At 43.3% G+C, this 54,762-nt stretch overlaps 2 protein-coding genes and 1 pseudogene across 2 annotated transcripts; all 3 read left to right on the forward strand.

Annotated features, from left to right (window-relative positions):
• Positions 1 to 450: 450 nt before the first annotated feature.
• Positions 451 to 7,050, forward strand: LOC118880965 (osteoclast stimulatory transmembrane protein). Its single transcript, XM_036825213.1, is given in 5 exon segments — positions 451 to 494; positions 2,428 to 3,430; positions 6,394 to 6,749; positions 6,751 to 6,895; positions 6,898 to 7,050. Coding segments are annotated over 5 exon segments (1,701 nt in total).
• Positions 7,051 to 10,229: 3,179 nt separating this feature from the next.
• Positions 10,230 to 14,154, forward strand: LOC118881891 (annotated as a pseudogene).
• Positions 14,155 to 14,164: 10 nt separating this feature from the next.
• On the forward strand, positions 14,165 to 25,068 carry ZNF334 (zinc finger protein 334). Its single transcript, XM_036825214.1, is given in 11 exon segments — positions 14,165 to 14,203; positions 20,572 to 20,694; positions 20,997 to 21,090; positions 22,595 to 22,815; positions 22,933 to 23,134; positions 23,137 to 23,428; positions 23,430 to 23,475; positions 23,477 to 23,517; positions 23,519 to 23,559; positions 23,562 to 24,344; positions 24,347 to 25,068. Coding segments are annotated over 11 exon segments (1,968 nt in total). The 3' UTR covers positions 24,433 to 25,068.
• The last annotated feature ends 29,694 nt before the right edge of the window (positions 25,069 to 54,762 follow it).

Raw genomic sequence — 54,762 nt, forward strand, 5'->3', positions numbered from 1 at the left:
GGTTTCCACCCCCTAAGAGTTAGGGATCAGGCTCTTCTGGGGGCACATAACTATGCAGGGGGAGGGAACATGAAGCCGAGCTGAGTTCTAGCCCCAGCACTACCGCTAATGAGCTGTATGGCTTCTCTGAGCCTCAGTTTCTTCCTCTGTAAAATGGGACTAATTCTACCTTCCTGCTCTCAGGATTAGAGACTTGGAAAAGGCCTTTTCTCTCCTCCCACACCTTCCACTGGCTCCTGCCTGCCGGAAGAGGATGAGTCAGCTTGCCCAACCCCCTGGGAGGTGGGCCCAGGCAGCACGGGACAAGGCCACCAGAGGCACTTAATTCAGGGCAGAAAAGCAGAAGTGATAATTCTGGTCACTTCTGGAGGACGGAATTCCCCCCACTTCCTCTCCACTTACCTTCGCTGTCTGAGCCTGCCTGCCCAGATCCGCTGCTGTTCAGGGAGCATGAGGGCCCCCCGGGAGATAGCTGAGCATCTCATCAGGACCGGGTAGGTCTGGGGACTTGGACACTGGGGGCCACAGTCAAGAAAACAGTCAGTGGTCAGGCCTGATGGGTATGAGCTAGGTCTCAGTCTCTGCCATTCCCTGGCTGTGTGACCTTGGGTAAATCCTCACCTCTTTGAGCCTCAGTTTCCCCATCTGTGAAATGGGAGTAATAATAATGTCTACGAGACTGTTGTGAGAATTGAATGAGAAAACGCATGCTTAGGGCTTGCCATTGTGCTCAGCTCAGAGTAAGCACCCAACGAATGGCAGCTGGTTCCTTAGCATTTACAACATTCAGCACAGACCTTGCACCCAGTATGACTTAGAACTGGTTTTCCATTCCGATATCATTCAAATTATTAGCTATCATTTTAACAGCTACCATGTTTTAAATATGAATTATACAGTAGAAAGGAGTTTAGTCCCAAATTAAAATGTCAGCGGGACCGGGAAGACCATAATTCATCACCTCTAACCTCAAGTGGGTCCTCAATGCCGCCCAGCATGTATATAACTTCCCTAGTTCATTTACTCTCCCACTTTCCTGGCCACCTATGTTATACCTTCTTCTTCACCTTCAAATTTCCATCATCTCCTCTAGCATCCTCACCATCAGTGCTGACCTGCCCTTGTCCAGGTCACCAGTGACTTCCACGTGGCTAAATCCAATGGTCATTGCTCAGCTCCCATCTTTCTTGACCCATCAGCAGCACTTGACACATTTGCTCACTCCCTTCTTCTTGAAACATTTCATTGACTTGGCTTCCCAAGCTCCACAGTGCCTGGTTTCTTGGTATCCTGTGCTGGTTCCTCCTCACCTCCCAGCCCATGAACCCTGGAGTGCCACTAGGCTCTGTCCTCGGAGCTCTCTCCTTCCCGTCAACACACTGTCTTAAGGAATCTCATCTACCCCATGGCTTTAAATACCGTCCATCAATCCACAACTCCCAGCTTTATATCTCCAGCCCGCTCTCTCCTCTGAATTCCAGATTGTTTCCAATCACACATTCAGCAGCTCTGCCAAATGGCAAAATTGGCACCTCAAATTTCTGACTGCCAGCTGAATTCTTCCTCTCCCCCCTCCACTCAAACCTGTTTCAACCACAGATTTCCTATCTCAGGAAACAACACCTCAGTGCTTTCAGCTGCTTAGACACAAAACCTCATTGTCATCCTGAACACCCCTCTTTCTCTCACACTCACAACCAATCAGTCTGCCAATCGTGTTGGCTCTTCCAGCAAAATGTATCCAGAGCCCAACCTCTTCTTACTATTCCTCTGCTCTCACTCTTCCATGGAAGCTCTATGAGGCCAGGAATTCTCCTCTGTTTTATCCATTCCTGTTTCTCCAATGGCTAGCACATAGTAGTTACTTAATAAATATTTGTTGAATGAATAAATAAGAGTACAATAGAGGAGAAAATTTCCTCAGAGATCAACTGGTCCACTCTTCCCATCCTCTGAATTATAGAGGAGACAATGAGATCCATAAAGAAGGAGTGTCCAGGGTCACACTGAGCTGACCAAGACTATGAATTCAAGTGAAAAAGCATCTCTCCCCATTTCTCTCTCATCCTCTTTCTTTCATTTGTGCTTCTCTCTCCATGACTCTTTCATTCCCTTGCACCAGTTGCCCTCACAAGACACAAGCAGCCCAGGTATTCATCCTCTCATCCTCAGGAACTGCATGGAAACTAGTTCTTCCCTGACAACTCAGTGAGAATAATCCTGGGGAAGGCTCTGATTGGCTCAGCTTAGGTCATGTGGGTTTGGGGTGGGTTACTCTGATTGACCCACCTGGGAGGAGTGCCCACCACTGTGGCTAAAGGGGTGGAGCCTGTTGGCAGTTGACGAGTTTGTAGGGCAGGGGCATTGGGCAGACACACAATGCCCCAACCCTCCTGATAGAGGCTCCCCCTATTTCCTTGTGTGCAGGTGGAGATTCTGGTACCTGGGGCTCCACAAGGCCCTTGCCCTGCTGCAGGCCGCCTGGGTTGCCTTCTCCCAGCCTGTCCCAGCCAGCTGTGGCCAGCTGCTGACCCAGCTCCTCCTGTGCGGTTCCCTGGCCATTGCTGCCGCGGGTCTGACCTACCATGGGCTGGTGTCCCTGCTGCTTTATCCTCTAGGGCCCTCGGCCATGGTGGCCACTGTCTGTGGCCTCCTGGCCTTCCTGGGCCTGGGCCTGGTGCCCCCCGCCCGCTGTCTGTTTGCACTCAGCGTGCCCACCCTGGGCACAGAGCAGGGCCGCCGCCTGCTCCTATCCTGGAGTACCGTCACCCTGGCCATTGTCGTGGTGCCCAACATCTTGGCCAACATGCACGCAGCTGGGCAGGTGCTGAGGTGCGTCACGGAGGGCTCCCTGGAGAGTCTGCTCAACACCACTCACCAGCTGCACAGAGCAGCCCAGGCTCTGGGCCCTGACGGCCAGGCAGGCAGCCAGGGCCTGACGCTCCAGGCCCAGGGCAATGGCTCCGCCTTCCGGCTCCACATGTTCAGGGTCACTCAGCAGGTCCTGGAGGACTTCTCCGGCCTGGAGTCCTTGGTCCAAGTGGCAGCACTGGGGACCCAGCGGGCAGTCACGGGGCTCTTTATGCTGGGCCTCCTGGTGGATTCAGCCTGGTACCTCCATCGATACCTGACTGACCTGCAGTTTGATAACATCTATGCTACCTGGCAGCTGGCTCGGCAGCTGGCAGAGGTCGGGGCCACACACCTGGTGGCCTCCCCACCAGCCTGGCTGCTCTGGGCGGCCCGGCCAAGGCTGTCCCAGCGGGAGCTGCTGCGTTGCCTCCTAAGGCTGGGGCTGCTCACCCTACTCCTGATGGCCACAGCTGTGACAGTGGCCATGGACCACGTGGCCTTTCTCCTGGCGCGGGCAGCCGTGGGCTGGGCTCAGGAGCTTCCCACTGTGCCCGTCACGCTCACCGTCAAATATGATGTAAGTGCCGTGACAGGAAGGTGGGCATAGAGTCATTTCCTTGGGGGAAAGGATAGGGTTTGTTAAACCCTTGACTCAAAATTGAATTTTACTTGCCTTCAAGTCGTGGTCCTTGGATACGCTGTGGGATCCAGGGGCTTTGGCGGATGAACCAGGTAATTCTCACAACAGCCTGAGGCAGTGGGTTCTGTTTTCACCCCTTATCGCAGGTGAGGATACTGACACCCAGAGATATTAAAATAATTTGCCCCCCAAGGCCACTCTTCACACACCGCAGCATATCCCAGCCTCATTTTGCTCACTTGTACAAACTGGATCGATCCTCCTTACCCTACAAGGTTACTGTGAGTCTTAAAATGTGGTAGTCTCTAGAAGTACCTAGTCGGCTCCATGCCACATAGGAGATGTTTAATAAATAGTGACTATTAATTATTAATAGCTCACATCTGTAGATAACAGACTGGAGGAAGCCTTAGGAACAGCCCACGGGCCAATCCTGCCAGCTTCCTGTTTTTACAAATTGAGTGTCATTGGACTCAAATTAGCCATGACTTTGTTTACATATTTTCTATGGCTGTTCCACAGAGTTGAATCATTGCAGCAGGGAATGTATGGCCTGCAAAGCCTAAAATATTTACTATTTTAATGGTAATATATATTCACCATCTATTTGCTGTTGGAAAAATTTATGATCTCATCAAGTTTTGTGGTTTTTAATATTTTCTTTGGCCACGAATCTTTTTCTTTTTAATGGTGAGATCTCACACAAAAGTCCATTGTGTAAAACATGCCAAAGTGTCAGACCCTGAGTTAATAATATTAATAACTAATATTTGCTGAGTACTTATTATATATCTACTAGGAAAGTGTTCTTCAAACTGCATGAATCAATTTAGGGGGTCATGGTCGTTGTGTTTTTTTTTAATGGATAGAATAGACTAGAAATGTATTTCAGAGTATACCATAGGTGATGGGGGATGTATTGTTCTATGAAAATTTTCTTCAGAAAATGCATTTCTTACTGTCAGTCACAGTAAAGAAACATGTCAGGCAATGTGCTAAGTGTGTTACCTGATTTTCTGTATTTCATCAAATCTAAGATGCCGTTCTCTGCAAGTCACATCATCATTCTATGCACCATTAGATAAGAAAAGGCTGCCACTTAAACCATGACACAATGCCTTCTTATCATTTAGAATGTTAATTGTATTCATATAAAACAGTTCACTGATCATTTAACATAGATTTATTTTAGCATCTTTCTCACGGATAACAAGACAAATAGTGAAGTAATTTTGTGAAGCTTTTCCTGAAACCTCCTCCCATTCAAGCCTGACTCTTTGGAATGACTCTGCCTGAGTTGTCAGTGTCTGGTTTTTCACCTGATACTGTTTTCTGTGCCTTCGAGACAGAGCACTGGTGATGCTCCACTGTGTTTCCCAGCATTTTCTTCCAGACTGTGGACACTCAGTCCACAAGTTTTGCTGCTGGCACCCTCTGACCAGAAAGCATGTTACCAGTCATATTGATTTGAAGACACACCTTCGGGCTTCCCTGGTGGCGCAGTGATTAAGAATCTGCCTGCCAATGCAGGGGACACAGGTTCAAGCCCTGGTCCGGGAAGATCCCACATGCCACGGAGCAACTAAGCCTGTAGGCCACAACTACTGAGCCTGTGCTCTAGAGCCCATGAGCCACAGCTCCTGAGCCCGCGTGCCACAACTACTGCAGCCTGCACGCCTAGAGCCCATGCTCTGCAGCAAGAGAAGCCACCACAATGAGAAGCCTGCTCGCCGCAACTAGAGAGTCTGCGCGCAGCAACAAAGACCCAACACAGCCAAAAAAAAAAAAAGTCTTCCTTCTGACCCTGAAATATGCTCTGCCTCCGTGTAACTTAAAAATAAAAAAGTTTGAAGACACACCTTCATTGCAAAGATGTGAAAATGTGGAAAAAAAAAAAAAAGAATCCCAGAACTGATGAAATAAAATAGTTCATTTAATTGCCACTGTGATCTTGTAAGACAGGAATTAGTATCACCGCTGATTTACTGATGGAGACACCAGGGCTCAGAGAAGTTAGTGAACTTGCCCCAATTCATCCAGCCTGTACATGCAGAACCAGGGCTGCACTGTGTCTTTGGTGGGCCCTAGACAGGTTTACTTCTGCGGACGCCTTTCTCCAGAAAAAATACTAATGACTGCATTGGTATAATGACAAATATATTAATAGTATATGGTAAAACATATTCTTCAACTTAAAAGTTTGGTTTTTAATTCTCATTTTAAAAGAAAATAAAACATTTTCGTAGGCCCGTAAAAGTACTGTGGGTCCCCAGCACTGTGCTTTATGGGGAAGATGTCCGTGGGCAGAGCCAGGATCCAATCCAAGAAGTCCGGCACCAAAGTTCAAATGGTTAACCTCTGACCTCCCTGCTTCTCTAGACCCCATCCTTCTTGTTCCAACATGCCCCATGGAAACTGTAGGGCCTAATACTTAGGAGCAGGATATTGGGACCCACCCTGGCTGGGACTGACCCCTGGGTGGGCTGCATGTAACCCATGGTGTGACCATAGGTTCCCGTCTTTTAAATGAGGCTCTTCATGGACTCAACTTCATAAAATTGTGCTTATTTGATGGACTAGAACATCTGAAGTTTCACTAAGGGCTCAGAAAAGAGTAAATGCCCTTAAGCATGAATTGGTTTTCTCTAAAGTGTTCTCTGCAAAGAGAGTAATAACAATATAAATAGCATTTGTATGGTGTTTTTCATTCTGCAAAAAGCCTGTTTCAGATTCCTGATCTCAGTTGATCCTCCTCAAGATGGTCAGATTTTGTGCCCATTTTGCAGATGAGGACAGGGAAAGTTGGACCCGTCCAGACCCACGAGCATCCGGATGTGGTGGGGGGCAGGGAACGGCTGGGGTGTCTGTCTGCTGACTCGGCCTTTTTCTCCTTTTTGAAGGCTGCATACACCATCCTGGGCTTCATCCCTTTCCTCTTCAACCAGCCGCCTCCGGAGAGCCCCTTCCTCTCTGCCCACAGCTCCTTCCAATGGGAGCTGCGCTTCATCGCCCCTGGCTGCCCGCTGCTGCCCGCCCGGCGCCCGCACACAGCCGCCCCCCTGGCTGCAGGCGCCCTGCAGCTGGTCGCTTGCTCCACGGTCCTCCTGGAGACCTACGCCCGCCGCCTGAGGCACAGCATCGCTGCCTCCTTCTTCACCACCCAGGAGGCAAGGAGGGTCCGCCACCTTCATGCCCGGCTCCAGCGAAGATATGACAGGCACCGAAGCCAGCAGCTGGCCCCGGGCACTCCATCCTGCTCCTGAAACCCGGGCCGGGCAGCAAGCGCCTAGAACGGCTAGACAGACCTGCTGGATACCTGGAAGGACAGAGAGCAGTGGCGCCGAGAGGAAAGTGCTTTGGAGTTGCCCAGACCTGAGTGGTAACCTTGGCCCTTCTGCTGCCTCCCCTGTGTGACCTTGGGTAGGTCGCTTCACCTCTCTGAGCCTTGGTTTCTAGATCTGCATAAGGACTGCATAACAACAATTAATGTGACCTACTTTGCACACGGGAATGTGTTAAGGGCGGAATGAGATATTGGGCAGGAAAGGCCTCGATAAACAGAAAAGGACGATGCAAAGTGAAGACAAGGTTCCTCCGGCCGGTGTCAGGTATCTGTCCAGGCTCCCATCTGCGTCGGCTGCTGTACCTGGTAGATGGAGACTTTGCACCCTGACTGTGTCTAAATGCCCCTGGAACTTATTTATATGTCTCTGAATCTTCTGAACTTATTTATAGTCATTAAAATTTTCTTGATTTTATAAATAAATGTATTTATTAAATTCTAAATTAGATTGTTATTCCTTTGCTTCAAATTCCTTCAGGGGTTTCCCATCTAGGGTTGCCAGGTTTAGCAAATAAAAATACAGGACACCTGGTTCAATTTGAATTTCAGATAAACAACGAATATGGGTTTGGTATAAGTACGTCCCGAGGCTACTTATGCGAAACCCATATTTGTTGTTTATCTGAAATTCAAACTGATGGGTAATCCGTATTTTATGGCAACTCCATCCCTATGGAAGTTACAATAAAACCGCAACTCCTTACCCTGTGGGCTTGGTATTCCCTGTTTTTCCCTCCAGGTCATTCTCTGCCTTTCTCTCACCTGCTCTCTTTCCCAGGAGTCTGACATTTGTGGTTCTATCACCCTGGTTCCCTTGACCTCTGACTCCTGGTTGGGCTCAGCCAATGGGAGGCACCGGCAGGTGATTTAAAGTGGGAAGGGAGAGAGAGGTCAGGCTGTTTATCCCTGCGGCCTTCTGGGCGCTTACTTGGCAAAGGCCACGTTCCACATTCTGAGTGACCTTGCTCCCACTGCTACGGTTCCCCCTGCGTTCCAGAGAGGCACAGCTTCCATCTACTAGGTACAGGTCTCTGGGGGTGTCACTATCATTCCCTTAACCAAGTCCCCACCTCTATGCCTTCATTAAATTCTCTTTAGGGAATTCCCTGGCGGTCCAGTGGTTAAGACTCTGTGCTTCCACTGCAAGGGGCACAGGTTCAATCCCTGGTCAGGGAACTAAGATCCTGCATGCTGTGAGGCCAAAAGAAAAAAAAAAAAACTCTCTGTAGTTATCCCTTTGAGAGCTCTTTCCTGGGTCACAAAACCTTGACTGAGCCAGCCTCTTCCTCCCTCTCTATGCCCTGGCCACATGGACTTAAGCTCCTCACAGGCTGGTTTGCACCTCAGGGCAATGCCCTTGCTATTCCCACATCCTGGAACACTCTTCCTTCAAGTCTCGGCATGGCCGGCTTCTTTGCATCATTTGGGCATTAGCTCAAATGTCACCTCCTCAGAGAAGCCTTCCCTGACTATTCTACCTAAAACTGTCCTATCCCACCTAGTTCTACTCTATCACCAGAGTCAGCAAGCTCCCATCTGTGGGCCAAATCGGGCCTGTTTCCGTGAATAGAGTTTTATTGGACCATTGCCACACCCATTAGTTTAAGTATTGTCTCTGACTTCTTTTTTTTTTTTTTTTATTAATCCATGTAAATCATCTTTTTTTTTCTCACACACACACACTGTATTTTATTCTTACAAGAGATAAATAGACTGACACCAAGCATTGTACATGGATGACCACAACAAAAGCAACAATGATTGCAATTACCAAACATGAAACACACTCATACTATGTCATAATATTGACATTCAGTCCAGTAATCCTCCACTGTAACAGCTCCTTTACTTTGCAGTGAAAATTGATTTGTATATTCTTTGCCTCTGAGTGACTTCTTTTGCTCTGATGGGAAATTTGAGTAGTTGAGACGTGGCCTAGAAAATCTGAAATATTTACTATCTGGCTCTTTAAATAAAATGTTTGCTGACCGCTGATCTATCATATTAGGTTGTTTTACCATCTTTATACATACCCTTATCAATATCCTTCATTCCATGTGCATTTGTATGTTTAGCTGCCTCTTTTTTTTGTTTACTTGCTGGTGTGTTTCATGTCATCCCCACAAACATGTCAACTCCATGCTATCTGTCTGGTCCTCCACAGTTTTCCTAGCATCTAAAGCAGAACCTGAGCCAGGGCTCAGTAACAATTAGTTGAACGGCCAGATACCTGGAGGTAGAATTGCGCTCTCTCTGGTCTCGGCTCCTTCCTGAAGATTTTGGGCTTGCAGAAGGGAATAGTCAGGCGCTGGAAGCCTCCTGCATCAGGCCAAGTTTGTGGCCAAAGGGAAAGATACAAAGCACTAAGACATACGTCCCCTAGGGAGAGTGGGAGGGAGATGCATGAGGGAGGGGACATGGAGATATGTGTATACATATGGCTGATTCACTTTGTTATACAGCAGAAGCTAACACACCATTGTAGAGCAATCATACTCCAGTAAAGATGTTGAACAAAAAAAAAGGAAAGAAAAGAAATACACCCCCGGACAAGAGTTTCAACTTAAACAGCCAGTATGTTTGAGAGAATCACATCAGGCCCCAGGAAGCACATCAGCTTTGCCTCCTAAGGCCAGCTCCCTCGTACCACGCATGTGGTAGACAGAATAATGCCCCCCAAAGCTGTCCATACCCTAATTCCCAGAACCTGTGAATATGTCACCTGACATGGCCAAAGGGGTTTTGTGGATGTGATTAAGTCAAGAGTCTTCCCCAGTGAGGGTGGGATAGTGGAGGAACATATGAGTAGCCAGGGCGCGTGCCCTGGGACCTCAAACATGAAAACCATGAGGTGACACCATCCAACTCCAACCTGGAATTCAGCACCAGAGGCCTTGGACAGCTCCCCAACTTTATGTTAAGAGAAGGTTTCTTCCTGGCCTTAAATTAAAGTTAATCTTCTAGGTCAGACTTGCTCTGAAAACCCAGTCTTATTTTTCCAGCTGATGCTGCCGTACTCTAACCCCAATAACTACAGTAAAATTAATCTCTTTTGTGTCTTATTTTCTTATTGGACACCATCCCAAATTTTATTTATTTCTCCTCTGCATCAAAGTTAACTATAATGTTATTGCATAATGGTTATAAGCTTGGGCTCTAGCATCAGAGTGCCTGTGTTTAAATCACAGCTTTGCCACTTCCTGGTGGTGTGACACTGGGCAAGTTTTCTTCTTTAACTGTTCTGAGCCTTTATTTAGTAAGTTCATTTAACAAATATTTATTGAGTTCCTCTCATATACAAGGCACTTGTCTGGGTATTGGGTATGTAGCTGTGATTCTTATGTAGCCTGCTTCTGTTGGGATAAGAAAGATAACAAATAAATATTCAATGCCATGGTGGTCCTGGTGGTGGTCCGGAGCCTCCACATGGTCACACCCACCAACTGTTACCTGGTGAGTCTGGCCACCGCGGACCTGCTGGTGCTCCTGGCTGCTGAAGTGCCCACCATGGCCAAGGCGGCATCCGCTCGGGTTTGGGTCTTCGGCCACACAGGCTGCCTGGGCATCACCTACCTGCAGTACGTGGGCATCAACGCGTCCAAGGTGGAGCGCTACCTCGCCACCTGCCGTCCTCTGAGCGCCCAGGCTCTGTCCACCGCGGCACGGACCAAGCGCACTGCAGCACTGGTGTGGCTGGGCACCGGCGCCTACGCGCTCTGGCTCTTCCTGGTGGACACGCGCGAGACCGTGTGAGCCGACGGCGTACAGGAGCAGGGCGGCTACCGCGTGTCACGCTCTCTACCCGCCCGTCTACTTCCTGGACTTTGCGTTCTTCTACGCGCTGCCCCTGGGCCTGGCCACTGTGTCCTATGCACTCATAGCACGCGTCCTCTTCGCGGGGCCGCTGCCTCCTGGTGACTGGGGACGATCGGGCTCTGTGCACCAGGGCGGCCCCGCTGGCCAAGGGCGCTTCTCCTCCCGCGGCAGGAGGGGTGACCTCAACTCCTGAAAGCAGGTACGGACGTCCCTCCTCATTCGGACCCCTGTACTGAGCCAGCAGCAGATTGGTGGATGGAAGCTTGGGCCCTCCTAGAGTCAAGCTCAAGTTCAAGTCCAGGTGGTGCCACTTACTCGGCTTGTTTTTTGGCGACATCACTTCTGAGCGTTTCTGAGCCTCCGTTGCCTCTCCTGTTGTATGAGGTAATGGCACAGAAATGGCATGATTCATTTAGAGTCAATGTCACAAACTAAACGCTAAATTCATCTTGGTTTGTTATTAAACTTCCTCAGCGAGTCCCTACACCGTAGCTGTTATTCTCTTTCTTCTACTGATGGGGAAAGTGAGGCTCAGAGAGGTGAAGTGACTTTCCCAAGACTATACTACGCCATCTGGCGCTAAAACTGCTCCAACGGGCCGGGACAGTCTGAAAGCCCAAGAGGATGGGTTCTGGGGAGATTGAGAGAAATTCAGCATTTATTGAGCACTTACTGTGTGCCTGATTCTCTGATGGTTCCTGATAGTACCCCTATTTGGGAGGTTTCATACCTATTTTTATGGACAAGGAAACAGGCTTAGAGGGGACAAGGGAGCGACAGAGGCGACACAGTAAGGGAACTGGGTGCAGGAACGCATGTGTCCAGGCTCCTCGTTTCCTCCACCCCCATTCCAGCAGTGCAGCCTGCCAAGGGTTTTCTAGGAATGCAGGTGGGAGGAGCGCTCTCTGGGCCCAACTGGTCTTTATCTTCAGCCTTCCACCCCCACCCACAGCTCACGGGGGAGGCGGGAGGACACCTTGTCCTGGCTGAGTCACTCCTGAGCCAGGCAAGGACCACATGCGCCATGTCCCTGCCTCTCCAGTGGGCACACTGTTGGGGGCTCTTCCAGCTGCCCTCAAAAGCCCCTTTGGTCCATCCTGCTTGCAGCCACTTTAGGTCAAAGCAACTATTAGAGGGAAGGGGGCAGGGCACTGGCTGAGCAGGTTTGAAATATTAACTTTAGGTGCCAGACAAATGCACCTCCTGCCCTCCCACTGGCTTATTTACTACTGTTTACCACTCTCAGGCTCAACCTGGAAGGACTGGGGTCAAACTCCTGCTTGTATGCTTTAGGTGAAACTTCTGGTGGTGAAAAGAGTATTCCAGACCTGGGTTCTGGCTCCTAGCTTTGCTAACGTCTTGCTGTATGGCTTTGGGTAAGTCACTTCACCTTGCTGAGACTTGATTTCCTCCTCTGTAAAATGAGAACAATTATAGTGCTCATCTACCTCAACGGATGGTAGTAAATATTATAAATCTGGCATATAGTAAGTATTCAACATATGGTACCTATTATTGTTGTTTTGTTGGGGCATTAATGTCTTTTTTCATACTGGGTGGGCTGTGTCTATGGACCAAGTGTTCCTTTCATGCCTACGAGAGTCCTTGCAGAATGCAATGTACAATTCCAACAGGGAAGAGGCATTAAAGGAAATCAGAAAGCCCAGTGCAAGGTGGAGAATAATAATAACAACAACAACAACAATTAACATTTGTTGGGTATTTGCTATGTGCTGGGCACTGGACTTAGTGCTTATACAAATTTACATTTTGAATTTTTATAACAACTCTATGATGTACTGTTATCATCTCAGTTTGACACATGAGGAAACTGAGTCACAGAGAGGCTGCCCAAGGTTACAGAGCTGGTAAGTGACAGAACCAAGATTTGAACCCAGGCAACCTGGGTCCAGAGCCCACACACTGCCATCCAGCATTTATCACCCAAACGAACCTAAAATGGAATGGAACAGGATCTGAATTTGGTAAAATCACGAGTCAAGACCTACTAGGGAATTCTTACGATTTCACGGTTCCTGGAGAATATTATAGCACAGGTGTTGAATGTATCCAGGGTTTTCTGGACAGAACCAGTGCCAGAACTATTTGGGCAATTTAAGCTCTAGTAAGTGAACTCTTGCCACCCATGTTTTGGTCTCTGAAGGGGTCACTGAGGACCCCGGGGGTAGGAGCACCTGTGAGCTGCTGTCCTCCCAGGTATTAAGGATGTCCGGCTCCATTGACGATGTCCCCTTGTGGTGACTTCATTCCGGAATTTAGAAACTGTGCATCTTTTGAAACACCTTCCAGCGTGTACCACCTCTAGGAGGCTTTATTTAGTCTATGCTGTCAGGGAAGTGCTGGCTGAGATCTGAAGAGTTAGGAAGTGAAGAGGAGGGAGCAGGGAGAGGCATTACAGGCAGTCCAGGGCAAAGGCAGGAAGGAGCATCAGGAGGGAGGGAGCAGGGTGAGTGAAAGAGCCGGAAGGGAGCGTGTGGCTGGGAATGCTGGGGAGAGAGGGACATGTCTAAGGCCAAACAGCTGGTTCGTGGTGGAGCCAGGATTCTAACCCAGCTCTGCCCAGCTCTGAACCTCATGCTATTGCAATAGTAATAGTAGTAGAGGTTATGTTAGTAGTAGTAGCAGCAGCAGCAGTAAACCCACAGTAAACCCACATAAGCATCTACTACACGCCTGGCACTGTTCTACATTCTTTACTGGCATTAACTCCTTCACTCCTCACGTCCACCTATGATGAAGGCAGCACTGTGTCTCCATCTTATAGAAGAAGGAGCTGAGGCTCAGCGGATGAATGAATTTGCTTACAGTCTGTGGTAGCCCAGCCAAGGGCTTTGGAGGTAGATTGCAGCTGGAAGGTTTCCCAAAGCTTGAGCAGGGCAGGGAAGACTGTATAATGGTTTTCTAGGTGGGGATGGAGTTGAAGGGAGAGCATGCATGAGGGCACAGCTTGGCAAGGCCCGGATACTCTTTGGGGTTACTCCTCCCACAAGCTCACGGAGAGACCCAGAACCCAGGGTTCTCCCTTGGCACCCATGCCTTTCTTTTTTCCTGTCTTACCCTGAAGGTCACCAAGATGCTGGCTGTGGTGGTGGTCCTTTTTGCTCTGCTGTGGCTGCCCTACCCCACCCTGGTGGTGGTGAATTCCTTCCTGAGCCCGCCCTACCTCAACCTCGGCTTCCTTCTCTTCTGCCGCCTTTGCATCTACGTGAACAGCGCAGTCAACCCCATCATCTATGCCCTCATGTCCCAGAGCTGCCGGGAGGCCTTCCATGGACTATTTCAGTGCTGACTGGCCGTGCCCCAGCTTCTGCCCCAGGAGGCCACCCCTGTTTACTACAGTGTCATCAAAGACTGTTCCCAGCACAGACTGGGCTCTTGGAGGGAACAAGGAAGTGTGATGTCCAGGCAGGGAGGGGATCCTGGCACATCAGGGCAAGGCCCACCCTCTTGCCCCTGCTGAGGTGAAGGGGTCTCCATGCATTTGGGGAAACATGGCTCTTGGAGGAGAGAGTGGTGTCCAGGGCTGTTCGGTAGAGGTGCACACGTTGTGCACTGCACAACCCTAGGGATCACCATTAACATTGCAGACAGCCTAGATTTGTATATTTAGTAAAACAGTTTCCCAGTTTAATAAATATACAAATCTAAGAGGTTGCCACAATTATTTATTATATGAACAAATGAATAGATAATGAATAAAAACTAAATTTAATCTTAATACTCAACACCCTTTGCTAAGATCTGGCTACCAGTGTGAGGTGTAGATTGTGACTTGTTGGGAGTTCTTTGTTGGCAACAGAAAGTATCTCTGGCTAATTAAATTAAAAAGGAATTGATTGGAGTTGGAAAGAACCATAACCAGGATAACCCCAGGGATCCACATAGCAGGAATTAATGGGCAGTGGCTTCATGGCATCTATATCAGAATGAATCAACCCCACCTAGGCCAGGAGAAGGATGGGCAATTTATTGGACTGTCATTCAATAGCTGCCATTGACTGTTGTATAGTTTGGGTACTGCTCCATTCCAGTGGGCACCACTCAGCAGTTTAAATGGATGGATCCTCTGAAGTTGTGCAGTGCATAGCCTATGTGAGTGTATATGGCAGACCTTAATGGGAATAGGGTGGTTCCTCAAAGGAAAGTTGAAGTGCTTGTTATCAGAAAAAGGCAGTATGGATGTCAGAGGACCAAACAAAAACAAAAGTAAAAAAACTAACAACAATAGATATCCACCACAGAAGAGTCCACCCGGGTTCACAGCAGCAGGACCCTTCTGCCAGGGCAGCAAAGTTCACCTATAGTCAACAGCTGCTGGCCCATGATAATACTGTACGTGTCTGTCTCTGTGTCCAAATTCTGCATGTTGCTTCCCCCCCCCCTTTTTTAGTAAAGACACAGTCATATCAGATTAAGGTCCACACTAATGACCACATCTTAATTTGATCATGAAAAGACCCTATTTCCAAATAAGGCCACATCGACAGGTACTGGGTGTTAAAACTTCAACATCTCTTAGGGGAACATGACGCCATCCTACAATCCTCCTGATAGCTCTATTAGAATAAAATTAATTATGACTTTATATTTTCTTTGTGACGTGTATGGATATCTCTCTTCTGAGTTATTTGGACAATATGACATAAGTGGGTCTTGCAAGGGTAGAAATCCCAGCATTGAATCTACGGCAGAGATAGTGAATCTCAGGCTGATTCCAGCATATAGGTGGTGATCCAATAAACACCTGTTGAATGAATGGTTTAAAAAACAGAGGGGAAATTATTGCAAGAATAAGGGGGGAAACAGGGAAAGTGACAGGGGGATGGGGTCTGAGTTCTATAGCTTCCCAGGTCCCCAACTCCATGGCTCAATCTCGTTAGCACGGAGCTCAGGGACTGGTCCTCAGAGGTGATGAATCAGTCTGAATAGCCTAGCAGGAGGGGAGGGGAGCAATGGGAAAGAGGTGGGACAGGAGGGGAAATGGCTGGAGGGAGGATGGGGAAGAGGCAGACCAGAAAGCAGATATTGACAATGCAACTTCCACTGTGGCCTCTTATCAATGTCTACTGATTAGACTTCAAGGACCCAGGTCCTTAACACTTAGTTACACAGTCATAGAAAACTAATACAAACACAAAGATCTTCACAATTTTTGCCCACTGCCATAAATGCTTTTTTTTTTTTTTTTTTTAGGAAGAGGATTATGAGGGTATTCTTAACTTACTAGTTGAATTTGAATTTCAAATGTATGCACGTGTGTGTGTGTGTGTGTGTGTGTGTGTGTGTAAAGGCAGAAAGAATAGAATACACACAGATCCTCACTGAGATAAGCACTGAAGAAAAGAGAATAAAAATATTACATAAATCATCACTTTTAGGTACAGGCTCATAGGTAAATTTTATCTTTGATGTTAAGTATTTTCCTTTTAAAAAATTTCCATAGTGCTGCAGTAACTTCTGCCTGTCCTCAAATCATTCCTTCTGCCATCTTGCCTTCTGTGTTAGTTTGCTAGGTCTGCAGTAACAAGGTACCACAAACTGGGTGGCTTAAACAACAGAAATTTATTGTCTCACAGTTCCGGAGGCTAGAAGTCTGAAATCAACTTGTCGGCAGGGTTGATTCCTCCTGAGGGAAGTGAGGGAGATTCGCCAAGCCCTTCTCCTAGCTTCTTGTAGCCTCAGGCGTTCCTTGGCTTGTAGGTTTCATTCCCTCTGTGTCTTCACATCGTCTTTTTTTATTGGAGTATAATTGCTTTATAATGTTGTGGTAGTTTCTGCTGTACAGTGAAGTGAATCAGCTATATGTATACATATATCCCCTCCCTCTTGGACCTCTCTCCCCCCCAATCCCACTCACCTAGGTCATCACAGAGCACCGAGCTGAGCTCCCTGTTACACGTCTTTTCCTTGGATATTCTTGCTGTCACCCAATCCTCCAGTCCTGCTCTTTCCAAGCCATAAGCTGGACAGGCCATGCAATGCTCCCCACTGATAGATTTCCTTTCAGCATGAATTCTTGGATTAGAGAATGTTTGAATTCTACGTTTTCATACATTCAAAATATTTATATGGATTCACCAAAATAGGTGAAAGCTTTGTTGTGTTGGTTACGTTCTTCTGCTTGCTCCCCTATGAGATGCTGGATATATACTATAGAAGTCTTTCTCACATTTGAAATGTTCATTGGGTATACTCCCCAGTGTGTGTTCTGATGCTGAGTGGGAAAAACAGGAGGAAGAACAAGGGACTATACACCTCTGGTGTTCCTAAGAGAAGTTTAGGAGAAAGATAAGGATTTGGGAATCATTAGCATTTTGGTGGACACTTCATAGTCTGTAATCTTCGCTTCTCAACTATAGTCTTCGGTGAAATTCATATGCACCTTTTCTTTTTGTATTAATGGTTCCTAGCAATCAACCAAGCTGAGTAAGGACAACAGAGGCTCCTCTAAGGAGCCCTCCGTTGTGGGCGGTGGCCGCGGTGCCTTATGGGGAATGTAGTCCGGAAAAGCGTCGACCGCCCTTTGGAAAACCTGGGAAGGACGGCCCGGCGGCCTCTTCTGCGCATGTGGGGCCTCGGCTCTCTACGTGGGCGCGTTTACGTGTTCTCCTCTAGGCTTTTCCCGCGGAGGGTCCTGCAGCCGCCGGGGCGCGCCGTTCCGTGGTCACATGGGCCTGGTGAACTGGGAGCGAAGCGGGTGCACCCACAAGTTAAATGACTGGCGGGGAGCTCCGAGCCCTCGGGGGCTGGAGGGGAAGTGGCTGGGCGGAGCTGGCCTCGGTCCGCGGAGAGTGGGTGCGCGCTCTTCCCGCATCCCTCTCCAGGGAGGCCCGGAGCCGGGTTTCCCATGGTCCCGGAGAAGGGGAGCGAAGGCCGGGCTCCTGACCTGCAGGTCTCATGGCGGGCGCTCCCTGCAGCCATTCATTGCCTGAAGAAGGTGCTCTGTGAAGGTGCAAGGTTTGTACATTCAAATGGCTAAAATCTGATCCCCAAAGTTCCGCTGAGGCGCTTGGATCTGCAGCCTGCTGGGCTGGGTTGAAGAATACTGGAGGCCGTTAGGGAAGGGAAGGACTATTTATAGAAACAAATATGGTAATCATTATATTAGTTATTTTATACTAAGCATTTATTAGAAGAAAGATGTGAGCTTCAGTTGAAGAGAATGGCCAGGATGTAGATATGACTGGAAAAGATTTCAGGGGGCTGGCGCTGGGGGCTGATGTCTGCAGCGCTGCATGAGGTTTTAAGAGCATGATGTTTGTGTCCAGACCAGGTGCTGCCACAGAACAGCACTGCATCCCAGGGCGTGTTATTTCATCCTGTTTTCTCATCTGTAAAATGAGCCTAGGAATAATATTTGCCCCATAGGGTTGTTCTGAAGTAAAAAGCAAGCCCAGAATATAATACACCCTCGACACGTATCCCTTGCAATCAGTGTTACAAAGATTTTTAGATATCTCCCTCAATCCTCCCAACCAGGCTGTGAAGTCGGCATTACTGCCCCCTGTCGGAGCACATTTTAAAACCTCATTTACAGAGAGCTAAAGTGATTTATTCTCTGGTGAATGAGTTGATTTTAAAATGAAGTCTATTTTACTCCCAGTCTCATGATCTTTGTAATATGCATTCCCCTCTGCCTACACCCATTGGGTTTTTTCTGGCATGATGACTTGCCTTCTGTGTGCCCTAGAAAGCAGTTATACTATGTATTTTGATAATCAAACCATTGGACCTATTTTCCTTAGGTCACAAGGTGTAATCGAGGCTTCTGGGCTCTTTCTGCCTCCTGCGGTATTGTCTCACTTCTCAGCGGCCTTGATTGGATTTTAGGAAAGGTCCAGCTCACCAGGCACTTGAACCTTGGGACCCCAAGCGCAGATTCCAGCTAATGGAAAAGTGGCTGCTACACCCAGGTGGAAACAAAACCGTCCCAGTGAAGGAAAAAGCAGAAGCCTCCAAGGACAGAAATCACACCTGGAAGAACATGTTTCTGAACTGAAATCTCTCCCTAGGATTTTAAGGCCGAGACAGAATTCCTGAAAGGAGCATATTCAAGAGTTACTGGACCAGAATTTTCCTCTCCAGGGTGAGCAGAATCTGGGTGATCATACCATATTCAAAGACCATTGATTATTGTGGCTCAGCAAAGCCTCAGTTCAACTTTCAGAAGAAAGATGTGAGTTGCAATGGAAGGGGATGGGCAGGGTACAGATTTGTCAGGAAAAGACACTTCATTGGAGGATTGGTGAGGCTGTGAGTTGGAGGCAAGGGGTACCAGGCGTAGCTAAGGAGATTACTTTCTAAACACATACATGTCATTCCCTGCAATCTCCACTCTTTCTTTTTTTTTTTTTTTAAAGATTTTATTTTCATTTATTTATTTATTTTTGGCTGCACCGGGTCTTAGTTACGGCATGCATCCAGGATCTAGTTCCCCGACCAGGGATTGAACCCGGGCCCCCCTGCATTGGGAGCATGGAGTCTTACCCACTGGCCCACCAGGGAAGTGCCCTCCACTCTCTGATTGTTCTGAGTTGCTTGAACCACGTTTCTCACCTGCTCGTGTCATTTCAACTCACTTGATGCAGTCTTGTGTCTGCCGCCACCACACTCATGAATCTGTTCTAGTAAATATTTTCAAATCCAGTGGGTATTTTCCAGTTCATGCTTTACTAAACTCTTTATTGCATTTGACAGTCTGACCACACCCTCCTTGAAATGCATCTCTGAGAATGTCTGTGACGCCACAAAGATACACTTAGAGAGTTGTCGCTTTCCCCCCATCCCATTCTACCCCATTCCTGTCGCCCCCATTCTTTCCAACTATTCCCACCTGTCCCCTGAAGGTAACCAGTTTCTTTGGTTTCTGGTCTACCCTTTCTGTATTTCCTTTTGTACACATAAGCAGATACATGTGTATTTTCTTACATCCCCTTTCTTACATAAAAGGTAGCATACTATAGATACTCTTTCTCACTTACTAATATAGCCTGGGAATCACTCCATATTGGTCCATAGAGATCTGCCCTGTTATTTATGCCTTCTAATATTGCTTTTGGTCACCACTCTCTCTTCTGAGCTTCAGAACCATATATCCAACTGCCCACTGGACATCTCTACTTGTATCCTTCACAGACTCGAGCATGGCATCTGAAACAGCAATGCATCAGTTTCCTATGCTCGATTCTTTTTTTGCTTTTGTTTTGTATTCCTAATCTCAGCATATGATGCTCCCAAAATAATCTGGAACAAAATAATCTGCACATTATATCTCCCATGCACAACCAATTAGTGGCCAAATCCTCTGGCTCCTCATCGTGTAAGATTGATTCCCTCCTTCCCACCCCTACCAGAGCTACCTGTGGTCACGTCTCACCATGGCGTCCTAGTTTTCTTCCCCTCTAATTTGATCTTTAAGCCATTTCCCATTTTTCTAGAGTTGGGGACAGCAGACATTTTTTGTAAAGGACCAGATAATAACTACTTTTGGCTTTGCTGGCCCTCTGGTCTCTGTCAAATCAACTCAGCACAGCTGCTGTAGTGTGACAGCAGTACAGAATACGTGTAAACAAATGGGCATGGCCGGATTTGGGTCTTAGTGGGTTGGATTAGGCTCACAGGCTGTAGTGTGCCGACCCCTATGCTCTGGAGCATTGCTTCCAAAATGCAAATTTGATCACATCTTAACAGTCCTTGCTGACAAATATCTCTTTATGGATTTCCATGATCACAACAGTGGTCTCCAAAGTGGAGGATGGGGGCACCCCAGGAATCCACTGGGCTTCTGTTCACCTCAGATTAAATGTATTCTTTCAGAGATTGGTTTCATTCAAGGACCTGACTGTGGAAAGGGATCCACTGGGCTTCTGTTCACCTCAGATTAAACGTATTCTTGCAGAGATTGGTTTCATTCAAGGACCTGACTGCGGACTTCACCCAGGAGGAGTGGCAGCAGCTGGACCGTGCTCAGAGGCTCCTGTAGAGGGATGTGGTGCTGGAGAACTACAGCAGCCGCATCTCGGTGGGTAAGTACAGCTTCCCTGTGTAACTACCAAGAGATGTGTTTGCTCTGTGTTGCAAAAACATGTTGAATTTCATTATTTAGCCTTGAGTTTCAGGGGAGAGAGATGATTAAACCCTTTTAGGCAATGTTAGTGTCGTGCTTGTGCTCACTGCCCTCCCTCCACCCTTCCCCTGAATGTTCTAGCTCTAATGACCTGTTGCTGGACATCTTCATCACACAGCTTTTGAAGCTGTCTTTCTTCATCCTTCAAGTCCCCAAAGTCCAAAGGGCTTGGTCCAAGTTCTATATCATTTTAACAGGGTATCAACGTTAGCAAACCAGATGTGATCTTCAGACTGGAGCAAGGAGAAGAACCACGGACAGTAGAGGAATTCTCAAGTCAGAACTACTCAGGTGAGTGATAACTAAGCAGGTGGAAACCAGTGGAAATGAGAGTTCTGTGGTGGTTAGTGATCATAGTTGGCATCTTTGTAATGTTCCTCAGGAATCTCTTTTTATAGGCCCCAGACCTTGGGAAGTAATTGAGGACAAATGACTGTCACGCTATAGATACTTAAAAACATTGTCCCCGAAAAATGTACTTCTTTTTTTTTTTTTTAATTTTTATTTATTTATTTATTTGTTTGCTTGTTTATTTATTGTTGGCTGTGTTGGGTCTTCGTTGCTGTGTGCGGGCTTTCTCTACTTGCGGTGAGTGGGGGCTACACTTCGTTACCGCGTGCGGGCTTCTCATTGCAGTGGCTTCTCTTGTTGTGGAGCACAGGCTCTAGGCACGTGGGCTTCAGTAGTTGTGGCACACGGGCTCAGTAGTTTTGGCTCGCGGGCTCTAGAGCACAGGCTCAGTAGCTGTGGCACACGGGCTTAGTTGCTCCGTGGCATGTGGGATCTTCCTGGACCAGGGCTCGAACCCATGTCCCCTGCATTGGCAGATGGATTCTTAACTACTGCACCACCAGGGAAGTCCTAAATGTACTTCTTTAATCGAAATTTGTAAAGATTTTTGCTGCTAAGTTATCCATCCCTGGTATACAGACCCTCTTTTAGCATACTCTGAACTTTAGTTCTGTGGCATTCTCTTTTGCCTACCTGACCCCACCTTCCTTTAACATAGACTTGCTGTATATTCAGACATTCATAGGTCAGTCTTAAAAAAATAAATCTTGCTTGATTTACACAATCTATTTGCAAATCTAGTTGCATTCCACGTTTTTCTCCATCCTTTAACTGAGAGATCAGTTTCACTCTCCATGCTCAGTCCCACTGGGTGGGGACTAGGGTGAGACAACCAAGGTGCCTCAGATACAAAACTTAAGAAGACACTCACTCTTGGGGGGGGTGCGCGTGCCCTAGAGGTCACGCCTACCTCACCCTAGTTCCAGCCCTGCTCAGCCCACAGTCTTTCTTTCTATTCTTTGTATTTGTGCAAATTCTGAAGTTCCCATGCGCTAGCAAAAGTTGAGACTCACGCCTTCCTTCTGTGTCTCTTTGTACCTCTGACCATCTCTCTGAAGTCTCTGTCTCCTGGTCTCACTGCCTCTGAGTGCTTCTTTGAGTCTCATCTGTCTTATTCAATACTGTGTCAGACACACTTGCAGTATACTTTGTGCTTACTGTTCCTTGTGACTGTTTTCCTTTTTCCACGTCAGAGGTACTCGTATTCTTTGCTACTTTCCTCTTCCTTTCATCCTGTTAAACAGGCTGGTGTGGGTGGGCTGGCTTTTTTTCTATTTTTTGTTTTTTTCTTTCCCCCAAATCAGTAGGAGATGTTTGTATTTGACATTTCCTTAATCCTGAAGAGCTGGGCCGGTCCACCACAACAAGGCATTTGTAAGGAACTCTCATTTCATAGCAAGTGTGTCACGGATCACATGTTATTATTAATGGTACTCCTTCCTAGAAGCTGATGATGCCTTAAAGGAGGACAAGGAAATCCAAGGCAAACATTTGAGGCAAATTGTATTCTTCTGCAATAAAACACTGATTACAGAGAGAGCTACTGTATTTGGGAAGACATTTAATCTGGGCATGAATATTGTTCCCTCAAGAAAAACACCCTACAGATATCCATGTGGAAACAATTTGAAAACTAATTCAGAAGTAATCGTTGCAAAGAAAAGCTACTATAACTGATTCACTTTGTTATAAAGCAGAAGCTAACACACCATTGTAAGGCAATTATACTTCAATAAAGATGTTTAAAAAAAATAAATAAATAAATGCTACCATCACATGTTGGAAAAAAAAAAAAAGGTTCCTGATGAATACAGTAGATGTGGGAAAACGCAACTCGTTTCTAAGCAAGAGAAAAGTCGTTCTGGAATGAAACAATACAAATATAATCCAGTTAGAAAAGCCAGAAGTCAAAATGAAGATTTTATTCTGCACCAGAACATTCAGGCTTTGAAGCAACCTTTTGGCTATGACAAATGTGGGAAAACCTCTTCAAGAGGGCAGTCCTCTTCACATAGAGGAGGATACATTCTGAAAGGAAACCAAATTAATGTAATGAATGTAGGAAAGCCTTTTCTAAGAAGTCCACCCTCACTGTACACCAGAGAATTCATACAGGGGAGAAACCCTATGTTCGTAATGACTGTAGGAAAACTTTCTGTGTAAAGACGAACCTTACTAGACACCAAAGAATTCATACTGGAGAGTGACCCTATGAATGCAGCATATGTGGAAAAACCTTCACTGACAAATTGGCCCTCATCGTGCATCAGAAAATTCAGAGGGGAGAAATCCTATGAGTGTCATGAATGTGGGAAGACCTTTTTTGGGGAAGTCAGCCCTCACTGAACATTTCAGGTTACACACGGGAGAAACCTTACGAATGCAAAGAATGTGGGAACGCCTTCAACAAGAATCTTACCTCGCTGTTCATCAGTGAACTCACAGAGGAGAGAAACCAAATGAATGTAAAGAATGTGGGAAAACCTTCTGTCATTCAGCCCTCAATGTGCATCAGAGATCTCACACAGGAGAGAAACCCTACGAATGAAATCAGTGTGGAAAAATTTTATGTACTAAAGCAGCCCTCACGGCACATTAGATAACTCATAGAGGAGAGAAATCTTACCTATGTAACAAATGTGGGAAATTTTTCTGCCATAAGTCAACACTCACTATACATCACAGAACTCACACTGGAGAGAAACGCAGTGTGTTTAATAACTGTGGTAGAACATTCGCTGTGACGTCAAACCACAGTGAATATAAGAGAGTGCACACAAAGGGGAATCTTTATGAGTGCAACGGACATGGACACGCCATCAACAAAAACTCACACATCAAGCATCAGAGAACTATATGGGGGAGACCATATGAATGTAGCGAGTGTGGGAGAACCTAATGCCGGAAGTCGGCCCTCACTTGCCATCACAGGACACACACAGGATAGAGACCCTACGAGTGTAATGAATGTGGGAAAACCTTCCACCAGAAGTTCTCCTTTGTTGAACACCAGCGAACTCACACTGGGTAGAAGCCGTATGAATGTGCTGAACGTGGGAAATCCTCCTGCCATAAGTCAGGCTTCAGAGTACATCGGAGAATTCATATGGGAGAGAAACCCTAGGAATGTAACAAGTGTGGGGAAGCCTACCATCGGCTGTGGACTCTCACTGAACATCAGAAAATACACCCAGGGAGAAACCCTATGAGTGTCGCGGATGCGAGAAAACATTTTGCCACAAATCAAACTTCTTGCTACATCAGAAAACTCATAAGGAATGAATTCCGAGAAAGCAGTGATCAACAAAGGAACAAATCAGGTAATTTACACAATGCTAAAACTCTGTGGTTAGGCATAGAGGAGTGAAATTGTATAAACACAATTAATGTGAGAAAACTTTCAGCCATAAATCAAACCTCATTATCACATCAGAAAACTCACACAGGAGAGAAATAGAGCATGTTTAATAAATGTGTTGTAACATTCACTGGGCACCATGAAAACGTTCAACAATTCAAACATTATGCCACGTGTGCCTCCCTTTTAAAATAATGAAAGAGATGATGTTTAAGTTAATCTGTTCCTTTCCACATTGTTGTGTGACAGTATGAGGCTTGAGGATCTAACCTTATTTCATTCCACATCAAAACTAACTGTTCTTATCATAATTTAGTAGCTTATAATTTCCTAATTTATGGTGCTTTAAATTCTCAGATTGAACAGGTTGGGTTTTGTCTTCTAACTCTGTCTCCATAGCCTTCTAGTAACGGACCCAAATCCCTTCATCTGCAGAGGTGGTAATAAGGGGACTAACCATGGTATTCCGTCCTCCTGGTTCCACATCCTGCCTGCATGATAGAGCCTCCATAAAAACCCCAACAGTATGGGGTTTGGAGAGCTTCCAGGTGGAGGTGCTGGGAGAGTGGCTTCCCCAGGAGCTCCATGCCCCTTCCCACATACGTTGCCCTATGCATGTCTTCCATCTGAATGTTCACCTGTATCCTTTATCATAGCCTTTTATAATAAACTGGTAAACAGCAAGTAAACTGTTCACCTGAGTTCTGTGAGTTGCTCTAGCAAGTTAATCAAACTCTAGGATAGGGTCACGGGAACCTCTGATTTATAGCCAACCTGTCAGAAGCACAGGTGACAACCTGGACTTGGGATTTGGAGTTGGGGTTGAGGGGCAGTCTTGTGGGACTTGTACCCTTACCCTGTGGGATCTGACACTATCCCCAGGTGGGTATAGTCAGAAATGAATTAAATTATAAGACACTCAACCAGTATCACAGAATTGCTTCATGTGGGAAAAAAACCCACACATCTGGTGTCACAAGTGTGAATGTGGTGGTAGTGTGGGATAAAGGAGAAACACAGGAGAACTGAGTTTTCCCTGCACACAGGGGTTAAGACTTCAGTGTATCTTTTGGAGCGACTCACATCAACCTACAGCACCCTGTTGGATTCTGTCCTCAAATGTGTGACAGTGAATTTAAATAAGGAATTAATTATTAAAAGCAGAAACAGGAAGTTGTACACACTATGTTAGTGTTTAGATGACATTTTAAGCCTCTATATTTAAGCCTCTAGAAGCATTTCTAGCTTCTCTCTCCACTTATCATACCAATAACTCTTATTATTTGCTTAAACAGTGGAAATATCTTATGTGTTTTAATATTAAAAAATCCGATAGGAAATTAAGATTTTTCAGCTGAAACTTGCCAATGAGAATGTCTTGAATGGCCTTAACTTTTGCATAATGGCTATCCTTTTATCCTTTTTATTTTCATATAATTAGAGACTTTAGGCTTATAATTAGTGATAGTTCCCAGGAAACATGGCAACAGATATAAAAAGAATATGTTAGACATTTCTTATTGGAATCTAGGTTTCTATTGAGTCTGGTGTTAGCAAATTTGGAATACTAGACTTTTCAGTACAAGCTGTTCTGTTCTATTAAGCTTCTTTCTTTTCTCCTTATAGTATAGACTTTACAGTTAGGGGCCATGTTGGAAATTCTTAATGTTTTTTTTTTTTTTTAATTTATTTATTTATTTTTGGCTGTGTTGGGTCTTTGTTTCTGTGCGAGGGCTTTCTCTAGTTGGGGCGAGCGGGGGCCACTCTTCATCACGGTGCGCGGGCCTCTCACTGTCACGGCCTCTCTTGTTGCGGAGCACAGGCTCCAGACGCGCAGGCTCAGTAGTTGTGGCTCACGGGCCCAGTTGCTCCGCGGCATGTGGGATCTTCCCAGACCAGGGCTCGAACCTGTGTCCCCTGCATTGGCAGGCAGATTCTCAACCACTGCGCCACCAGGGAAGCCTCCTTAATGTTTTTAAGCACATAAAATAATTCCTGTTAAATTTGACTCTAAACCAGAATTTTAAGGACCAAAATTAGGAGTAATTGCCAAATTTTCCCCTCCTTATCCCAATAACCATTTTACATTTTTATAATTGTATTTATAACATTTATTTTGTACTCATTTTAAAACTTATTTCAGTTGCATTTTCAGCTCATATATAACTTAACAGACACATTATAGTTTTATAAGTTATTTGCAAAAAGTGAACTTATGTACACACCTTTTCTTAGAGATAAAAAGCACATAAGGAACGATCATGAGACGAGGGGCCACATCTGGGGATTACAACAATTTAGCTCTGTGGCAGCCACTATTATACTCTAATATCTGGGAAAGCAGAGGTCAGAAAGATGAGAAAATGACCCTCGAAGAAACAGTGTTGTCTTTCCATCACTTTCTATGGATTGAGGCCAGTCCTAAAGAGACTTGTTAGACTACGCCCATCCCACTTGGCTGAACAGGGTTAAGCTGCCATCAATGATTATGGGAACCAATTCAGGAAAGTCTAGATTTCTGACACAAGGCCTGATTGTATCCAGCATTACACACCAGTATTAGCATGCACTAGAAAACTTATGATTTAGTCATCAGGGAATACAGGAAATCAACTTATTACAGATAACACTATGAGTAATAAATTCTCCAGGTCCTGAATCTAAGTCCTAGAATTGTTGCAATCTCTCCATCTCCTCTTGGTTCTCCAGATACATCCAAGAGTGGTGCCAGCTATTTGGGGAGGCTGGGTGTCTCCGAGTTGTTTTCATTTAGAACAGGAGCAGAGACCATCTTCTCACCACTGACCCACAACCTTTGGATTTCTCATGTCTACCCTCTTAACTTTTTATCCTTTAGTTTTTTTAAATAGTGACCCACTTTTTGTTTTTCATTGTTCACTGGCAAAGTTTCTTCTTCTCTGAAGTTTTAATTCCAAAGAGATGGCTTTTGTTTTCCTTACTTACACTTAGATTAGGGTTGCATCCTCTCCATACAAAAGTTTACACTTTTAGAGAGCTATCTCTATTAAAAATATGGTTTTATTCACCCAGTGAAAATAGATTATGAACAAACAGCAAAATGAATCTGTTCTTTTTACTACACCCTTTGAGCTGCCTCTTAGCCTACTTCCCATCATAGGAACTGCCTCATTCAGTTTCACGTTTTGCTTGAGCATGTTTAACTATTTTTGCTCAAAGATTTGAGTCAATTATAATATAGAAAGTACATCTCTGATCACATCTTCCCATTTCTTCAACATGTATTTAAATTTCTAAAATATTCCATACAGGATGAATTCATGCAGAAGAATGGGCTTTGGCTAAAACCCTTTCCACATTGATCTCTTTGGTTTAGATTTTTGATTTCTAGTAAAAGGTAAGTGATTTCTAAGTGCCTTCCTGCATCTTCTATAGTCTTAGGGTTTCTTTTTATCATGAGTTTTCAGATGTCGAGAAAGTTTAGAGTTTAGACTGAAAGCTTTTCCACATTGATTACATACGAAGGGTTTCTCTCCAGTATGGATTTTCATATGCTTACTAAGGTTTGAACTATGGTTAAAAAGCTTTTGACACTCACTACATTTATAGGGTTTCTCTTTAGTATGAATTTTTTTATGTCGGTTAAGGTCAGAGTAATAGCGAAAGGTATTTTCACATCCGTCGCATGTAAAGGGCCTTTCTTCAGAATGAATTTTCTGGTGTTTAATAACATTTGACTGATGTTTAAAGGTTTTTTCACAAACATTACATTTGTAGGGTCTCTCTCCAGTATGAGTTCTTCGGTGTCGCGTTAGATCTGAGAAACGGACAAAGGTCTTTTTACAGTCATCACAGATGTAAAGTTTCTCCCCAGTGTGGATTTGTTGATGACGATTAAGATCTATGAACTGGGTAAAGGTCTTCTCACATTCATTACATGAAAAGGGCTTCTCTCCAGTATGAATTTTCTGATGTTTGTTAAGATTCGATTGACTTTTAAAGGATTTTTCACAATCATTACATTTGTAGGGTCTCTCTCCAGTATGAACCCTTTGATGTAAGAGAAACTGTGAATATGGATTGAAGTCCTTTCTGCAGTGATTACATGTGTAGTATTTCTTTCTAGTATGAGTTTTTTGGTGTTGAATTTTTTCTGAAGAACTGTGAAAGGTTCTTCCACAAAATGTACAGACAAAGAGTTTCTTTTGTGGAGGAGTTCTTTGATGCTGAGTCAGATTTGATCTCTTGCCAGCATGAAATCTCTGATGTGTAATAAGGGATGAAAGAAACCTGAAGGCCCTCTGACACACATCACACTTGTGTGGTTTCAGTCCGCCGTGGGTGCTCTGATGTTGAATAAACTTTGAAGCTCTGTTAAAGGTTTTGCCACATTGGTTACATTCAAGGTGTTTATCCAGAATATAAATTCTTTGGACCGTTGTAAATGATGCGGGATGCCTAAAGTCCTTTGCATTTTCATCGTATCTGTGGGCTTTCTCTACCTTATGAATTCGCTGGTGTTCAGTAAGTTGTGATCTATAGCTAAAAGCCATGCTGCAGTCACCACATTCATAACGTTGAACAAAAGTAGAAGGTTTTTGATATTTTGCATGGTGAGAGCTCTGCCTGAAGGTATTCATAGATTCATAAAGGGCATGATAATTCACCAGTGATGGTTGACATGCTAATGGGAAGACAGTATGAGAAAAATAAAATTAAATCCAGGCATCACAACAAATGAGATCACTAGTTAGTGGGGTAGCAGGGAGAGAAGGGTTCAGTGACTGAGGACTTTGGAGGAGTAGGAGGAGAAGTTGGAGTTTGTCAGGGGAGGAATGAGAGAGAAGTGTTCTCCAAGTACAAGGATAATTTAAGTGATCGACGTGTATCCAGTGAAAAATTTCTTTCACTTGAAATACTTAACATTTGTAACTGAAAAATGACTCGTTGAAATTGTAGTCACCAAAACAGAAAAGTTTAAAGACTCTAAAAAGAGCCACATGAAATTCTAAGCAAGGATTAAAATTTTATTTTCACTAAGGTCCTTTAAAATCTCTCTCTATAGATACAGCAATTTGTGAAAGTGATTATACTTTAAATACTTTCCTTTGAACAACAAAACTGGGGATTTCTCTATGAGTAAATATTAACCTGGTTTATCAATTTTACTAATATTTAATATTTTACTTTATGACAGGGTTATTATTGATTGGGCCAGTGCTCTACTTGGATATTTGAGTTCTGTTTATTTTTGTTATTGCCGAGAACACTAAGAACAATCATATATACACATCTTTGTTAATTTGTTGAAACGTATTCTAGGCATAGATTCTTAGAAATGAAAAGGAGTCCTATTTTTTTATGTATACACACACACCACACTCAAGTAAGTTATTATATTGCATGAGCACGTCTTTACTTTCTAGTATCTTGATAACACTAGACTCTATCAAACTTATGACCCCACAGTTTGACAAAAAGATAATTTCTAGCATTTATTTTTTTGGGTAATAAAGAAATCTAAATGAAAATGGGTTAATTGCTAGGAAATTTTTTTAATTAAAAAAGTTAATTAACAATGGAAAACTAGCATGTGTTTCTTTTACCCTCATCATTCTAGATCTTAAAATGCTACTGAAGTAATTAGAAAATGTATGGCTACAGAGGAATAGTTTAAAGATATACATGACTAATACTGTCTAAAAGACATTGCAACATAAGATGAAATCAGGTGATAATAAAAAAGAACAAAGTGAAAATTGATTTGAAGATATAATATTTAAATAAACCTAATAGTTCACATGTATAGAAAAATCTTATGGCCAAAGACAAAGTTACACAAAGACAACACAGTAACCTGGGAAACCTGGTTGGAGAACCCAGAGGAAAAAGGACTGAAGAAATGGAGTATGTAACTCAAAATTTAGAACAGTCAGGATTAAAAGAGAAATGGAATATGTAACTCAAAAGTTAGAACAGTCAGGATTAAAAGAGAAGTATCACCATCCATTAATGTAAAGAGAAGTATCACCATCCATTAATGTAAGTCCCATAAGGGAAAAAAATGTTAGAAGATTTGCCAACTTCAAATGGCTTAATATATGGGCAACTGGAATCTCTGAAAGAGATGAGAAAGGGAGATGGAAGGATCAGAAAGAAAAATATTTAAAGAAATAATGGCCAAAAATTTTCCAAACACAATGAACACTGTAAACTCACAGATCTAAGAAGCCCAGCAAAGTCAAGCCTAGGAAACATGAAGAGAATCACAGCAAGGCATATCATAATCAAATTGCTCAAAGTCAGTAATAAAGAGAAAACGAAAATCAACCAGAGAGGGAAAAAATGCTGTACATGAAGATAAGGATGACATCAGATTTCTCACTGGAATACTGCAAGCAAAAAAAAAAAAGAAAGAAAGAAAAAGGAAGATCTTTAATGTTTAAAAGAAAAAGAAAAAGAAAACAAAAACCTATCAACCAGAATTCTATGTCCAGCTAAACCCTTTCAAAAATGAAAGCAAAGGAGCTTCCCTGGTTGCACAGTGGTTAAGAATGTGCCTGCCAATGCAGGGGACATGGGTTTGATCCCTGGTCCAGGAACTACTGAGCCTGTGCTCTAGAGCCCACAAGCCACAACTACTGAGCCCATGCGCCACAACTACTGAAACCTGCGAGTCTAGAGCCTGTGCTCCGCAACAAGAGAAGCCACCGCCATGAGAAGCCTGTGCACCACAACGAAGAGATTCCCTGCTCACCGCAACCAGAAAAAGCCCGTGCACAGCAACGAAGACCCAATGCAGCCAAAAATAAATAAATAAATAATAAAAATAAATTTAAAGAAATAATTTTTAAAAATGAAAGCAAAAAAAATCAGACATACAAAATTTGGATTTAATCAAAGGAATAAAAAAAATCAATCATAACTACATGCTAAATATGTAAGTTTGTTTAATAATAATAAAGAGGTCAATTAATCAGGAGCATTGTTTATGCACCTACAGAGCTTCAAAATACATGATGCAAAAAAAGTCAAAGAGAAATAAATTCACAATTATAGTTGGAAATTTCAATATCCCACTCTCAATAATTGATTCAAGAGGTAAGCACAATATCAAACATAGTTGAACACAACTATCAATCAGCTTCCACCTTAAAATGTTAAAAGAGCAAATTAAACCAAAGTAAGAAAGGAAGTAATAAAAAAAAATCAAAGCAGGAATCAATAAAATAGAGAACAAGAAATCAGTACAGAAAAAAACAATAAAACATAAAGCTGGTTCTTTAAGATCAGTAAAATTGATAACCTAGCCAGACTGATCAGGAAAACAAAAGAGAAGACACAAAGTATCAATGTCAGGAATGAAAGAGGTGACATAACTACAGATTCTCTAGCCATTAAGAGTAGTAAGGGTATATTATGAAGACATATATAGACAACTGATTTTTTTTTTCCCGCTAAGGTGCCAAAGGCAATGCAGTGTTTTCACTCTAGGTGAAAAGGAGTAATTAAAACTACAAGAAAGACATCCTCCAAATACAAACAAACTGGAAACAACCCAAATGCCTGTGAAAAGATGGATGGATAAGCAAATTTTGTACATCTATACAATGGATTACTTTCAGCAGTATAAAAGAATTAACTACTGATATATGCAACAGCATGGGTGACTCAGAATAATTGTGCTGAGTTAAAGAAGCCAGACAAATCAAAAACAAAAAGTGTGTACTGCATGATCCTATTTATATAAAACTCCAGAAAATGCAATCTAGAGTGACAGCAGATCAGTGGTCGCTTGGGGATGAGGGGACAGGAGGGAAGGGTGAGGAGGGGAGGATTGAAAGAGGACAAGGAAACCTCTGGGGATGATTACTGTGTTCACCATCTTGACTGTGGGATGGCTTCCCAGGTATATCTTTATGTCAGAACTTATCCAATTGTATACTGTAAATATGCACAGTTTAAGTCAATTATACCTCAATAAAATTTTATGAGACTGATGTACTGCCAGCTGTGCTAAGAGGGCAAACTATAAAACTGTTTTTAAAAACAAGAAATAACCTGATAATTTCCCAGAATTAAAGTGAAAAGACTGCAAATTGAAAAGCCCCATTGACCACCAAACAAGATAGAAAAGGAAAACCCAAACCAGGTAAAAATATCATGAGTTATAAGAACAACAGAAATGAAAATTCTAAAAGCTCCTAGAGAGAAGGTACAGATCACCAATAATGCTAAGAGTCAGATTGATGTGAAGCTTTTCAATGGTAGTGATTTGGCAAGAAGATAATGGAGTAATACTTTCACAGTGTTGGCTGAGGATCCTCAAAAATTTTAATTAGGACTGTCATATGATTCAGCAATCCCACTGCTGGGCATATATCCAAAAGAAATGACATGAGTATCTTGAAGAGATAAACACTCCCATGGTCTTTGCAGCATTATTCACAAGAGCCAAGATATGGAAACAACCTAAGTGTCCATTGATAGATGAATGGGTAAATGTTGTATATATACAAAATGAAATATTATCCAGCCATAAAAAAGGATATCCTGCCATTTGTGACAACATGGATGAACCTAGAGGACATTCTGCTAAGTGAAATAAGCCAGACAAACGCAAATACTGTATAATCACACTTCTATGTGGAATCTTTAAAAAGAAAAAAAAAAAAAGGTTGAACTCATAGAAACAGAAGAATGATGATTGCCAGGGACAGCTGCGGGTGGAAAAAATAGATGTTGGTCATAGTGTGCAAATTTTAATTTATAACATGAATAAATTCTGGGGCCCTAATGCATAGCATTGTGACTATAGTTAATAACGTATGCTTGAAATTTCATAATATGGACAAGATCTATGGGTTATACATAAAATAATCTAAAATACAGTCAAAACATTTGAGAAAAAATAAATGTATTAATGAATGTAAAACCAACATCTGAATAGAAGGTAGAGCAATATTCATCAATGGGAAGAAGGATGACAGTTCTTCCCGAATTAATCTGTGCATTCAATAGCATCCTAAAATAGCTGTATTTTTCATTTTTGAAACTCAAGTATTCTCAGAATTTATAAGAGAAGTACAGACTCTGAATAAATAGAGTTTTAATAAAAGAATCAAGGCAGAGATAGGCTCAATTTTAAAGTATTAAGTATAACGTAAAAGTATTGTGATACACTTCAAATATCAATGGAAGAACCCATTCGTGGATGAGTAACTGATTTTGAACAAAAGGACCAATGGGAGTACCTCCCAAGTATCTGACCAGTTCAGCTATTCATACTCTTATCCCTTCAAAAATTTTAACCAGCACACCATTTAGTACCCTAAGACTGGAGGAACAAGGAAAGGAGTATGGGGGAGGGATGAATGTGGGATAAAAATAAGATTTCTTTAGAAGCCCACAGGGGAGCTCCTCTCCTGTCACCTGAGGGGTCCAGCTTAGTCTGACCAGTTGGGATGTGAGCTGTGATGGCCTCCACCTGCTTGTTGCTTGTCAATTACCTGGGCAAGGAGCACTTGTCACCTCTCTCTCCACCATCCAGGGCTCCTTCCCTTGCCTCAAAGAGGCTATCACTTCTGCCTTGTAAGTCCAGTGTCCTAAGAAAAATAAATGACCTTGACCATGCTGTGGTTATTACAGAATTTAGACCAATACTTTTGGTGATAATGAATCTCATATCACCTCAAAAATCTCTCAGGAACTGTTCTGTTTAAAAAAAAAAAAGCCATTTACATTTTTAACAGTTCCCCAGCTATTTCTTAGGCAGACACGAGCCTCAGCAGCATGGTTTTTAAGGAAGGTGTGATGGTTTGGAGAATATGAAGCTTCCGTCATCACGAGATGAAAATGCCTATCACCACCTAGCGCCAATACTTTACCGAGGAATACCAAGTTGAAATTCAGCCAATCATTTTCAGGGACTTTGCAGATGGTCCCATGGAAGGAAAAATTCTACCCTGGGCAGTTTTAAACTAACAAAGAAAGCTCTCCTTACCCAAAAACACAAGGTGATCACAGGTATCCAGCATCACATCCCGGTACAATTCTCTGTCTTCAGGGCTCAGATGAACCCACTGGTCCGGAGAAAAGACCACAGCCACGTCTCTAAACTTCACTGACTCCTGAAATAACAATTTGTTCTTTATAGGTGTACATGCTTTCATGTGGCCCTTGGTAGATATCTTTCAAGTTGTCCATAATAGGGAGGCAGGCAGAATATAAGGAATGAATATATACATACACACACACACATACACATATACACAATGGAAACTGTAAGAAATAAACTTTGTCCTTGTAGAGTCTGGAAGGCAAAATTACCTATCCTCATGAAAAAGTAACAGCTAAAGAAACATATGTTTTGTGTATGTGTTTGGCTGAGGAGTCAACGGAGTGAAGCTACCATCTGCAGGATTATGACTGCCGGCCTCTAATCAGACTCCCAGCCAGGTGGAATAATAAGGACACTCCTCCTGCCTGACCATTGGACTGGGACATCATTCTCTTCCTGCCTTGAGACTTAAACACCACTCAAGTCTCAAGCCTGCCAGATTCAGACTGGAACTTACACCATCGGCTCTCCTGGTTCTCAGCCTTTCAGACTTGGACTAGAACAAAACCATTGGCTTTCCTGATCTCCAGCTTGTTGACTGCAGATCTTGGTACTTCTCAGCCTTCATAATTACATTATTCTCAGCCTTATAATTAGTCATTATATCTATATCTATATAATATACCAATAGCTATCTATATCTGTATCTATATGGATGGATATATCCTGTTGGTTCTGATTCTCCAGAGAACCCTGATTAATACAATCACTTGTTCAATGCCATACAGTGTGGATTGATAGAGATTATATGGGCTTGAGGCATCAAGGGAGACCTTCAAAAATGAAATCAGTTTGAACTGTACTTTATATGAAAAGACAGACACCTTTGGTTCTAGCCATGATGGAATAGTTGCTCTGAATTACCCTCTCACTGTGAAAGGGCGGAAAAAGGTAGATAAATATACAACCACTACTTTTACACCCTGGAAAGCAACCTATTCAGGGTTTTGATCCTTGACAGAGGAAAAGCACATCATCCTGGCATTCTCTTTGATGGCATTTCTAGAGCCACAGTGCAGGGACATAGAACCCAAGTAGAAAGCAGTGACCTTGCTGGATGTAGGGATTGGGCATCAGAGTTTGGAGCTTCCAACATAGCTGGCATTTGGAGGGCAGGGTGCTACACAGGGAGCCTTAAACCCTTGTATGAAAATTTCCCTTGGGTCCTTGGCTGTCATTGGAATTGTGCCTACACGGGGCCAGGCTTGAAGAACAGCTGCTGGGATACTGAGTCAGACAGAAGTTTTGAAGGTCATGCAGTGCTGGTAAGAAAGTGGGATTCCGGCCAGAGCGGAGAATGGGGTGATGGGGCATTTTGTTGAGGCCATACACCTGGAGTTCTATACCCAGTGAAGATATCCTTTAAAAACTAAGGCAGATATAAACGTATCAGTTTGGACTTGAAAATTGAATGACTGATGACCATAACAGAAGTGGAAAACTTCCTCTACCAGAAGAAATGTCTTGTTAATTTTTCTTGTATCAGTCTGTTATGGATTCATAGTGGTCCCCGAAAAAAGATACATGCAAGTCCTAACCTCCAGGACCTCACAATGTGACCTTGCTTGAAAATAGGGTTTTTACAGAAGTAATCAGGTTAAAATGAGATACAGATGGGCCTTAATCTAATGGTTTAGGAAAGGGAAATCTGGATACAGAGGCTGACATGCACTGAGGGACAACTATGTGAAGAGACACGGGGAGAACACAACGCGAGGATAAAGGCAGAGACCAGGGTGATGCACCCACAAGCCAAGGAATGCCAAGGACTGCCAGCAACCACCAGAAGCCAGGGGAGAGGCCTGCAACAGATACTCCCCTACAGCCCCGAACAGCCAAATGTTATTAGGCCTGTAAATTGGTATTTAGGAAGGAACTCAGAAGTAAGTGATTCACCTGTGATGTCACCTTTAGAAATGAAAGATCCATTTTTCTCCTCTTCCTCCTGTTCTCAGGGCAAAACAGGCTCCAGTGAGCTCACACCTTAAAACTGAGGGCAGAAGTATGTGAGATCAAGCACCCAAGTCCCCCATCCCCACCCCAAATCACTACCACCTCAACCACATACACAGAGGAAGCCAGGAACGCACGACAGCCTCCCAACCTGGGCCTGAAGTTTCCCCTCTTCTCCTGGGCCCTACAAGGAGTCCACACACGATGCTGCAGTAGCTGGGATTTCAGGTATATTGGGCCTGTCCCCACGTGCCAAAGTGTGCTGCTCTATTTCCCAGATCTGCAGTGAACAAAACTTCCTCTGCCTTGCAGTGAAACAGGGCGTGAACTCACCCTCTCAGAGAGGTCAGCCCCAGCACGGCCAGCAAACCTGGCACACACCTGAGCCTGCTTATATAGAGGCCAGACCATCACACCCAGGATCTTCTCATTTCCCAATCAAGGCCAGTCACTGCCTACAGGACTGGGATACTGAGTCAAACAGAAGTTTTGAAGGTCACGCAGTGCTGGTAAGAAAGTGGGATTCCAGCCAGAGTGGAGAATGGGGTGATGGGGCGTTTGGTTGAGGCCATGCACCTGGAGTTCTATACCCAGTGAAGATACCCTTTAAAAATGAAGGCAGATATAAACGTATCAATTTGGACTTGAAAATTGAAGTCATGAAGTCATTGGTCATGACCATAACAGAAATGGAAAGCTTTTGATCCTGATGTATATTGGAAACAGGAAGGATTAAGGGATGTAGGATGGTCTGGTCAAGGTTTAGGGTGGAAATTCCCCAGTGGTCGTATTCATGCCTGCTGTGTACCCCAATCATGATGTCATATTACACACACTCCACTTGATACTCTTCCCAGTTGGATCTTTGAGATGAGGGGGGGGGTCTTATGTGGTGCCCCTCCCCCACATGAGGCAGCTACCTGGAGGAGGAGAGGCAGTTACCTGCATTTGGCAGGGAAATGGTGTCAAATAGCACCTCCACTTTCCCATGGCCCATCAGTGACATGGAGGAATCCAGCATGTGCTGCTTGCCCCATGCAGGGGCTGGGAACGATGGAAGGGTGTGGTACACGGAATAATGACCATCACCACCTCCAAGAGGGCCACATCCTGATTCCCAGAACCTGTGAATATGTTACCTTACATGGCAGAAGGGACTTTGCAGGTGTGAGTAAGCTAAGGATCCTGAGATGGGGAGAGTATTCTGGAATACCCAGGTGGTCCAGATAGAATCAAAAGGGCCCCTATAAAAAGGAGGCAGGAAGGTCAGGTGATGAAGCCAAGAGCCCAGGAATGGTAAGCAGCCTCTGGAAGCTGAAAAAGGAAAGGAAACGGATCCTCCCTGGAGCCATCCAGAGGGATACAGTCTTGCCAATACCTTGGTTTTTTCACCTATTTCAGACCCATTTCAGACTTCTGACCTCCAGACTGTAAGATAACAGATTAGTGTTGTTTTAAGGCCCTTATGTTTGTGGGGGGTTGTGATAGCAGCAGGGGAAACGTGCAGAGGGCCAGAGACTGAGAATGGCCTAGGTTGGGATGAGGTGGGCATAGAGGGTGGATTCATGGACCAGAGGCCGTGAAGGGGGATGTCAGGTCCAGATGCTCACTCTCTCTAAAAGCCAGGGGGACCAAACGCTGCAGCAGGACAGAAGCCAAAACCGAAGCCCAAGCAGGGTGAGATGCCCCAGGCAGAGGCCAGCCGGACCTGGACACTGAATCTGCCAGCACCTTGATCTTGGACTTACCGGCCTCCAGAACTGGGAGAAATGTTTGTTGTTTATAAGCCACTGAGTCTATGACATTTTGTTCTAGTAGCCCGATCGGACAGCACCCAGCCCTGGGACATCCGCCTGCTCCTTCACTTGTTTGGCCTTCATGCAGGGAACACTTAATTCAGAGGCAAAATAGGAGGAAAGGGAAAGAGCACATGTGGGGAGAGGATGTGCCTGAGGGCATCTCTAAAATCAGAACCTCATTTCGCAATCAGCTGACAGTTTCAGAAGAGTCTGTTTTAAGAACGAAGGTGTGCAATTACCTTAGAGAGGTATAAATACATGTTTCCTGCCATCATTTGTGGCTGAGCAAATAGAGTTGGATTATACAGAAAGTAAAGACGGTGACATTTTGCATCTATTGTGGCCATTTTAGCCGGCTGCAGGAAGATACTGAGAACCTAGCAGGTGCTAAGCCTTTCCATACTCGTGATCTCATTTCCTGACAGTCGCCCTCTAAGGAAATCATCATTCTTATTTTGGAGTCAAAGAAAGGGAGGATTCAAGATATAAGCAATTTGCCCAAGGTCACATAGCACTGAGGGGCAGCACAGGGCTTCACCCGCTGATCTGTCCGACTCTAAAAGACTGGGCTCAGGACTTCCCTGGCGGTCCAGTGGTTAAGACTCCTCGCTTCCACTGCAGGGGGCGCGGGTTCGATCCCTGGTGGGGGAACTAAGATCCCTCGTGCTGTGTAGTGTGGCTAAAAAATAGGAAAAAAAAATTTTTTTTAATTAAAAAAATAAAAGACTGGGCTCTTTGGCACTCCCCTCAAGGGCATAATCCTGGGCAAAGTTCACATTTCTAAGGCTGTCCCTTCCTCACCTGGCCACATTTTTTCTTAGCCAGGTTCATCAACTCCCTGCACCCACTTATTTTTTATACTTCGTGCTGCACAGTTTTTAAAAATAGATGTTATTTTCTCTTCCAAGACTTCGCTCATGGAGCCAGGGCTGTACCTTTTATCTTTCTATACAAAGCCTTTAGTTCTAGCATCTAACACTTAATATGCCCAAAAAAAGGCATCATTTTGAGAGTCTCCTACCACGCATCCATTGTACTAGCATGAGTTATTTTATTTCAGCATCTTGAAATCCCACTGGTGTAGGTACAATTGACTCATTTTAATGAGTAGAAAATCCAAACAGATTAGTTTTCTAAGATCACACGGCCAGTTGTAGTACTGATGGGATGTATCCCAAAGGTCTTTGAACCCAGGGCTGGAGATCTTGACAGTTGCCACCAAATTCTCCATCATTGTAATTATAGAGGCAGAAATCATGATAATCTGCTTAATATTAACAAGCTTTAGGGGTTTAGGTACCTAACCTTGATGTACCTCTGTTTTCTCATCTTTAAAATAAAGGTGTTGGGTTCTTTCACATTGTTTATCAGGAGCATGATACAAACATACCTGAGCTTCTGCAGGTATAACCTGAGACTGCACAAAAAAGTGAAGACCTTTTGAGTCTCTTATTTTTTATTTTTAATAATTGACAATTTATTCAGATATTTATAGATTCATATGTAGTTGTAAGAAATAAGAAAGAGATCCCATGTACCATTAAATCAGTTTTCCCGATTTAATCAATGGGAAGAGTGTACCTGTACCTGTACCTTCTCTCTAGGAGCTTTTAGAATTTTCATTTCTGTTGTTCTTATAACTCATGATATTTTTACCTGGTTTGGGTTTTCCTTTTCTATCTTGTTTGGTGGTCAATGGGGCTTTTCAATTTGCAGTCTTTTCACTTTAATTCTGGGAAATTATCAGGTTATTTCTTGTTTTTAAAAACAGTTTTATAGTTTGCCCTCTATAATCGTCACATGACGATTGGTGGCACGTTATATGCTTTTCAAAACTGCAGTAAAACAGAAATAACGTGAATGCAAATACGTGTTGCCAAGGACCTAGGGATCACATTCAAATGACTGGATGGCAAACTTTACATGTCAGCAAGATAAAAAGAAATTGCTTAATCTTTTTTTCCCCCTGTATTAAAATAATGAGTCATAGATGACAAAGTAACAAGATCCAAGATACCTTAAATCAAAATATTTACGAAAAGTTCAATAATGTTTTAGAGCAAACAAAAAACAAAAAGGCGAAATTAAGATCATGCGTATTCTAAATTTAGTTTTTTCTGTTGGTTCGTGTTGGAGCGTGTCAGTGCTCCAGACACGCAGGCTCAGTAGTTGTGGCTCACGGGTCTAGTGGGATGCTCCGTGGCATGTGGGATCTTCCCAGACCAGGGCTCGAACCCGTGTCCCCTGCATTGGCAGGCGGATTCTCAACCACTGCGCCACCAGGGAAGCCCTTTACATTTGTTTTTATACTCTTAGAAAACATCTATGATTTTTACCAAAAAAATAAAAAATCAATGCCTTGTGTTCTTGTGTAAAGAGCATTTTATCTAAAAATATATTGTAAACTCCCCCATGTCAATACATCTCTGCATTATAATTTTTTTAATGGTTTCCTAATACCCCAACTTATGGGCTCCTACAAGCTCATTTCTTTTCTTTCTTTCTTTTTTTTTTTACATTTAGATTTTGGGCAATGTGTTGCTGTTAACATAAACTTTAAGAAATGTACTTATACCTGTATCTTTGGACAATCATTTCCTTAGTTCATATTTCTAATAATAAAATTGCTCCATTAAAGTGCAGGCTTTTTTAAAATGTTGGTACAGAGTGGCCTCCAAATTGTTTTATAAATTACATTCCAAATAGAAATTTATGAGAATAAACATTTCTCCAAATTTATGCCCCCATGGATATCATTTTTCTTTATCATCTTTGCCGAGTGTAAAAACCAAAAAATGTATTTAAAACTTTGCATTTTTTATTTGTAGTCCATGGGCTGCTTTCACATATTTATCCCTCATTTGCATTTTCCCTTTTATTACTTTTTCCTTCATATCCATAGATCATTTTTATGGTAGGGTGATCTTCTTATAAATGTGTAAGAGATAATTAAATAAAGTCAGTAAACCATTTCTTTCATATACTTAACAAATATATTTTCACCTAGGTTTTTTTTCTGAAAGTAAGGTTTTAAATTTTTCTACAGTAAAATTCAATAGTCATGGACTTCCCTGGTGGCGCAGTGGTTAAGAATCCGCCTGCCAAGGCAGGGGACATGGTTTCGAGCCCTGGTCTGGGAAGATCCCACATGCCACAGAGCAACTAAACCCGTGTGCCACAACTACTGAGGCCACACGCCACAACTACTGAAGCCTGCACGCCTAGAGCCCGTGTTCCGCAACAAGAGAAGCCACCGCAATGAGAAGCCCACGCACCGCAATAAAGAGTAACCACCCTGCTCACTGCAACTAGATAAAGCCCGTGCGCAGCAACGAAGGCCCAACGCAGCCAAAAAGAAATTAATTAATTTTAAAAAATTCAATAGTCATTACTTCTATGGTTTGACAGCCTGCCATCCCTACACAGAGATTAAATGAGAAAATTCTTTTCTATTTTCTCTAGGTACTTGGTGGCTTAACTACTGAAATGTTAAATCAAGAATCCATATGAAATTTATGTGGTATAAAGGGTAAATTTATGTGGTTTAAAGGGTGAGAGAGATAATCTCCCCCTCTCCCCACACTGCCTCTAGTTTCCTAACATGATTTCTTGACTACCTCATTTCTCCCCTCCCCCCATGGTGCCCTACTTGGAAATTCCACCTTTATCATACTGTAAATTCTTATGAACTCTTGGGTACCTGTTCTTTAATGAGCCAGAGGCAGCTTTTTGAATATTATGTTAATATTATTCATATTCATATCTGATAGGAAATACAGGTATTCTGATTTTTTTTTAAAGTCCTGGCTGTTTTCCTAGGGTTTTTTTTTTCTGTTCTTCCAGATGAAATTTAGATGTGTTCTGTAAAGTAAAATAAAATTAAAATTAAAGAAAGAAACCACATCACTCAACTTACTGAGATTTTGATTGGAATTTTGTTAAAGAATGTTGTCTTCCTATCTCGGAAGACAGTACATGTCTCCGTTCACATTTTAATGTCACACAGTAGAGTGTAATAGTTTCTTTTGTGTAAGTTCTGCCCAGTTCTTGTTAACCTAGTCCTAGATACTGACTGCTACTGTGACTGGAACTTATTTCCTATTACTACTACTGGCATAAGAGAAACAATTGATATAAAAGTACGTTGACCTGCACATCATCTTAATCATGGAATCAAAGTTAATATTACCAAAAATGGGACAAACTGACATCATGTGTATGAAACTGATCTGGTATAATTTACTGAGAAGAACATAACATCCATTATGTTATGCCAAGAAATGTATAACCTGAATTTAATTGTGGGGAAACAGTCAGACAAATCCAAATGAAGGAACACTTCAAAACAAGTCTGTCCTCTTCAAAGTTACCAATGTCATAAAAGACAAAAAAGGCTGAGGAACTAGATGAAAGAGGTCTAAATGACATGACAACTGGATGTAAAGAATGACTCTGAATCAGATGCTAGATCAGAAAAAAAAAGTTATAAAGGACATTATTGGTACAATGGGTGAAATTTGAATATGTTCTACATATTTGATAATAATAGTATATCAGTGTTCACTTTCTTGAATTTGATTTGTGGTGGTTATGTAAAAGGATGTTCTACTCTTAGAAAATGTATGCTAATTTTAGGGGTGACAGTTCATGTTTGAACTTACTCTCAAATGGTGAGGAAGATGAGAGAGAGGAATTGAGAGAATGCAAATGTGGCAAAATAATAACAATTGGTGCTAAGTAAACATTTTACAGGTGTTCATTCGTAATGAATCATTCCTGCAACTTTTCTGTAAGTTTGAAATTTTTCAAAATAAAAATGTAAAAAGAATAAGAAAATTATTAACCACTTGTTTAATGACAAGGTCAAAATAACACTGCACTTTTAGGGTCCTATTTTAATAAAGGTATCACCTAACATGGTCATTTCTGGGAGAGATTATGAGTACTCTCCTTTGATCAAATCTTCGTTTGTTTTATGTGTATCTGCCGTTTTAGCCACAGTTTTTTTTTTTGAGTGGAGGTGGACAAATTATCCAACTCACCAAGTAAAGCAGGAACTCTTCTGACATTCTCTAACGAAGGGGACGCTGAGACTTATGGGAAACGGAGTCCCGAATTTGATGGATTACCGGGAGGAGAGCGCAGGGAACTGGTCCCTCACAGCTCCTTCTGCGCATGTGCAGTTCTCCTCATTGTTCGCCCGCTCCCAGGTCTCCAGCTTCGCGCGGCAGATAATTCCAGAGCCTCCCGGTCTACGCATTGCTCAGTGAGGGGTCCTGCACGAAGGATGTGCGCTACAGGTGAGAACCTAGTTTGGAGGGGGGTTTTGCTGAGCTTGGGGTAGGTTTTGTGCCCACACCTAGTGGAAGCAAAAACTTGCGCGAATCCCACGCAGGCTGAGACCCTGTATAGCACTTGTTCCTGAGTCTGGTCTGCATTTGCCGCTAAAGAAAGCCAAGTGACAGAGCAGCTTGGCTACGGACCTACAGGTTCCACGAAGAGGCTAAGGGAGAAGCGCGGGTTACTAGGTCACAATGAAGTGCGCTGAGAAAAAGCATCCAAATGGTAACGAGCTGTTTCCAGAAGCTCCTCGAATTTGCATGCGCCCTGGCCAGCCATTCATTATCGAGTCAAATCCAGGACACCGGCGGGGGTGAGAATAAATTCTGATAACATTTATTATGTGCACGCTGATTTAAGAGCCTGAATTTGAACTAAGACAAGTTCAAATCCTAGCCTGGCCACTGAGTCTCCATGGACAAAATGATGAGCCTCTAAATCTCAGTTTCCCCATCTGCCAAAGGACGTTATTCCAAAAACCTGTCTCAAAGTCGTTTTGAGGACTGAATTAAGATAACCTGTAAACACTCAGCAGCGGTCCTGGCATTCACTAAGCACCCGGGAAATGTTAACTGCCTTTATCACTGTTCTTTTCATTAAGATCGTTATTGGTTCTCAAAGACCCCCTGGAAAGTCAGTATTACCCATCCCATTTTAACTGACAAGAAAACCAAGACTCTGGAGGGGAAGTCTCCAGGCCAGTAATTGAAGGAGCTGGGATTACAAACCTCAAACAGTTTTATTTCCAAATCCCATGCTGGGTTTTGTCTAGCAGCACATCCTTCACAGGACTAAGCAGAGTGGCACGTCCCTAAGAGCCAGAGGGAAGGACCTGGAGTGTACAGGGACTGAGTCTTCTCCAGAAGCTCTGGAGATTTCTTGGTTTCTGTTCAGAGCCCTTGGGTTACTGCATAATTGAGACTTCTAGACTCTCCTTTCATTGTCCATCTGTCCTCTGCCCGCAGCAGTTTACAGACTCCCAAGCCAGATTTTCTGGCAGTGGTTCTCAAAAAAGCATGTATCAGAAACAGCTGGAGGGCTTGTTAAAACCCAATAGCTCTGTTGGGCCTCACCCCCAGAGTTTCTGGTTCAGGAGGTTTGGGGAGGGGCCCAAGAATTTGCATTTCTATCAAGTTCCCAGCTGACACTGATGCTGCTGGTTGGGGACCACTCTGTGAGAACTTCTGTTGTAGAGGATGGTGAATTCATTGCAAGAGAGAGTTGAGACTGGGGCTGAAGATTCCAGTTGTTTGAATTTACCCTCCCCCCTCCCCAGCCAGGTACAAATTTTCCCTGGATCACACAGCTCTTGTGAGGAAAGAAAGAGGGGGGGGTGGTACCAGGAACAGGACTCTCACCTGGGAGATCCTCACGCTACCCGGACACGCTCATCACAGCTGCAGGGCAGAGATCCCAGAAACAAGCAGGTTCTCTATTTGCTTGCTTGGAAGCAATTCCTGATCCTTCTGCCCTGAGTAACACCACCACACCAGAGGTTGTGGAGAACCATTGGTCCGTGAGGTGTGGGCCAACTTTTCAAAGGAGGGGGAGTTGGGCTGAGGGTGGTGGGCAGGAGGCAGGCTTCTCGGGAAGAGGAAATTCTGAGGACGGTTGATGAGGACACGTCTGGGAGGAGGGATAGGGAGGCACTCTCTCCACTCCTCCCAGAAACTCCTCCCGGATGCCCTTAATTCTCCAGCCCCTCTTCCAGGATTTTGCACAGCCCTCAAGCCACGCCCATCATCACATGAATTTAGAGATATGCTGCCCACCCCCCATCCCTGACTTTATGAGGGTACAGGAAGAGTTTTCAGGAGTTCTGTAATCCTGCCTCAATTGGGGGCCTGAGGAAGTAATTAGTGTGGGGTTAAATACAGGGTTTCTGGAGCCACACCGCCAGGGTTCAAAGCCCAGCTCTACCACATTACTTTAACTTCTTAATTTCCTCATCTATAAAATGGGATAATAATAGTACCTACAGCTTGCTCTTTAAAAAATTTTTTTAATTGAATTGCTTTATTTAGTTTGTTAATCCTTGTTAGAATTTTTGCATCTAAGTTTATACGGGGAAACAAGTGACTAAGTTTTTCTCCACTTATCCTAAACTGACATTGGCCTCAAGAGTACAGGAGCCATACAGATTGAATTGGGGAAGTTTATTTTTCTGTTTCTGGCATGTATTCTGTAGATTATTGTTTTTCTTGAAGGTTTGGGGAAAATTGCTTACACAAATGGACTTGGAATTTTGTAGGTGTGTGTTAAATTTTTAATTTCTGCTTTAATTTATTTTTTGGGTTTTTTTTGTTTTTTTCTATTATATATATTTTTATTGAAGTATAGTTGATTTACAATGTTGTGTTAGTTTCAGGTGTACAACAGAGTGATTCAGTTATACATATATATATTCTTTTTCAAATTCTTTTCCCATGTAGGTTATTATAAAATATTGAGTATAGTTCCCTGTGCTATACAGTAAGTCCTTGTTGTTTATCTATTTTATATACACTGGTGTGTAGATGTTATTCCCAAATTCCTCATCTTGCTCCATTTAAGGAATAAATGAGGTAATATATGTAAAGGACTTAGAACAATGTCTTTTGCATAGTAAGCACTATGCAAGTATTGTTGGTATCACTAATATTATTATACCCACATTCTTATAATCTAGCTTTGTATTATTCGTAAGTGGTGGAACCAAAAGGCTCATCCAGGGCCCCTGCCTCCCCAGCCACTGTTCTGCCCACCGCATCTCAGTTAAGTCAAAACAAGTGTCTTAGTAAAACATCCTTTGGAGACACTGGAACCAAAGGAGGATAAATCCCTTTTTAAAAAAATAGACTTGTTAAAGCACCCCTATCCCTGTTGTCAGAAGTTCCTATTAATTCTTTAACTTCACGGAGTTAAAAATATCAGTAGAATCTCTATCAGGTTTTGGTTGTTGCATCATTTTATGCACTTTTTAAAATGGAAATATTCAAAACATACAACAGTAAAGAAAAGAATATGACTCCATATACTTGTCACAGCTTCAGCAGTTATCAACATATATATCCTCCCTGCCACCAACACGCACGCACGTACGCACGCATGCATACACTTTCCGCCTTCCACCTTCCTCTACTGGATTATTATTATTTTTTAATTAATTAATTAATTTAATTTTTTTAGCTGCGTTGGGTCTTCGTTCCTGCGCGCTGGCTTTCTCTAGTTGCAGTGAGCAGGGGCTACTCTTCGTTGCAGAGCACAGGCTCTAGGCGCACGGGCTTCAGTAGCTGTGGCTCGCGGGCTCTAGAGTGCAGGCTCAGTAGTTGTGGTGCACGGGCTTAGTTGCTCCGCGGCAGGTGGGATCTTCCCGGACCAGGGCTCGAACCCATGTCCCCTGCCTTGACAGGTGGATTCTTAACCAGTACGCCACCAGGGAAGCCCTCTACTGGATTATTTTAATGTAAATCCCAGACATCAAAAACTTCAGAAATGTAACAGCTTTAATAACAGCCAAAAGCACAGCATGACATCCTTGCTATGCTATCTGGGTTTAACCAGGTCTTTCTTAGTTGGATTTTACCTTATTTTATATTTGTCTGCTATTAAATCAAAGAAGGCTATAAATTGTAAGAAACTAATAAGGAAAAAATATTTACTCTCCACAATGAAAAGCCTGCTTCTTTTAGCTCCCCCTGGTTATACCAGGGTTGCAAGAGTCCCCTCAGCATGCCTGCCCCTTCTGAAGGGTCAGAGACAATCTCCCACCATGTGACTGTCAGCTAATACGTAGGGATTTCTAGGCAAGTGCTATAAGGACCTTCAAGGTTGATCATATTTCTCACAATTTCTTTGCTCTTTCCCTTTCCTTCAGCTCTGCCTTCACAGTTCCCTAAACTTTTCCAGGAGCAGGAGAAAATGAACACAGCCCAGGTGAGTTGTTTACTTATTACTCAATATTTTTCAGTGACATCTAAGAGTTGCTTTGCATTTTTAATAACCAAGCTTTCTTGTCAATTGTCCTTCTTCATTTTTTCATTTCCCAACGTTTTCCTGTTTTATTATTTTACTTTCCTCCTTTCTTCTTCTACTGGTTTTGAAGGTCTACATTTTATTCCATTATTACCTTTGATGTGTTTAACACATATGTGAACACATTTTTTTCTACCAACAGCAGGAATCATTTTCATCTGTAGTTTCATCCAAATAAGATACACTCCTCCCTTACCTTGGGCTTTGTGGAAATGCTCTAAATATTTTTTTTCATTTTCTCTTTACATAATAATTATGTATTCTTAGAATTCTTTGTTAACAATCGTATCACATCTTCTAGCTACTTGAACAATAATTATTTCAATGCTAATATACATTTCCTGCTTATTTTTGCTGTCCCAAGTTTGAAGATAAAGTGACAGAATTATAATAGTTATAATATTACCTACAATTTAGGGCTGCTTATTATGCTCCAGTCACTCTTTTTTTTTTTTTTTTTTTTTTTATTTAGTTTTGGCTGTGTTGGGTCTTCGTTTCTGTGCGAGGGCTTTCTCTAGTTGTGGCAAGCAGGGGCCACTCTTCATTGCGGTGCACGGGCCTCTCACTATCGCGGCCTCTCTTGTTACGGAGCACAGGCTCCAGACGTGCAGGCTCAGTAGTTGTGGCTCACGGGCCTAGTTGCTCCGCGGCATGTGGGATCCTCCCAGACCAGGGCTCGAACCCATGTCCCCTGCATTGGCAGGCAGATTCTCAACCACTGCGCCACCAGGGAAGCCCCTCTAGTCACTCTTAAATTCCTACCTGGATTAGCTCATATAATTCTGACAACAGCATTAGGAGGTAGGCACTTTTATTATCCCCTTTTCACTGAAGTAAAAGTAAATAACTTCTCAAGAGCTTGTAACTGCAATCATTCTAAGGATACATCATTAGAAATTTGGCCAGATGGAGACCTGGAGTCCAAGTCCACTGCAAACTTTCCACCCTTTGTTGGGAGTAAGTTATCATCTGCTTGTGTTCCAACCAGCCCAAGATCTTGGAATGGGAGATCTCTTAGGCCTAGGGTTGCCAGATAAGACACAGGACGTATAAAATAAAGTAAATCTTGCATGGGGCATACTTATACAAAGAATGTAATTGTTGCTTATGTGAAATTCGAATTTAACTGAGAGCCCTGTATTTTTATTTACTAAATCTGGGAACCCTACTTAGGTAGAAAGACAGTTTGAGGTGCCTTCTGCCGACCTTCTGCTCTGGCAGCCCCAGCCCATCCAGAGGACCAGCCATTCTGTCTTCAGTGGCTGATTTTATTACCTGACTCCAGATGGCCTGTTGTTGAACTGGGCATGGCCTGCTTCAGCATCACCGTCAATCACCGTAACAGCTCCTTTTCCAAAGTTTCAGGAATCCTCAGGCTTGGTACCCACAATATGAAGCTTTGTCCAAAACTGTAAAATCTTTGCCTGCATACCCTTCATAAATAACTTTCAAAAGATGTTTCCTTAACTTTCAAAAGATGTTTCCTTGCGTTAGCTCCATGCACGCTTCCCTTTCACGGTCTGTAAGTCACCCACCCTCTCTGGCTGTGCCAAGAACCAGTTCCTGTAGCTCTGTCTGTCCACCACGATTTCCATATGGCACGCATTCTTTCCCAGATTCTGCTGAGTTTTGATAGAGATCTCTGGAGTGGTCTACAGAATCACTATGTGGTTATACGCCTTCTGAGTCTGGGTATCTGAAAGGGCCTTTATTCTGCCCCACTCCATGAATGATTGACTGGTTATAGAATTTGGGGTTGAAATCCCTTTCCTTCAGAAGATTATAGATGATCTGCATTATCTCCTAGTATTTGGGGAGACTGAGGAGAAGTCGTGTGGCAGCTTGATTCTCATTCCTTTGTAGTAACCGGTTTTATTTTTTCTTCTTGCAAGTTTTTCATTATCCTTGGGCTTTAGATATTTCCACAGGCAGTGTGTCTGACTGCCTGTCTTTTTTCAGAGTGCCTGCTTGGTAATTGGATGGATCCTGTGGAGATGAAGACTGACTTGCTCTGGGACATTTTCGGTTCTTTCTGTGATTATTTCCTTCCCTCCACCCTCTTTGTTCCTGCCACCCAGAAATCCCATGAGACGGTCAGTGCCTCTCCCCAGTCGGCCCTCTGTGCTCCTTTACTTTCATCGTTTCCATTTTTCTGTGTTTTTATTCTATGCGTTGAGAGATTTGCTCATTTTTGTCATTTGGGTCATTTTGTTTTCAAGTCTTATCTTAAGAGTTTTTGGGTTTTTTGTTGTTGTCCTAAGTCAGCAAAAGAATATTTAATATCTGTATCTTTTTTCTGTGTTCATAGCCAACTTTTCTCCTTTTAGGGAAATAAGACTCTCTTATATGATTTGCAGACACCAATGGGAATACTTAAAAATTATTCTCTTCAGTATCTTTACTTACATTTGTTTTCATAGTCTTCAATCTGTTGGTCTTGGTACTTATCTTTCAGGCTGTTGCTTTTTACTGGTGTTAAATTTGTTTAGCAGTCTTCAAATCTGTTCTTCCTGATGCTTCTTTCTCAGATTGTTGTTTTCCCTCCAGCATCTGGACCCTTTGCTGTTTTCTGTGTGAAGAGAAAGGTAAAGACCTCATTAGATCAATGTAGGCAGCTGATGTGTGATGCTCAGCAAGGCAGAGGTCTGTTTACTTGGCAAGATTTTCCTTTGAACGAAAGGACAGACTTAGGGCCTCTTATACGGATTATTGGGTTATGTGTACAGAACAGGCTTCACTTAGGCTCTCCAGAGAGGGACAAAGCTTGAGGGGACCCCCTTCCGCCTGCCAAAGTGGGTAGTGCCTTACCTGATGACAGAGCATGATAGTCTGTTTCCCCACAGTTGCCTTAAAACAAAAGCTGTGACCAAATCAGGGGACTAAGCCCAGTACCCTTCTCCTCTGTTTGGATGCAAAGTTCACGCAGACACCTAGAGGCAGTTCCTTGCTTTTTTTTTTTTTTAATTTTATTTTATACTGGAGTAGAGTTGACTAACAATGTTGTGTTAGTTTCAGGTGTACAGCAAAGTGATTTAGTTATACATGTACATATATCTATTCTTTTTCAGATTCTTTTCCCATATAGGTTATTACAGAGTATCAAGTAGAGTTCCCTGTGCTATACAGCAAGTCCTTGTTGAAGTTCCTTGCTTTTTACAGGGAACGTTCTCCTGAGTGTTAACCCTCAGCCCACCCCTCCTGGGGGTCAGGAGTGTGGCAGCCCTTCCGTGACTCACGTTCCCTGTTCTTCAGCCCAGAGCCCATCTTGGCTTCCAGCTGCGGCTGCTGCTGAGCTGGGAGGTCTCTCTGGGCTCTGAACAGAAGTTGAGACTTTTGCATATTCTATGTTTGCATTAAGGGGCGAGCACAATGCCTCCAGTATCTGCCTCCTACTCTATATCTTCCAGAAACTTCCTCTGCTCTGAGAAGTGTATTGGTGTTTTTATGACTCTCCCTGCTGTAGTTTTGGAGGCAGGGGAAGTTAAGTTGTGCAATCAAATCTTTATCTCCTCCATGAAGCGTACCCTGAGAAAACTGAGATTTAACCACCCTCTCCCTTTGTGACCTCACTCTACCTCGTACACACATTTTTTCATGGTTCCTGTAATTTATTACTGCATGTGTATGTTTATGTAGAAAGTCCCATCATTCTGTAAACTCCTTAAAGACAGGACCAGTGTCACACATACACAATGGAATCCTACTCAGCCATAAAAAAGAATGAAATCATGCCATTTGCAGCAACATGGATGGACCTAGAGATTATCATACTAAATGAAGTAAGTCAGAAAGAGAAAGACAAATACCATGTGATATCACTTATATGTGGAATCTAAAATGTGACACAAATGAACTTATCTGCAAAACAGAAACAGACCCACAGACATAGAGAACAGACTTGTGGTTGCCAAGGGGGAGGGGGAGTGGGGGAGGGACGGATTGGGAGTTCAGGGTTAGCAGATGCAAACTATTATACATAGGATGGATAAACAACAAGGTCCTACTGTATAGAACAGGGAAGTATATTCAATATCCTGTGATAAATCATAATAGAAAAGAATGAAAAAGTATGTATATATATGTATAACTGAATCACTGTGCTGTACAGTAGAAATTAACACAACATTGTAAATCAACTATACTTCAATAAAATAAATTAAAAAAACAAAAAACAGGACAAGTGTCTTACCTTAGCATCCTCTATGGCTAGGACAATTGTAGGCCTGTAGAGGAACTCAAATTGTTTTATGAATCACCAACTAAAGATAGAGGCAGAGTATTTCTTGTATGATTTCTCTTTCTCCAACAAAATACAGGCAGACTTCATTTTATTGTACTTTGCTTTATTGAACTTTGCAGATACTGCATTTTTTTTTTTTTTTTTTTTTTTTTTTACAAATTGAAGGTTTGTGGAAACCCTGCATCAGGCAAGGCTATCGGTCAACAGCCTTTGCTCACTTCGTGTCTCTGTGTCACATTTTGGCAATTCTTGCAATATTTCAAATTTTTTCATTATTATTGTATTTGTTAGGGTGATCTGTGATCAGTGATCTCTGATGTTACTATTATAATTGTTTTGGGGCACCACGAACTTTGCCAATATAAGACGGCAAACTTAATCCGTAAATGTTTTGTGTGTTCTGACTGCTCCACTGACCAGCTCTTCCCCCATCTCTCTCCCTCTCCTTAGACCCCCCTATCCCCTGAGATACAACACTATTGAAATTAGGCCACTTAATAGCCCTACAGTGGCTTCTAAGTGTTCAAGTCAAAGGAACAATTGAATGTTTCTCATTTAAAATCAAAAGCTAGGGCTTCCCTGGTGGCGCAGTGGTTGAGAATCTGTCTGCCAATGCAGGGGACACGGGTTCGAGCCCTGGTCTGGGAAGATCCCACATGCCGCAGAGCAACTAGGCCCGTGAGCCACAACTACTGAGCCTGCGCGTCTGGAGCCTATGCTCCGCAACAAGAGAGGCCACGATAGTGAGAGGCCCGTGCACCGTGATGAAGAGTGGCCCCCGCTTGCCGCAACTAGAGAAAGCCCTCGCACAGAAACGAAGACCCAACACAGCCAAAAATAAATAAATAAATATTTTTAAAAATAAATAAATAAATAAATAAATAAATAAATAAAATCAAAAGCTAGAAATGATTAAGCTTAGCGAGGGAGGCATGTTGAAAGTTGAGACAGGCTGAAAGCTAGGCCTTTTGTGCCAAACAATTAGCCAAGTTGTGAATGCAAAGGAAAAGTTCTTGAAGGAAATTAAAAGTGCTACTTCAGTGAACACGCAAATGATAAGAAAGTGAAACAGTCTTATTGCTGATATGGAGAAAGTTTTAGTGGTCTGGATAGAAGATCAAAGCAGCCACAACATTTCCTTAAGCCAAAGACTAATCTAGAGAATGACCCTAACTCTCTTCAATATTATGATGGCTGAGAGAGGTCAGGAAGCTGCTATCTAGGACTTTCATAGCTAGAGAGGAGAAGTCAATGCCTGGCTTCAAAGGACAGGCTGACTCTGTTGTTAGTGGCTAATGCAGCTGGTGACTTGAAGTTGAAGCCAGTGCTCATTTACCATTCTGAAAATCCTAGGACCCTTAAGAATTATGCTAAATCTACTCTGCCTGGGCTCTGTAAATGGAACAACAAAGCCTGGCTGCCAGCACATCTGTTTATAACATGGTTTCCTGAATATTTTAATCCCACTGTTGAGACCCACTGCACCAAAAAAAAAAAAAAAAAGATTCCTTTCAAAATTATTACTGCTCATTGACAATGCACCTGATCACCCAGGAGCTATGATGGAGATGGACGACGAGATTAATGTTGTTTTCATGCCTGCTAACACAACATGCATTGTGCAGCTCATGGAGCAAGGAGTAATTTCTTTAAGAAGTACACTTCATAAGGCGATAGCTGGGCTTCCCTGGTGGTGCAGTGGTTAAGAATCCGCCTGCCAATGCAGGGGACACAGGTTCAAGCCCTGGTCCGGGAAGATTCCACATGCCGCAGAGGAACTAATTCCATGCGCCATAACTACTGAGCCTGTGCTCTAGAGCCCGTGAGCCACAACTACTGAGCCCGTGTGCCACAACAACTGAAGCATTTAGTAGTTTAGCTTTTGGAAAGCATTTACCATTCTAGATGCCATGAAGAATATTTGTGATTCATGAGAAGAAGTCAACATATCAACATTAACAAGAGTTTGGAAGAAGTTGATTCCAACCCCCAAGGATGACTTTGAGGGGTTCAAGACTTCAGTGGAGGAAGTAACTTCAGGGGTGGTGGAAATAGCAATAGGATTAAAATTAGAAGTGGTGCCTGAAGATGTGATTGAATTGCTGCCATCTCATGATAAAACTTTAGCAGATGAGTAGTTGCATCTTTTGGATGAGCAAAGAAAGTGGTTCCTTGAGATGGAATCTACTCCTGGGAAAGATGCTGCAAAGATTATTAAATGACAACAAAGGATTTAGAATATTACACATACTTAGTTGATAAAGCAGTGGCAGGGTTTAAGAGGATTGACTCCGATTTTGAAACAAGTCCTACTGTGGGTAAAATGCTGTCAAACAGGATTGCATGCTAAAGAGAAATCGTTCGTGAAAGGAGGAATCAATCAATGTGGCAAAATTCATTGTTGTCTTATTTTAAGAAATTGCCATGGTCACCTCAGCTCTCAGCAGCCACCACCCTGATCAGCCACCAACATCAAGACTAGACCCTCCACCAGCAAAAAGATTACAACTTGCTGAAGTCTCGATTGTTAGCATTTTTTTTAACAATAAAGTGTTTTTAAATTAAGGCATGTACATTGCTCTTTTAGATATAATACTATTGCACGCTTAGTAAATAGCATAAATATAATGTTTATATGCACTGAGAAACCCCCCAAAATTCGTGTGACTCCATTGCAGTAGTCTGGAACCAAACCTGCAATATCTCTGGGGTCTGCCTGTATAACATGATGGAAGGTATGTGGTAGACGACCTTTATAACATTTTCTGGTCAACTCTACAGTGAATACGGTAGGATCAGTACCCCTACA

The sequence above is a fragment of the Balaenoptera musculus genome, chromosome 15, assembly GCF_009873245.2.
Source record: "Balaenoptera musculus isolate JJ_BM4_2016_0621 chromosome 15, mBalMus1.pri.v3, whole genome shotgun sequence".
Taxonomy (NCBI): Eukaryota; Metazoa; Chordata; class Mammalia; order Artiodactyla; family Balaenopteridae; genus Balaenoptera; species Balaenoptera musculus.